The sequence below is a fragment of the Cupressus sempervirens genome, chromosome 1 (assembly GCF_028749045.1).
Source record: "Cupressus sempervirens isolate cs-2001-9-10 chromosome 1, ASM2874904v1, whole genome shotgun sequence".
NCBI lineage: Eukaryota > Viridiplantae > Streptophyta > Pinopsida > Cupressales > Cupressaceae > Cupressus > Cupressus sempervirens.
The window spans coordinates 424,070,461-424,142,549 of record NC_143118.1 but is presented as its reverse complement, the minus strand read 5'-3'; the positions used below and the strand labels follow the sequence as shown (position 1 = coordinate 424,142,549).

General features: G+C 33.3%; 1 non-coding gene across 1 annotated transcript; it reads left to right on the top strand.

The window, feature by feature from the left end:
• Positions 1–47,852: 47,852 nt before the first annotated feature.
• On the top strand, positions 47,853–47,924 carry TRNAV-UAC (transfer RNA valine (anticodon UAC)). The gene has a single exon. It is a non-coding gene; the product is annotated as a tRNA-Val (tRNA).
• The last annotated feature ends 24,165 nt before the right edge of the window (positions 47,925–72,089 follow it).

The window sequence follows — 72,089 nt, the reverse complement described above, 5'->3', positions numbered from 1 at the left end:
GATCTTGACCTCATCCCTTATGATGTTGAAGCCTTGCACTTAGCAAGACTTGATCCCTAGTGGGATCTTTGTGAGCCATTTAACTTCACTAGTACAGTAGGGGTCCATTGAATTTATCTCCCTTTTATCTTATGATGATCATTTTAATATCATTCTCCATGGGGATATCTTTTTAGAATTTGATAGCTATGGCTACCATTCTTTTTTTTTGGAGAGGTTGAGGGGATTAAATCATGATCATTGAGGCTTCTCTTCATAAATTTGGAAGATGCACTTGTTAGCTTCTATTTTTTATTGACTTTAGTAGTTGAGGCATAACTATTCTAAAACTCTACATTTAGCCTTTGTGAAATCTAAAAATTTAGACTAGCACTTTTCAAGATTTGACATGACTTATGGGCTAAGTTTTAGACATGGTTTATGATGATGAAAATTTACTCATTGACTAGTTACACATCTTTTATTAAATAGGAAATAAGATATGAAAAAGGTAGGAAAAACCTTGAATACTCAACAAGGAGGGAAATTCTCAAAATCTTGATGGACAAGCTTCCTATTTGAAACCTGACATCTAAAGACCTAAGCATAGAAAGAAGACTTTATCTTGGGTTCATAATGTATTTTTCTATTTTACACCTAGTCATCTAAACTATTATTAAGGTATTTTTCTATCCATGAAGAGATGAAGAGAAATAGAAAGGGAAAGAGATAACACATTATGCTTAATGCATCAACAACTTAGTTAGTAACTCTAGTTTTATGCTTGATCACAAATGTGAAACTTTGAAAGTACTCAAAGCACTTGATATATCTTTGATTAAACTTATGTTGACTTCCCAAATACTATAAATATTTGTAATCAGTGTACAACAAAAACTCCTTACAAATAAAATAATGTCTCCACTTCTTCAAGGCTTGAAAAATAACATAAAATTCTTGATGATACACAAAATAATTTTTTTTAGCATCATTCAACTTTTCACTAAAGAAAGCAATAGGTTTACCTTGTTAACACAACACAACTCATATTGCACTACTACTTGTGTCATATTCAAATTGAAATACCTTATTGAAATCATATTTAGTCAATATAGGTAACTCAACAACCTTTTGTTTCAAAGTCTCAAAACTCTTATGAGCCCCATGTTTCCACTTAAAATCCTTTTTATCTCCTCTCATTGTCTTAGTCATAGCATTACAAATAAAACTTATTTTATTATTATAAACTTTCTGTAGAAACTAGCCAAACAATGAAATGACCTTACCTCACCCACATTCTTAGGTGTAGGCCATTCCAAAATTGCCTTAATCTTCTTAGGATCTATTCTAAAACCATAAGCTAAAATTAAAAATCCCAAACACACAATCTTGTCTTGCATAAAGGAACACTTTTTCAAGTTAATCAATAACTTCTCCTCTTTTAATCTTTGCAATACTTGTCTAACATGCTAAATATGATCTTCCCTAGTCTTATTGAACATTAGAATATCATCCAAATAAACAATAAAAAACTTACCCAAGAATCTCTTGGAAACTTCATTCATCAACCTAATGAAAGTACTGGTGCATTAGTCAAACAAAAAGGCATAACCAACCATTCATACAAACTATATTTTGTCTTGAAAGTAGTCTTTGATTCATCGCCTTCTCTAATTCTAATATGATGCTAACCATTCTTCAAATCAATCTTGGTAAAATACTTTTCTCCACTCAAATAATCCATTATGTCACCCATCCTTATCATAGGGAATCTATATTTCATTGTGATCTTCTTAATAGCTCTAAAATCAGTACACATTTTCCAATCTCCATTATTATTAGGTGTTAATACAATAGGTCCAAGACATGGGCTCAAACTTTCTCTAATCAAAACATTGTGTAACAACTCATGCACTTGTCTATTGAGTTCTTCATCCTACGTAAGTGACAATTTATATGGTGCTTTGTTTAGTAAACTAGCTCTAGGAGCCATGTCCACACAATGAATTATACTTCTTACTAGTGGTAAACCATTAGGTGTATCTTCAATAACAATCTCCTTGTACTCATTCAAAAACCTTTCAATTTTTTCTATCACTTGGGCAATGCTACTATCTTTTTCTATCACTCAGTTACTACTAACCTTTGTTATTTGGTTATTATTGACTATCACTCGGTCATCACTATTTTCTATCACTTGGTTACTACTAGCACAACTTGATCTTCTAGGAATTATGGAAAAATAGATTTGATTCTTCTTCATTTCCTTTTCAAATTGCTTGTCATTGACCACAAAAACTTGAACAATAGTACAATTAACCTTATTCAATCAAAGGCAAAGATATGTTGAAAATAATTGATCAATTGTATATTATCTTTGATTTTACACAAAATGTCATATCTATACTAGTCATTGTATGTTGAGATCACTCTAGCAATGAAGATAGTTTCCTATGTCTGTGAAGCATTCCAGTGTTTCCCAAGTTTAGAAGACAGTGTCTATCGAGCTCACTCGAGCATCAAATAGAAGTTTATAGAAGTTGAGCATTAACCAAGCTCACTTGGTTAACAAAAGAAAAGTTGGATGGAAATAGTGTTAACCAAGCTCACTTAGTTACCAAAGGAAGTTTTCAAAGTTGTAGTGTTAATCGAGTTCACTTGGTTAACATAGGAAAATCATTTTAGTGTTACTACCTATTGAGTAGGGTCAGCTAAAAAGAGATTTTCTTGTTTTGGCATATTGAGTTTTATGGATTTTTTTGTTGGTTCTAGCCAACTGAAGAGATGAAATATTATTGTTTGAAGTTGTATTCAAGTTAACTTGATAATATATATAACTATAAAGTCAAGTTGATGATTGAATGTGAAAATGAGAATGTGTAGAAGATAAGAAGATTCTTAGAGGAAGAGAATTGGAAGGATAAGAAAAATATCCTTGTTGGGCTGCAAAGATTAATTTGATCAGGAAGGATCAAGTATTCAAGCCAGAATTGAGATTTGAAATCAGCAATACAATTGCATCAGTAGGTCATATAATTATTACTCTCTATCCATTGTAGTAGTGTATCAAATCTCTTAATAGAGGTATCCTAACATCTATTTTCCAAATCCTTTAACAAGGTGGAATTTCTAGATTGAAGTTTCTAAAGACCTCTAACAAGACTACTCCTAATAGGGCGATTAAATCATCTAATAGGGTCACACCTAATAATGTGACCTTTAATATGATTAGATCCTAATAGGGTTCACTTTAGAAGAGTGAAAAATAATAACTAGTTGCAATTGGTGGTTTTTCCCAAATTGGGTTTCCAAGTTAAATCTTGGTGTCACTTGTGTTCATGCTATTTCTTTTAAGTGTATGCAAATAAGTTAATTAAGGTTAATCACACTTAATATCCTAAGATATACATGTTTATTATTTTCCAAGTAACAGTTGATATTACAGTGCTTGTTGAGTTACAACATATTGTTAATGTTAACCAAGTGCATATGTATTAATTGGGTAACAAATTTTTTAGTAGAGTTTATATTTTGTATTGACATATAAGGGATCTGAGATTTATTTTTTTAGTAACTATTTGATTCTTATTCTCTCAATTATTCCTCTTATATTTCCAAAAATTGGTATCAGAGATTTTGGTGCTTTAAAAGAAGGTTTCAAGGACCTAAGCCAAACATCAAGATGTCTTACAAGAGAGAGATTCCCAAGTTGAACAAAGATAAATTTGGGGCATGACAAGAACTCATGAAGCTACATCTAGTGAACGTTAGTGATTAAGGTTTGAAATATTTGAATGCTCAATATAAAGCTCATATTGGAAGGTTGACTATGGATGAAATTTCTGAAAAGAAGAATCATAACATTACGATGATTGACATTGCATCCACTCCTAACTATGCTGAATTTGTTGAGGTCAAAGAGTGTGCTACTAATCATGAGATGTGGACCAAACTAAAAGATATCTATGGAGGTGATCAAAATGTGAGAAGAGCCAAGGTAGAAAGATTGAGAGGTTAGTTTGATTAGATGAAGATGAGAGAGGATGAAAACATTACAAAATATGTTGACATAATCAAAGCTAGTGTCTGTGCAATTTAAGCCTTTGGAGGGAAAATTGATGATGTCATAGTGGTAAGCAAGGTACTCAGAACCCTTCTTCATATCAATGCAAATAGAGCATTAGCTATTCAAGAGATGAGATGTGATCCCAATAATACAATAAATTTGGATGCTTTAGTGGGAAGGTTGAAAATATTTGAGCTACAAAACTATGATAATTATGTTCTTCATTTGAAGACATGTTGTCACTGAAGAAGAAAGTTGCAAAGTCAAAATGAAAAAAATTAAAAATGAAGAGGAAGAGAGTTCTAGCAGTGATCTTGAAGCCTTTGAAGCACTACTTGCAAGAAGATATCTCAAAGGAAAAGGAAAGTACAAAGGTAAAATTCCTCTAATTTTTTGTGAAGAAGTTGATCATATTGTTGCAAGGTTTCCAAATAGACAACACAAAGATGAAAAGAAGAAGAACAAGTATAAAGGAAAGAAGGATTTCAAGAACTACAAGGACTGCAAGGACAAAGGTAAAAAGTCTTGTTACATGGATAAAGATTCAGATAGTAGTGATGATGAAGAAATGGTTTATATTGTTGTAAAAGATGAATATGATAATGAAGAAGATAAGATGGCACTTATTTCTCATGTTAGCAAAAATTATACATGGATTAGTGATAGTGGTTGTTCTCATCATATGAATGGTGATAAAATAAATTTTGAACATATGGAACACTATGGTGGTGGAAGTGTAAGATTTGGAAATTATGAACTATGTTGCATAAAAGGAAAAGTTTATAGTTCTCTAACCAATGAACTTAGATGTGATAATACTTATTGGGTTGAAGAATTGAAACATAATCTACAAAGTGTGGCATAATTGAATAATATTGGATTCAAGGTAGAATTCATGAATGGGAAGGCCAAGCTGCTAGATGGAAAAGGAAATCTATTTTGGTCCAATAATCAAACAAAAGGTAACCTAATCTACCTAGATCTAAGTGAAAGTTCCTGTTTCATTTCTTGAGTAGAGGAAAGATGGTTATTGCATAAAAGGTTGTGTCATGTGAGCTTTGATAACCTAATCAAGATAAGAAAAAAAAAAGAGTGAGAGGTATTCCTAGACTAAGGAAACTTGACATGGGTCTATGTGAGAATTGTCAAATTGGTAAGATGGGCAAGACAAGTTTCAAGAGCAAGAACTATCATTCTGAAGAAGTCTTGGATCTAGTTCATATAAAAACCTTTGTTGGACTATTGGTATAGAGAGCTACAATGGAGATAAGTATTTTATTTTATCTATATATGATTATTCTAGGATGATGACAATAATGTATTTGAAAGATAAATCTAAAGCTTTTCAAAAGTTCAAGCTGTATCTAGCTAGAGTAGAGAAGGTAACATGAAAGATGCTGAAATGTATGAGGTTAGATAGGGGAGATGAATTCATTTCTAATGAATTCAATGAATTATTCATTGAAATAGGAATGAATAGACAAGTATCAGTGCCTGGTACACCTCAACAAAATGGTATAGTAGAGAGAAGGAATAGATCAATCATGGATTATGCAAGAACCCTAATGATCAAAAAGAATATTGTAATCAAATACAAGAAGGAAACAATCAATACAATAGTTCATACCTTAAATAGAGCACAACTAAAGAAAGTCTCACATCAGAATTCTTATGAACTATGGTATGGATACAAACCCAATGTAAGTTACTTGAAAGTATTTGGTAGCAAATGTTAGATTTTTAAGTAGACTAGGAAAGGTAAATTTGATGTCAAAAGTGATGAAGTCATATTCCTAGGACACTCCAGTAGAAGTAAAGCATACAAATATTTGAATATAAGTACTCATAAGGTCATAGAAAGTGCACATGTGAAGATTGATAAGTTTGCAAAAAAGAGTGAACAAGAGAGAAACAAAGAACCTGAAGATTATAGAAAGTTTATTTACTTTGAACCTGATACATTGCCTAATCCAATTGGAAGTCAACAAACTTCACCTCTCAAGTCCCCAAAATCTCTAGAAGCACTTGAGTTGTAGCTAGTGCAAGTCATAGTTTGAAGGACCCAAGTCATAGTTAAAAGCTACCAAGTTGTAGCCAATGCAACTCAAGTCTGAGTCTGAAGGACTTGAGTCACATATAGTGGGAATTGAGCATGATGCTAAACATCAAGGTGATGCAAGTGGAATAAGATCTAAATCAGAAGTACTTGTACTTGAAAGATATGTCATAAGGCACCATGCACCTGAGAAAATCATTGGAGATAAATCAGATGGTACAATGATAAGGAACAAATTGAAAGGTACATGTTTGCTTATTGAATTTGAACCTAGAATAGTTAAAGATGCTTTGGATAATGAAAGTTGGATTGAAGCAATGAATGAAGAGATATAAGAGATAGAAAGGAATAAGACCTGGACTATTGTTCCTAGACCCAAGTATAATAATGTAATTGACACTAAGTGTGTGTTCAGAAATAAGCTAAATGAAGATGGAGAAGTTTCAAGAAACAAAGCAAGGTTAGTATGCAAAGGTTATTCTCAAGAGGAAGGTATTGATTATGGTGAAATTTTTTCTCTTGTTGCAATATTAGAAGGTATTATGACCTTGCTTGCTTATGCTAGACATAAATGTTCTAAAGTGTATCAAATGGATTTGGAATCTATATTCTTGAATGAAATTCTAGAATTAGTTTACATAGAACAACCTAAAGGTTTTGTAGATCTTAGAAAAAATGCTATGGCTTGGAAACTACACAATGCATTATATGGTCTTAAGAAAGATCCCAAAGATTGGGATGAAAGATTTCATAATTAGTTGATGAAGATTGGTTTTCAAAGGAAAAATGATAACAACAACCTTTACATCAAAGAAGGACCAGATAAGAAGATTGTGATGGAAAAAATATTTGTGGATGATACATTGTTTTAGGAAATGATGATTTGTGCAAATCTTTTTTAGAGGAAATGAGTAAGGAATTTGAGATGTCAATGTTTGGAGAACTCAAATTCTTTGTTGGCTTGTAGATTCAATGGAAGAAAGATTGTATCCACATTACTCAATCAAGCATATCAAGGAGATACTGAAGAAGTTTGGAATGAAGGATTCAAGACTAGTTGGAACACCTATGTCTCCTAAACATAAGCTTTCCAAAAATGATGATTCCAAGGAGGTAGGTTAGATCACATACAAATTGATGATTGGAAAACTTCAGTATGCAGTACATACGAGGCCTAATATTTCTCTTGTAGTTGGTATGGTGCCAAAATTCTCAACTAATCCTAAGGAAAATACTATGATAGAAATAAAAAGAGTCATGAGGTATCTAAAGGGTACTAAAGAGTATGGATTATAGTAAGAAAGGAGGCAATTTAGATTTGAAAGCCTTCACTGATGTAGATTGGGCAGGAAGTGTTGATGACAGGAAGAGCACCAGTGGTGGAGCATTCTTTCCTGGTAAAAGACTAGTGTCTTAGACAAGTAAGAAACAAAATTACATCTCTCAATCTACAATAGAGGTAGAGTATGTTGTAATAATAGTCAATTTTTTCAATATTATTTGGTTCAAGCAACTATTGGTAGATATGAAGGTAGAGATCAAGGATCATGTGGTTATCTTCTGTGATAACACCTACACAATTAACATATCAACGAATTATGTGATGCATACCAAGGCCAAGCACATTGCAATATAATATCATTTTCTAAGAGGATTGGTGCAAGACAAAAATGTATGATTAGAGTATGTGAATACTAAAGAATTTTTTTTAGATATATTCATGAACCCATTACTTAAGGATGCATTTTTGTATCTAAGAGGTAAGTTAGGAGTTATTCACCTATCTAAATCTCACTAAATTAAGTTTAGTGATACATCAACTAGAGAATGTTGAAGATTAGTCAAGTTGATGCAGTAATGAAAGGGAAGATTGCATATGAATCAATATATTAGGTACATTAAAATTCACTAAATATCATCTCTGGCATAAGATATCAAAGAGAGAGAGAGAGAGAGAGAGAGAGAGTTTCGTCACATCACAAAAATTTTCTAAAGAGGGAGAGTATACATATCACATAAATTATGTTTGAAGATGTCAACTAGGAAAAACTTGGTTAGATATCAAAGAGTGAGAGTTTGCCAATAATGAAGACAAAGTTTTCTAAAAGAGGGTTAAATTGAAGTTAAAGGAAGTGATTGAAGTCAAAGGGAGTTCACACTAATAGAGGGAGTTTGCATGGATAAGAATCTGAGTGAAACTAAGGATATTATCCTTGCTTTATTTTCTCTAAAAATTTCATTATATTATGACATGTTGTGTTGCCATCTATGCCAAAGAGGGAGATTTTTGAAAATAATTTATTAATTGTATATTATCTTTGCTGTTACACAAAATATCATATCTTTACTAGTCAGTCTATGTTGAGAATTCTAATTTTTTCTAAGTTCTAAAGATAGTGTCTATCAAGCTCTTTTAGTTAACAAAAGAAAAGTTGGATGGAACTAGTGTTAACTGAGCTCACTTGGTTACTGAAGGAAGTTTGCAAAGCTGTAGTGTTAATAAAGTTCACTTGGTTAACATAGGAAAATAATTTTAGTGTTAGTGTCTACCAAGCAGGGTCAACTAACAAAGGATTTTCTTGTTTTGGTATATTGAGCTTTATGAATTTGTTTTTTGGTTCTAGTTGACTGAAGAGATGAAGTGTTATTGTTTGAAGTTGTATTTAAGCCAACTTGAAAATGTATATGATATAAATATAAAGTCAAGTTAAGGATTGAATATGAAAATGAGAATGTGTGGAAGATAAGACGATGCTTAGAGAAAGCGAATTGGAAGGATATGTAGAATATCCTTGTTGGGATGCAACGATTAATCTAATCAAGAGGGATCAAGTATTTTAGCAAAAATTGAGGTCTAAAATCAGAAATATAGTTGCATGAATAATTAGGAAATATCATTGTTACTCTCTAACCATTGTAGCAGTGTATCAAATCTCTTAATAGAGTTAGCCTAACAACTATTTTCAAAATCCTCTAGCAAGGTGGCATTTCTAGATTGAAGTGTCTAAAGACCTCTAAAAAGAATACTCCTAATAGGGTCACACCTAACCATGTGTTTTGTAACCTTTAATAGGTTTGACTCCTAACATGGCTCACTTCAGAATTGTGAAAAATAGTAACTAGTTGCAATTGATGGTTTTTTCCAAATTGGGTTTCCATGTTAAATCTTGGTGTCACTTGTGTTCATGCTATTTATTTTATGTGCATGTAACTAAGTTAATTAAGGTTAATCACACTTAATATATTAAGATCTACATGTTTAGTATTTGTTGAGTAACAATTGATATTATAGTGCTTGCTGAGTTACAACATATTGTTAGTGTTAATTGAGTGCATGTGTGCTAACCAAGTAACCATATTTTCAACAGAGTTTATGTTTTGTATTGACATCGAAGGGATATGGGATTTATTTTTGTGGTAACTAATTTACTCCTCCTCTCTTAGTTACTCTTCTTATATTTCCAATAATATTTTGACTATAAGTCTTGCAATACTACTAGTTTTTGCTGTCACTCATTGACTACTAACATCTATCATTTGGTTATTACTGTGTATCACTTGGTCATCACTATTTCCTGTCATTCAGTTACTACTAGCACAACTCAGTCTTCTAGATATTATGGCAAAAAAAATTTGATTCTTCTTTATTTCCTTTTCAAATTTTTTCCCATCAACCACACAAACTTGAACAATAGTACAATTAACCTCATCTAGAGTTTCAATCAAAGTGAACAATACTTTTTTTCTCCAATTCACCCAAAGAGTTTATTGATTCAATCTTACATCATGTATGGCATATCTATCATATTACTAAGGTCTTCTCAACAAAATATGACAGTAATCTATAGGCACAACATCACATAAAACTTCATCATAGTAATTTCCATTCTTGAACTTTACAACACATTCTTCACTTACCAATATCTTATGCTTATCCTTGATCCATGAAACATGATAAGGTTTATGATGTTTTAGCCTCTACAACTAGAACTTTGTAACTGGATTGTCTGATGCCAAATTTGTTGAACTTCTAGTATCAATGATCACTTTGTATCTAGTCTTCAAAAGACTTCTCCTTAGGACATGTTTCTCATCAATTCCCTTATTACAAAAATTTCTTCTCACTATCAGATTTTATCTAGCCTTAGGTCTACTTGGTGAACCCTCAAGGCCTTCTTGAATCATAGCATTTTTGTTACTTTTTTCATTCTCACCAGAGGATCTACACTCAAAGGATCTATGCCCTTATTTACCACATCTAAAAAAATTACCATAAAAACCACCTCTAGAGTAAGAATTACCTTTTCCTCGGTAGGAACTAGTACCACCTTGGTAATAATTACCAACTTTCCATTCGATCTTATGTTTGTCATCATTTTTACATTTATATTTTCCCTTATCTTGCATAGAAATATTAGATCTACCACCTTCTCCATAAGATCTATGCCTACCTCTTTGGAATCTACCACCTATACCTCTTTGTCTTTGTTCATGCTTCTTTGCCAAGATCTTCTCAACTTTCAAGGCATATTGGTATGCTTCTTCCACACTTTCCAATTTCACAAAACTTATCTCATCTTTAACTCTAGATCTCAATCTATTTAGATACCTTACAAATTTCTCAACCTCATCATCCACATGTCTAGATTTGATGTCTGAACTATATAATTCCTCAGTATACTCCTTATATTCATGTCCTTTTATTCTAAATTTTGTATATTTCTCAACAAGCCAACTTGGTAATCAATAGGAAGGGACTTATTCTTCACCTTATTCAACATTTTTTAGCAAGTCTTGAACTTCTCCTTTCCTCTCCTTTATCTATTAGTTTGTAAATTCTCTCACCACAATGAGGCATGATCTTTCAACCTACTTACTAATTTTTTTACCTTTCTATAATTAGGAGTGAATTCAAAATCAAAGAACTTCTCCATATCAAAGACCCAATCCAACACAACATTGGTGTCCAATTTTCCATCATAAGGAACAACTTCCACAATAGGCTTTGAATGTGCCCTAGACAACATTCTCAACAACCTTTCCTCATCTTGATCTTCTTCAAGTTATAGATTAGGGTTTGTTGCCATCACTTCATCATCACTCACATTGTCAAGATGTGCTCTATTAGAATATATAGTCGATTGATATAATTGAGGGGGGGGGGGGATGGTGAATCAATTATACAACTATTATCATAAACATTAACCTTAAAAAAACTTAACCATGTAAGTAATATAAATTGAAACCACAACAAGATACTCATGCATAATTAACACTAGATATTTTAACTAGGGAAACCCTTGATTAGAGGGAAAACCTTGGTGGGGATGGTACCCACAAGATGATGTACTAATATAAATATTCATTGTTAGAGGATAGACCCTATTAAGAGTTTCTTACAACATTCAATATGTATGAGTCACTGTTAAGATACTTTGAATCTCAGTAAGGAGATTCCAACCTTGTTAGGAGTTGTGCCAACTCTATTAGAAGTTGTGGAAGATAGTTGGACCCACTACCCAAACAACTTCAAGATTAAGATTAAAGAACCCACTATCTAAATGATCCCTATATTATTCCTTGTAGAAAAATAGAACTGAAATGTACTTCTTCCTCTATCTCTATCTTGTCAAATAGACTTCTACTTCTTCAGATATTGTAACTAGATCTTATACTATGCATCCAATAACCCCTTGTATCACTTACATAGATTTTGTAAGCATTCTGCTCATTCTCAAGCTATGGACTAATACTTTACATTCCACTTGGTCCTTTATCCTCCAAGTCTCTTTTCCAAACAAGGAAAACAACTTTCCCTTATACTATATCTTCATAATAATTCCTTGAGTCAGCCTTGAGGCTTTCAAATAATTAAAATAAGATAATTAATTAATTCACAATTGCAACAACATTATCGGCTCACAGTTTATATAAAAAATTACATGTGTGAAACTATGTATTACGCACATGCTAGCATCACAATACAATCAAATTCTATCATTGTTAAATGTGCATCACCTTCATTACATCTTAGATCAAAGATGGTGATAGATCATTAGAACTCTATTTTCCAATGCTCTATTTCTACACTACTTCTAGTAAAATAGGTGTAACTTCTATACAACATTGAATTAGATTTAGTCCTTTGAACTACATCATATGGAAAACCTTAGGAACATGTCCTCCAATATGAATTAACTGAAATGTGGTCAAATCCTTTGTATACTAAGATTACTAAATGCTATTCTTCTAGTCTTAATAGAATTACTAATGTGTTGACATCAATGACAAATAAAGTCATGAATGAAACATATCAATACTCTTCAATGCTTAGGATACTCCTCAAATGTATTATCATCAGAATTCATGCTAAAAATATCCCCCTTTTTTATTTATGGAAAACATTTAAGTTCCAAGAATACCAAATTGTACTATACTTCTATCTTTTTCTCAAATCCTCTTCATCAATTTGAGATCTTTTTGGAATGTTGTACTGTTCTTCTTCTTCTTTTAGGATCGACAACAATTGTTCATAGTAAACAACTACCAATAATCTCTGGCTAAATCTACACACTTGCACATCCTCCTATACACTTACATGAATCTTTCTAAATTTCCCTAAATAGATGATTCTCTCCCATTTCCATCTCAATAGGTACTTCTCTTCTTATGTACATTCACTCAATGTGTTTTTCACGTATACATTCTATCCCCCATTGACATCAATGGAAAAGATGTCACTCATAATTTCCAATTGTTACATACCAATTTATAATCAGTAGCTCACATGGTTAACCAACTTGAGTGTCCAAAGAAACTATTCAATACCAAATACCTAGATTTCTATGCATCAGATACTCCCTCATATAGGAAGCATCAACATTTAGTCTAGTCTAACTATAGTACTTTGCACCACTAGACTAATTCACTCCTTGCATCAATGAATCTAAAGTAGGTAGGGGCATAACCCCTAGCATACCTCTTAGGTACGCAAAAGTATCTTTAGGAAATGACTTCATAAAGATATCTACAATCTGAAATTTACTACTTACATACTCCAACCTTATTTCTTCCTCTATTGCTTATTCTCTCAAAACATGATACTTTATGGATATGTGCTTAGTCTTGGAATGCAATACTAGATTCTTAGACATACTTACTATACTTGTGTTATCATAGTAAATGATAACAGGTTCTGTAAACTCAATTTCAATATCCTTCAACATTTGTTTCATCCACATAACTTGATTACAATTATTTGTTGTTGCAATATACTTTTCCTTAATTGTACTCTGAGATATACAATCCTATTTCTTTCTCAACCAAGAAACCAATCTTCCTCCAAGAAATAATGCTACACCACTAGTGCTCTTTCTATCATCTATACTGCTTGCCAAATCTTCATTAGTATATGCTTAAAAGATGAAATCACTTGACCTATCATGCCATAATTCATAATTAGACATGCCTTTGAAATATATGAATATCCTCTTTATTGCAACATAATAATGCTCTTTTGGATCAGCTTGGAATCATGACACAATCCCAACTACATTTTCTATATCTAGTCTAGTGTGAGTCAAATATGGCAATCCTCCAATCATAGATCTATACTTCTTCTATTCAAATATAGGTGTCTCATCCTTACTAGATAACTTGTGACCAGTTATCATGGGTGTACCAATAGGTTTACACTTCTCCAAACTAAATATTTTCAACAAATATTTTAGATACTTAGTTTGTGAAATAAATATCCCATCTTTATTCTATGCAATCTGCATTTCTAGGAAATCCTTCATTTCTCCTATCATGCTCGTTTCAAATTCATTTTTCTTCTCTTCAACAAACTCATCACTTTCTTGATCATTTCCTCCAAATATTATGCCATTCAAAAATATTACAATGATAAATAGACCATCATCCAATTTCCTCAAATACAAATTACCATCTACTGTAGCTTTGATAAATACAAGATATTACGATGATAAATAGACCAACATCAATTTTCCTCAAATATAATTTACCTTCTATTGTACCTTTGATAAATGCTTATCCAACCTTGCGTACTAGGTTCTAGGTGCTTGCTTCAGATAGTATAGTGCTTTATTTAGTTTGCATTAAAAATATTTATCTTCCATAAGAGGGAATCCATCAAGTTGCTCAATGTAGACTTCTTTTTTGAGTTCTTCGTCAAGAAAAGTTGACTTGACATCCATCTGATGAACCTTGAAATCCTTTCTTGCTGCATAAGCTAGGAGAATTCTTATTGCTTCAATTCTTGCCATGAATGCATAGGTTTTTTCATAATCTATGCCCTCTTATTGTGAGAAACCTTTGCAAATAATTTTGACCTTGTTTCTCACAACTTCTCCTTGCTCATTCATGTTATTTCTAAATGTAGGACCAGAAAATGATCTAATATCTAACATACTATGACAAAATCACAAACTCAATAAACATACATTGATACCCTCTAGTCTACCATGAAAGCCAAATCAACAAAAGCAGGAACACAATGTTAAAACTCCCTCTTTCACTTGAGCTCCCATGTCCTTCTTTCTTCTCCATGTGATGTAGCTCCAATTGGCTATAGTGCACATAATTAGGAAGAAAAAGTCTATGATAATGATAATACTCTTAGAATACTAGAAGATGTGATTTAAGCTTGAGAGAGAAAAAGAAAAAATACTTGAAGGACTTAAGACATAGGAAAAGAAGGACTAGAAATGAGAGGAAGAATGCTCAATTTATGATGAACATGCAAGATGAGAGCATTGGACTTGTCACCTTGGATATGCAACTTTTAAAGAGATTCCTTTTAGAATCCATGACACATATGACACAAGATGCCAAATGTAGAATTTTATGGGGATTGAAATTCAAACATGGCTAAAAATGGAAGAGGATCTATGATGCATCATGTGACACCTCAAACCCACTTAAAGCTAAGATCTATGACAATGGAAGCCAAATATAGTCATGCATAAGGAATAAGAATATCAAGATTATGACATATCTTAGCCAAGTGTAAATGGAGAATCCATGATGTGTCATGCCCATATGTTAGGGTGAAGTCAATATCATGTGGAATATTTGAATTAAAAATCCATTATTCCACACAAATAGAAATTAGTAAAAATGGAATTAATGGTGCAAAATATGACTTAGGAAATTGAGAATTTCCATGGTTTGTGAATGATGAATCAATTAATTAATAAAATTAATTAATTGAAGATGGTAGTGAGGAAGAATAATTAGCAAAATTATATAGGATTAAATTATGGGTTATCTAATCCTATAGAGAAAATTAGTAGATGATTGGCCAATTTGATTTAAATAAGTGCAATGGTATCCTTTGATGAAAATGTGACAGCTATGCAAATTGACTAGGATGATGATAGGTAGAGAAAAACCATGGTCAAATTGATTCATTAATTAGAATTGATAACATTTCAAGGGAACATGACATGAATTAAGGACACATAACATTTAATTGACATTGTAAAATGCTACAAGATCAAGATTGGTTGATCAATAACAAGTACAATGTTATGATTTGACATTGAGGAACTCAACAATGTCAAAGATCAGATGATGTGAATGATAATTTGACCTAGCACTAAGAGCCATGATAGTACTAAGGTCAAATTGATAAGATTTGATATATTGATAGGTTTCCAAGGCACTAAAAGCCACACCAATGCCTAAGATTGGATAGACGATGATTGATTTAGGATGTTTGACATGTTCTGGGTTGAGTAAGACTAATTCCAGGTAGATTTGGGGTGATTTTGAGTTGATTTTCTATGATTTTGAGCTTATTTGATATGATTTTGAGTTGATTTGATATGATTTTTGATGATGTTGAAATGGTTCTGAAATGATCTACAATTGATGTGAAAGAGGATACAAATGATGACAAACATTGTTGAGATATAATAAAGTTGGCCAAGAGATTATAATTAGTGAAATGAGAAAATTGGATGAGTTAATACAAAATAGTGATGAAACTATAGATGCAAATCATTTTTGAGTGTCTATATTTTGCACCTCTTTGATACAATTTGATTTAGAACATTGTGTCAAAGAACACTAATGAGAAAGCCACAACAACATACCCTAGTAGGGGTGATATATATGGGTGGTCCATTAAGAAATTAACTAAGATAAGCATATGATATGTAAAATTTTTGACAATGAGAAGAAAAAACCATATCAACTGATGGATCACAAATCAGAGCTAAAACATGAAAGTTATGAGGTCTGGAGTGCAGAATGGGGGTCAATCAGGGGCCTTAGAGTAGTTTCAAGGGTTACCAATCAATATAGTGAAAAAATAATAAAAATTATAGCTCAATTTTTTGAAAGAAAAGATAAGAATCTAACACAATTGATATATTGCAAGTCAGAGTTGAAATACAAAAGTTATGGGCTCCAAAGTGCAACATGGGGACCTGAGGAGTAGTTTTGGGCATCTTACTATCCCTGGTGTACTTAAAACTCACCCAAGTGTGCCTAAGGCACACATGGTGATGACAAGTGCACTATGATAGTACCAAGTATACCTTGGGTGCACTTGGGAAGCCCAATTACACTTAGAAAGTGTAGACTGCACCCTAGAAGGCTTTGAGAGCCAATATCAACTCAATTGGACTTAGAATGACTTGAAACTTTGCATACATGACCAAAATGATAGAAAGAGGTCAAAAAATGGGTAAAATCAACCAAATATGGTCAAATGTTTCCAAATTAGATCAAATTGAAACTAGAATTGTTGGAAAGTCATTGAAGCTTGACAAACAATGTATGAAAATGGAACAATGTAGGAATGTAAGATGAAGATGATTTGGTGTATCAAAATACATGATCATGGTGTTGGATGAAGATATGAATTATAGAAGATTGAGGAGATGGGATGAGGACCAATTAGAATGAAGTGAAGAAATTTTCTTTTAGAAAGTGCACTATATGTCAAATGGAGATTTATTTTGATATGGAAAATAGAATGCAACACATCATGGCATAAAGGGCCAGAGTGCAAATGCAAACCTTTTGGATAAACAAGCATGATGCAGACAAAAAATGACCTTATCCTTCCTGAGGTATATATGCATGCTCCAGACTCTTAAAGGTGCATTTCTTTAACATACAGAAAAATAAAAAGATGACCATGGACCATCTTGGACATTCTCATAGAACAATTTATATCATCGAGTGGCATATAGACATGATTGAAGAAAAAAAAGAAAAAAGAAATTGCTCACTAAACAACATGAGCCAATAGCTATTCTTGTCCATTATTACTTGCCTTATAGTGTTTTAGGTCTTTAGATAGTGTTTGATAGGTTGAGAATGTGATAGTTCTATTTGTGGATTTAGTTGATAGGTTCATAGTGACACATTGGATTAATTGTTAGTTCACATTGCTCAGATAGGTGTGATTTTCATTGAAGTGTAGTGCTTTGAGTTTTAGTCTATAAAAGTGCAAGTATTTATTGAAAAGGAGTGGTAATCCACAATGACTATTTACAAGGTTTAGGACAAATTTTTGGTGGGCTTTGTGATTTTTAAGGTTTTTTGAGGATATTTAATATTTTTGTGTTACTCGTTTCTTTAGGACAATTTATGATTTTTAGGATTTACTTCAGGACATTTTATGATGTTTAGGATTTTTTTAGGATATTTTATGATTCTTAATGATTATTTCAAGAAATTTTATGATTTTTAGTGATTATTTTATGACATTTTATGATTTTTATGTTTTTGTTTAGGATCATATGTGAATTTTAAGGATTTTTTAACGATTGTATTTGAATTTTTAAGAATTTTTTCAAGATTGTCTTTGAATTTTTAGGATTATTTGTAGGATCGTATTTGAATTTTTAGGATTTTTTGTAGGATCGTAAAAACATATACAAGTGTTAGCTCCAATCCAATATGTGATAAGTCTAATGGATAAAAAATGCTTAGGGCTATGCCCTCAGTTCAAGTTCAAACTCATGTGCTATGTAGGTAATATGCTCCCAGACAAGACATAGACTATTTACAGAGGAAAATGATAGAGTATGTACAAACTGGTGATGCATAGGTAAGATAACAATGGACATTAACCAGTTCATTGGCCATGATAAAGGACTAGAGATGTATTGTAGTATGAAGGATATGATTAGGGAATGACAAAAGGGGGAAAAACCAGATGGGATCCTGATAGATGGAGGAACAATAATTGGTTACAGATGGTGCCTGTTTGATAGGTTTTCACCATGGTACTTGCCTAAAGTACCTATTTCCCAAGTTTTCACTTGTGGATGGAACTTTTCTCTTGACTCAAATTTTTGTGCCAAGATGCCTATTTGCCAAGTTTTCATCAAGGCATCCATTTTTTCATGACTTTTTTTTTCAATCTTTTTTCTCTTTTTTCAGGACTTTTTGCCATTTTTTGATATTTTTTCAAGACTTTTAGACATAATCAAGAACATTGTTGAAAAATGATGAGAAAAAATCTATTGTTGGTGTTGCTAGTGTATAATCTATGGACCCACAACTGACCATAACTACGCAAGAGTCATTCTAAGTTTGTAGCTAAGAACAAACCACTAGAAATGCCTCATGATATACCATTGTGTACTGTATCTAAGACAATTTTTACATCTTACAAATCAAGGTATTTGAGGATTAATTGGTCAAAGGATCTGTTATGTGGGATGTCATTGATGATGACATATGCAAAGGCTTGCTAGATAAAGATTTGATCTTGGCTGTTAGGCAAGTTAGGTAGCTAGATTTGGGGATAAACAACTTGATATAAGGGAGAATTAAGACCAATGACCTTCCACATGAATGTTAATCAAGAGAGCTAAAAAAAAATTAGTGACATGTTGAACATTGGAACCCTAATATTCATGGCATCATCTTTTACATTTTGTATCCTTGGGAGTTGCTTAGCCTTTTCTTTTTCATGGTTTGATGGTGCCTTTCAATTTTCACCAAGAGACCTATGCGTGTTATTTTTTTCTTTTCTTTCAATTTTGTAACTAGAAGATGCAGTTAACTCCCCACAATATGCCAATGTGTTCACTTCAAGAGAAATTGCTTCTATATGATTGTTGTTCATAATGCCTCCATATATTTCAAAGTCTGTTATAAGAGCATCATCATTGTCAAATTGATAAAAAATTGTTCGTCCACATTTGTCCCAATTGAATAGTTTAGGATAACTTGAGGTGATGTCATAATAAGTGTTGAATGGACTTTGGTCAAAGGTATACATATTGATATTAGATTCAATTGCATTATTGGGGTCATGCTTAGAAGCTAGAGGACTATTCATTTTAGGTTGGGTATCCTTAGATGCCTTTTCATCATTTGAAAACATTCATAGTCTCACACATAGGTACCATAGTACTAGGAGAACCTAGTTGTAATGGTTTGAATCCAAACCCCAAACTAGGAGGTCATCTTTTTGTAGTAATAGGTTCAATTATTCCTTGTTTCTGATATCCAAGACTACTATAGCCATCATAGCCTTGTTTCTACATGATAGTAAACCCAAGTCCATACTTGCTAGGAGATATCAAAGTGGGTTTTTATTCTGGTTTTTCTTTCTCAATACATACAAATGTATTCTCATTGATAGAAGTGGCATTTTTTGTACTATTTTTAGAGTGCTTTTCTTGTAATACATGTGATTTACCATAATATTGGGGAGAAAGTGGAAATTACCTAATGTGGGATACTTGAGACATAAAATATTCTCCATACACTTTGTCTTCAATCTTCATCTTTTCCTTGGCCTTACTAAAGAGTATATCAACATCCACATACTTAAAGAAATATGTAGGTTGTGCTTCATTATTTGCTAGGAGTTGGTGTACAGTGGTATCGCTCAAATTAGCACAAAACCAGAAGGGATCCAGATCACCAAGGATAGTAACCTCCATATTATTGCAAGAAAACTTTAGACATTGATGATATGTAGAGGGCATTTCTTTCATAACATGGATCCAAAGGCATCCTAGTATCATGTTGTAATTCATTTTGATATGTAGGACCTAAAATAATGTATTCTTAGTAGTTGGACCAACTTTGATGGGTAAGATGATGATACCTATGGAGAAGTATGTGCCATCATTATAGGCTTTTATTGTGATTCTTTGAGAGGGATCCACATCATCCCCAAAATAACCCAAACCCTTGACAACCTTAAGAGCATAGATGTTTAGTCCTACTCCTCTATCTATTAAGACACATCTAACCTTGGCATTATGGATGAAGACTTTGAGATGAAGGGAATCATTGTGGTTAGGTCTATCCTTAGGAATATCTTGAGGGGAAAAGGTGATATTCTGTAATGTGGATAGGTTCCCAACCATGGCCTAGAATTGGGAAACATTGATGTTATCTTGGACTATTGAATCTTTAAGGGCTTGATCCAAGATCTTCTAATATTGGGGAGATGCATGCAATAGGTCCTTGATGGATATTTGTTCAGGGTTCTTGCTAAGCTATTCAACAAGGCTATAATCAGTTGAAGTCAGAGCATTAGGTCTACTAGGGGGTGCAGGTCTAGTAGAGGCAGTAGGTCTAGAAGGAGCTCCAAGTAAGGTAATTTTGGTATGACACGTAGTGACAACACAACAAGGGTATTTAGCCTTTAAGGTGAATGTGGATATGTGGGAATTAGACTCATTTAAATAGTTTATGGTATAGTCATATCTAGTGTGTTTGCAATTCACATTAGCTTGTGTGTTTCAATTTGAATTGGAGGCCTTCTCTTTGTCATGATTACCCAAAGGATCTTTGAAAATAGTGTGATTAGAGTTGGATGCTAATAGTGATGGATTAATTATGATCACACCATCATCAATAAGGTCTTGTATTGCATGTTTTAGTTGGAAACATGATGAGGTCTTATGTCCTTTGGTGTCATGGTAATCACAAATTTTTTTGTTGTCCCACTAAGAGGCTTTAGTTAGTGGTTCATCTTTGATTGGAAGTAACTGTAGGAAGTTGTTACTGATTAATTGTTGAAGTGCAATCTCGAGAGGTATCCCCAAAGGTGTGAATTTTCTATATTTGGTTCTAGGATGTCTTCAAGGTCCATCCTACTAGGAAGTCTTAGCTCTCTGTTCTAGAGGTGGTGTTTGATTGGGAGTTTGTGAATTCATAGGGTTTGCACTTTTCAAAATTAGTTGAGGTTGTACTAGGCTAATTATATGTGCATCCATAATGTCATCATTGGTCACATTCTTGTTTTTGGAGAAAAATTTGGCCTTGTCATTAGACAAGTTGGTGTTTGTGTTTTCCTTGTTCATCTTGAGGATTCCCTTATAGATAAGAGAATCTTTAATACTAGACCCTTTTTTCTTTAGTTTAGAAATGGTGCTTGAAATTTTGATCTTGAGTTCATAGATTAAGTCAGGGACTACTTTTTCAATGCATAGGTTAACTTATTGTTTTTCAAAAAATATTTAATGAGTATTGAATGACTAAGCTTCTTCAACGTAGTAAGAATGTGATAAATGGTTCTCCCATCTTCTATTTAGTTGAGAAAAAATTAGAAAGTGTCACCTCACTAATAATGCTGAAGGAAAACTGGGAGATTAATTTCTCTACCATCTCTGACCAAGATTTGATAGTATCAAGAAGTTTGGAGTACCATTAAAGTGTGGGCCCACCTAGAGAATGAGGGAACAATCTCATGAGGTAAGTGGATTCATTGCTGAGTTTGGTAAAAAGGCACAAAATTCTTTAATGTGATCAATGAGGTTTCCTTTTCCTTGATATTTTTTGAATCTTGGAGCCTTAGAGTGTTTTGGGAATGGAGGCATATACAAACTTTTAACAAATAGATTAGGAAGTAAGTCCCTTTTTGTATATAAGGCCTATTTCTTCTGGACTCCTAATGCCTCAACTTTTTTGAATTTTTGTAATAACTCTTCATTAGGGTTTTGCATGATAGTCTTCCCTTCAAGTCTTTTGTGTCTATAAGTAGATTGTTGTGTCACTAGGTGGTAGAGGTATGTTGGTACGTCAAAGACAAAATTGTCTTAGTTGTGGTACATATTAGGGTACTTGTTGTGGTATCAAATACAATTGTTGTACCATGTGTTGTTGTTGCATCACTTTTGTGGTAGTTGTTGTACCATTTTCTATGGTTGTTATTGAGATACCTCTGTTGGTTTTATGTGAGACCATGTATGTGACTATTGTTGTAGAGGTATTTGTTGAGGTTGTTGTGGCCCATGATTTTGTTGCAACAAGTGTTGTTAATATGTAATTTTTTTCTTGAGGCATCTTTGGCATTCCAACTATTATTTAAGTTGCTCTCATTTTGCAAACAAGGCCTGTTGTTTTTGGAGTTGATGCTAGTACATTGTGTGAAAATCAAGTGGATTTACATTAGGTTATGTACTAGGGATGTTGGATTTTTGCACTACTTGATGTTGTTGTTTTTGTGGTTGATATTACTATTGATATGTTGAATGTGTGTTGAGTGGATTTAAACTTGGTTGTTGATTGGAATTGTTAAGTCCTTGTACAGTTGTAGGTTGATGTTTTCGTGGGAGTTGGTTATGTCCTTGAGAATTTATTATCATGTTTGTGTTTTTGTTTTGGAACCTTTGCATGTTAGATGTTTCTCCTTGGGGTATTATATTGATTTGAAAATGAGACATGTTCTTTTTGGGAATGGGCAAAATGTCAATAAGACTTTTCCTTTGTATGTCAATAGGGGTTGTTCCAATTGATGTTCCACATGGTGTACTCATGGGAGGCTTGATAAAATTTGATGTCATATAATTTGGTAAATTTAGGAGCAAGGGTGAACTTTGTTGATTTTCCTCCAAAGGAGGTATGTTTGGCATCCCTAGAGTACAAGTCCCTTTAGGCATGTTTTGTTGTTGCATTATGTGATTGAGATCAAGCCTTAATGTCCTTTTAGGATATTTAGGAAGAGTCTTATTTTTGTTAATAGATAGTGGTTCATCAAAAAAGGGATTGATATTGATGTGTTCCAATCTACTTTAGAGGATTTCAATGGTTGATTCTTGATGGGATCTTAAAGGTGTCATCATTGTGTTTGAGAATTTCAAAGGTTATTTACACTTTTCTATGTCTAGATTGATCATAGGTTGGATGTGTTCAAATGTGGGAACATCTTGGTGTTTAGACTTAGGTCCCTTCAAGTTTGGGTTGAATTTGATAATTTCTGGGGCTACCAAAAGTTTGAAGTTTTTGTAGAAAGTCTTGTCTTGGAAAGCCCTAGTCATTTCTTCATCAGTGATGCCATAATTAGTGTTAGAGTCATCACTTAGGTGTATAGCACCTTGTTGTGTGTTTGATGTGTTAGGGTTGAAGGCACTTGTGTTGGGTTTGCTAAATTTTAAGTAGTGTCTTTGTTCATCCATAAGTGTGGTTGGTACACTTCCACCTCTGGGTGGTATTGGTATGAATATAGGTTCAAAGTTAGGGCTCCATTGAACCATTCTATGTGTAGAAGAATTGTTTGACAAAAATTTCATGGAAGGTGCGCTATTTAGGGTTTTTTGTGTCATCTCTTGATGGTTGTGACCTTGTAGTTACATTCTTAAGGGGCCCACAAGTAAGAGTTATGATGCTTCAATTTGGTCTTTGTCAAATATTTGTTGGGTTTTCTTAGGGTTGATAATGTTCTTCAAGTCTTTGAGCTTATTGTGTCCTTATAAGTGCTAGCATGGTACCTAAGGATGGGGAAAAACTTGAATGGACTCTCTACGTCCCAAGTGTACACTTAAATTAACAACTATGCTCCAACAGTACCAAGTGTGCCCTTGGTGCACTTGGGGCCTTGAAGGTAAGCAGTTGGTAAGTAGAAGGTATGCAGTTGGTAAACAGAGGTGTTAGGGTGACTAAAATGTAGAATGTGAATGATTTGAGTGTTTTTAGGTGTTTTCTAGGGTTTAGGGATGTAATGCAAGCTATGAAGTGAATATTAGGGTTATAGAACCTATAATGAAACCTCCAATAACTAAGTGTGCTCTAAAAAAACCAAGGACTAAAACTACCAACTACGCACCTGAAGTGTACAATTGGTAAAACAAGGGTACTATTAGTAAAATAGGGAAAAACTTGGAAATTTGGAAGTGGGCATGCAAGATATGAGTTTTTTTTGGTTTTTTAGGTGTTTAGGGATGTTATGAAACCTAAGGAAGTGCCAAATGAACTAGGGTTTTGATATGCAAGGTGAAAATGTCCTAGGGAAATCATGCAAATGAAAATGTGAATGAAATTTTAGATTTTGACTAAAGGGTATGTAAAATAAAGATTAGGGTATGTAAAATGAAGGTTAGGGTTAAATCTTGGACTTGGTAATGATGCTAGAGGTTGATGCATGCAAGGTAGACTATGCAAGGGATGGTTTACTAAGGTTGACAATGACATTTGGGATATGTAAAATGAGGATAAGTGATTAAGGAGACAAGTTGGTTAATAGACAAGTTGATATGGGTTGATAGTGGAAATGATGCTAGGTTTTTGAACAATGCAAGTTGAAGGGGATATACCACTAGGGTAAGTCAAAATGAAATTTAGGGAGACTAGGAATATGACAATGCTATGATAAAGGTACATGAGAAGTTTTTGAACTTAGGACCAAATCTTCGGAACATATTTTGTCTAAGAGTTTAACCTTGTGAAGATGGACTTTGGATCTTGACCAAAAAGAGATAAAATACAAAAGATTAAGTTGATAAAGATGAAAAGGTCAAATCCATCAAGACATAGATAGAATTGGACTAAATAAAAATGATAATAATGACAAAAGGACTAGTCAAGATCCATATTCCATCAACACTAGGATTCATACTTTGTTCAAATTTTTGACTAAGTCCAAATGTTTTGTGTTGAAAATGACATTAGGGGGCTCAAAATGATGGTTATGATGATTAGATATGAAATATGAAAATTTACTAAGATGAAAAATGAGGTTTTGGGTGCAAGATACTATTTTGGGTCATATGTAGAATGAGGACCTACCAAGGCTTCTAGATGCAATTTTAGGGTCCCAAAATGCAATTTGGAGGCCCAAAATGGTCATGCATGTACCAAAGTCCACTCTAAAACTACCAATTATGATCTAACAATGACAACTATGCCTATGGTGAACATGGGGCTAGTTTGAGCATAATTTGTAGTTTCATGGCACAGTTGGGAGGCTGGGTTGAATGTTTATTGATTCTAAGTTGGGTGATGACTAAGTTGCTATACCAAAGAGCTAGAATGTTGGGCTTGATGTTAGGATTGGATAAGAGATGTAGAATTAAGGTTATGACCTATATAATTAAGCCCTAAGTGAAGACAATGATGGCTAGGGTATGTAAAATGTAGATAAGAACATGCTGAGACAAGATGGTCTATCCAAGTACCTAAGGAAACTTTTAAAGTCTCAAAATGTTGTTTTAAAGTCTCAAAATGTTGTTTTAAAGTCTCAAAATTTTGTTTGGAAGTCCAAAATATTCCCATGGTGTAGTTGGGGCTAGTTAGAGTGCAGTTGGTAGTTTCAAAGTGCAGTTGTGAAGCTGGGCTAAAAGTAAGGTAATTTTGGGTGCTAAGGTTTCTAGATTGATGTGATAGTGAGATAAATAGCATAGAACAATGATAAGACTAGTATGAAGGTGAAGAATGATGGTTAGGAAAACTAGAATGATATTTAAAACATGCAAGATGAAGGTTGGGTAATGCAAAAATATAAATAGGAGATGCAAGATGCAAATTTTGGGGTTGAAATGCAAAGACTAAAGAATGGAAAGTGAAGCCTAAGAAGTGCACTATGAATCTGAGAACTAAATGAAACCTAGATGATGCAAGTATGAGGCTTAAACTATGGTGGATGCAAGTGGATGTTATGCAAGAGTAGAATCTAAGTTATGCCAAGCACTTCTAAGGTTATAAGTTGTCATGTTTTCCAAGTCTTTAATGTTTTGGACCAAAATTTGTAAAGTTTTGAAAAAGGTTATAATGTTTTGACAATGTGTAATGTTTTGAAAAAGTCTAAATAGTATCCAAGGTATAAATTTGAAAATTGGCTTTTATCTTGATTAATGTTTTACACAAACAAGACACAATAAGACAAGAATAACTGTTGTTAAACTGAAAAGATACACCATAACCTAGGCTTTAGGACTATATCCACTAAATTCCCACTTCAACCAAAGTTCATCCACACTTATCTAGAGTGGAAAACTTAACATCTTGGCACCATAGGTTCTACCTTATAATGCACTCACTTCTCGGTGCTACCAAGATCCACTTCCTAGGGGGATAACTTCCTAAGGGATTGTTGTCTCTACTAAGGACTGTGAGAATGTGGGATGTCTTCACAAGCATGGGTGAGCCCCTGAGACAATGGATAGGAAGGTTTTTGGCCACTAAAACAAAGTTTTTAGTAAGGGCATTCCATTCAATAAGTGAATGATAAATTTCCTCAGAAGGTCTCCTAGCTCTGAGATCCAAGGTTTGACACACTACAAGGGTACTGGAGGAGTGCTATCACACAATAATAATGCTGCCACAACATTAATCATATTGAGTTTTATATAGCAACTAGAATTGTGACTTGGCATTGGCTTGCTATTGCTTTGAAGTCATCCCCTGGCATACCCAATATTAGGTATCTTGGTCCAAGGTAGGCTTCTCTATAGAATTCACATGGATTTCTCTTACACCAAAGATCCACTAATGGTGAGGGGAGAGGATATGTCCATGTAACTCATAGGGTTTTAAACACCATAGATATGCTAAGAAGAATATAAAATGTTCATTTTAAAGCACTATAAAAAGTGTTATTTAATCTACGAAATCCACATTTAGACAAGCACATAGGGTCTTCAACAATGTCTTCCAAATAAGCATTATTAGTTTGTAATAATTATGTCAACATCCAATGATCACCACATGCTACAAATCACTAGTAGAATTTTGGCAAATAAATGACTATGTGACTAAAATGTTTAGTCACAAGACTAAAAATTTTAGTCACATGACTAAAATTGATCAAATTCTAGTAATGTTTTATAATTTATAGGTATAAGTGACTAAATAAATGACTAATTTGGTCATAAAATAAAATCACAAGGTTAGACAAAGATAAGTGACTAAATAATTGGTCACTAATAAGTAGTCACCCAAAAAAAGGACTAAATGAATGATCAATAAAATTTTCATCATATTAATACATTCAATGCACTCTTTTTTTTAAAAATAACTTTATTACTCACTAGTGGTTTTTTTTCCTATCAATACATCATTATCATTTAACTTCCTTGAATGTCCTCTCAACTGACATTGAACTAAAAAAAAAGTCAAAATCAGCCCAATTGACACTCAAACTCCTCAAAATCATTATATTACAACAAAATTTTCCTCAAATATATTATCTAAATTATATTTTTAGGATTCATTTTAATTTCCTTTTAGGTGATATATTCCTAAAAATGTATACTTAAAAAAAAAAATAGCATATAGATAATTAATCTATGTAAGAAATGAAGTAATATATTAATTTTGATAAATAGATTGTAAGCATGACTATAATATAATCAATATATTGAATGTTAATTATGGATATCAAATGTTAAAAAAAGGTTACTTATGTGATGATTAATTATGAGAGAAAATTAAGAAGATTTAGTTCTCTTTACTCTTTGAATGTTAGTGATTTGGTGTGTTTTTTGCTCTAGAATTTAGTACAAGACCTTTACTTTTATCTATACAAGCTTGTGGCTTTAGATAAGTTTCACATATATACAATCTAGCTAATAGAAAATTTTTCTTAGCTCAACACTTTAAAAAATGACTGGTTTTCTAGTCTTACTAAATGTTCATTTTAGTATGAATACATAGATTGAAATAGAATTTAGCAATCCAATATCCCATAATTGTCTAGTATTACTTATTAGTTCCAATTGTATTTAATTGAAATTATTTGTAAAGAAAAGTATGCACATTACATTTTAATGGTGTTCTTTACATTATTTTTTTTTGAATTTTGAATATCATATACTTAAACATCAATATCTGTCCATAATATTGTGTTCCCAAGACTATTTTGTTTTTCAAAGTAAAATTAGAATTATACATCCTTCTTGATTTTAAATGTAAATAAATGTGACCTTAATATCTACATTATTATGTCCATTGTATACAATGATATACCTATAAAAGCTAATCAATGTAAGTTATATTACAATGATATGTTTTTTAGTACCTACCCTCATTCACATTCTGTTAGATACATTGTTGCTTTCATGTTCAAACTTTATTAGACTAGATTATGTTGATAGTTAGTAGCATTGTTTTGAGAACTATCAAATATTGTGCTATGGATTCAGTGGATATATGATGTGAATACTTAGACTCTACATTTCATGTATGCATGATGATTATTACATTACTTTCAGTTATTGATGATGATTAGTTAAATGGTTCAATATTACATGTGTTTTCTTATGGATACTTACCCCATACTTGCATGTGTATGGTGTGCATGTTTGTTCTTATGTTTGGCATTTTCAATGTGGTTAAGGAAGGGAGTCATAGTCACCTGCTAGTCGAGATCTACACGATGCACCACTTCCTATGATTTCCTATTTAGCTTAGCATATATATATATATATATATATATATATATATATATATATATATATATATATATATATATATATATATATATATATATATATATATATATATATATATATATATATATATATATATATATATATATATATATATATATATATATATATATATATATATATATATATATATATATTGTATGTACATGCATGGTTTTTATGCAGGTTATAGGTACCAGGTATCGACTTCCTTGAATTTCCAGGATGAGCGTACCCTATCACACTATCTCAATGGTAAGAGAAGGGAGATAAATTCTCAAGTCCAAATCCTAAACCCTTAAACCATTTGTCCTAGAGAGGTAGGACAAGTATCTGGATAATTTACTTTTTGAATGTGTTAGATGACATAATTTGTGATTTTAACCCTTTAGACTGATTTTGAATGAATTGTTCTATAATGGGTTTTCATATTTTATTTTAGAGGTATATATGGTGAGTATTTTATCAATTAAGTCTAAAATTAAAAGATTTAATTAATAATTTAATTATTTTGAAAAAATTAATATATTATCATGATCTCTAGATATTTTGATTTAAATTAATTAAATGGGAATTAATTGAGAAAGAAGAATTAAATAAAAGAAATTAAAATTAATAATAATAATAAAATAATAAATAAATAATAATAATAGAAATAATAAAAGAATTAAAAATAAAAGTTATAAATATACCTAGGAGTGAATGCATCTCTTGATTGCACAAATGTCTACAACACAGGAGTTAGCGTGTAAATTAAGCACATGGTGTCTACAACCTTGTGACTCATTTGGAAGGTTGGAAAAGACTCGTGCTTAGTTGTCGACACCTTCTAGTTGTTTCTAGAGACATTCTAGGTGCTTCTTGAGAGTTCCTTATATTTAGGCACTCCTAGAAGCTTAGGGAGCACGTTTGGAGGACTGGGAACGTTGGACAAGGAAGGAGCTTGCTTTGCCAATTCTGAGGAGAAGTGATTAGCATCAGTGTCTAGGTAGACACTTGTGATTTTTGCATATGTCATTTTCACTTCTCGCGCTTCCTGTCTTCTTCGTGTCTTCTAAATGCTTGCTGAAGGTTTTCATATCTTTGTTGTATGCATTTTGTCATGGGTAGTTAAATTCTTTATAAGAAAATTTTCATATGTGTAGATCTGAGGAAACTATGGGGCTAGGGTTTTTTTAAAGATGCGTATGAACAAACCTATTTATTGATGGGTAAATTTAGAGAACAATCACTATTTAGGAGAAATTCTTGACTCATCAGTTTAAAAACTATGTGTATGTTCTCTTTTTAAATATATAGATCTACGTACATATATATACATGTATATATATATGCTTATTATTAAAAAGCTATAATGCCTAATAACATTTTACATGTGTGTATATATATACATATATACATACTTAAATACACACACACACACACACACACACACACACACACACACACACACACACACACACACACACACATTCATTGAAACACTGAATATAAAAATAACAGTGAGAAAATTTATTAAAAAAAAAGATCCGAATTGGCATATGCAGGATTTTTTTTAAAAAAATGTTATAAAAATTTTTTTTAGTCAAATTTTGGGGGGGATGGACCCGTGCCTCATACCTCTGTTGCAGGGTACCTGCCATCACAGGTACTATGATGACAGAGGGTATGAAGTACCTACTGTCACCGCAGGCCCTGTGACAATAGGGTATCTGCGTACCGCAGCAGTGGATAAACGTATATAAAATATGTTTTTTTTTAAGTTATTCTTCTATTATTATATGTGATTCGACCTTGAATTATATTGATATTAAAGTTAGTTAAAATTAATAACTTTTAAATATTGATTAATATATATTATTAAGAATTAATTAATATTAATTTTTATATATAAATTAATATATATTATAAATAGAGTTTTATTAATAGATTATTTCTTTAATAAATAATCATTTAAAAATGTTTTAGTTTAATAAGATAAAACCAATTTAATCAATTTTAGAATGAAGGATAGATAATGAGGATGAATTGTACTTGTTTACATTGAAATTTTCCATATGTCCTTTGTAGAAAATGATTGGGGTCTTTTTCAATATTGTATACTTTTAGATACATCTTAAATATTGATTTAATTGGATTATGGAAAAATACTTTTATTACATGGGTTAGGTAGATGTTCAAAATTTCTCCACTCGATATCTAAATTTGAAAATGGAAACTGAGACCTCCACACTTTATTGAACTATGTAATTTTAGTAAACCAAAACATGTGTTTGCATTGTGTTTTCTCTATACTTTTTGTTTTGGGTTTTGGGTTGACTAGTTGCTGACCAGTTATAGGACGTCTATCAGAGGCTCGAGGGTTATGATTGTGATGACATGATGATGTCTTTTGGGCTCGATCTTTTAAACTCAACCATGGTTATGTGATGGCATGCTGATTGATATTGTTTTCAATCATTTTGTCTAAGTTGTGATATATGTAACCTTTTTATGAGATATCGATGAGTTGAATTTGGTTTACTTTTCAGTCATTTTGATGGAATTGAGTTATTTATCTGATCTTGATGATGTCATGTTGTGACATGTTTTGACTTAACCATTTTGGAGTCTTCAATCAATATTACTTTGATATATTTTTGGTTGCTTATTGAGAACCAATGATTAATGTGATTACCAGTGATACCTTCAGTTGCCAATAGAGAACTGTTGTGGTCATGATTATCTATAGATGCTTTTTAGTTGACTCATGGAGATTAGATGTTTATATTGTGGATTATCTTTTGGTATTTTGTGATTTATGATTCCATGAGTCTAGGGTAGGTTATCTACTTTTAGTGTTGGGAAGTGGCTTGAAATGGGGGCCGGGGCCCTAAGAGGCTACCAAGGTAACTCATTGTAAGCTATTTTAATAAGTGAAAACATTACAACTAATACTAACTTAAATGAACCTAAAAAGATAATTGTTTGTTCTCACCCATGCCTCGAGTGCTAGTACAGACTAGGATGGGAGTAGAGAGAATGCTTGGTTGTGACCTTGCATTCTGTAGTATGCCTTGTCAGTACAAGAGGATACTACTGGCCGCATAGGGATCACTAGGAGGCTGGGGTCTATTGGGAGACTACAAGGGCAACTCAAGCATGATCTATGTGATGAAACTTTCTTGCTCACATAGTAGGTTTCCTACATGTCTTTGTTGTGCCTCTGGGATTAGATGTTAGTTTTGTGTTGGAGCCTTTGAGTTAGTATACTTTTAGGATTCTTGGACTTAGAGAATATTTTTACTATGTGTTTTGATAACTTGTTTGGGACTTGAGATTATCTCCTTAGCATGGTTGGAGTGGACCACTTATGTTCCATGCAGTCGGGTGGTAGTGCTATATCACTCTTATCATTTGAGATCCATTCGAGACACCATAGCTAATACATTCTTGGGTTATGATGGTGGACATGTATCCTTATATTGTTGATTAGCATATGATAGATGATGTTGTTACTTATCTTATGCTTAATTTTGCATGATTAGATTTCTTGTGCATATGTTGTAGCATGTTAGATTACTTTCTGCATATGATGTAGTATGCTTAGGATTGACATTCCTACTATGTTAATACCGATGATCTCTTCTATGATTTGGAATGTTATGCACGAAGGGATGGATAGGGCCCATGATGGCCTAATGATGCTATTTACGATTGGGAGGAACCGTGCACTTAGTTAATTATGTTTGAAGCTTTATGATGATGTATCATTTTTGATATGTGGTTTTATTTATGTTATTGCATCATGGATTAGAATTAGTAGGAGGAAGTACTTTATTTACATGGATGTATATTCTTTTAAGCCTTTCATACCCTATGACATATACAGTGGATGATTGAGCAATTTGAGATGTAATTACTAAAAGGAAACTTGTATATTGTTTGAGTACATTGGATGTATCATTATTATTTCATGAGAATGTGATTCTAGATGAATAGTTAATTTAGATGTGATTCAATGTTAAGGGATCCATAAAGAATGTAACCTATTATGAATGTTATGTTTACTTTTATTTGAATTGTTGCTATTGCTTATGTTATTATGTATAAGTTGTAAATGGATTTACTTTCATGTTTAAAAAAATAAAAAAGTTACCAAATTTTTTGAAATTTTAGGTTAATTCTTTGGATCCCTTGGGTGGGCATTACATTTGGTATCAGAGCCCAAGTTTCTACATTGGGAGCTCTGGGTATTTTGGAACAAACTAGGAAACTTAAGAACTAGGTGAATTGAAAACAAATTCTAAAATGTGACTTGCATATGTATCACATTGCAACACTTAGCTTTCCAAAACTGAAAATTCTAGTTAAACCTAAACATAGGCAAACTGAAATTGGACTTAGTCTATTTTCAAAACTTGTGCCTTTTATGCTATATTGTAATAGTAACTTGTGTCTTGGATATTGTTCCATGATGGTATCTAGGATGAGGTCTTCTGCTAGAGGCCATGATAGGGGCCACGGTAGAGGCCATGGTCATGGCAGAGCTATCAGTGTCCATGAGTCTTTTCGAGGAGGATCTGCTCATGAAGAAAGTGGAGGAGAGAATGCTATTGAGCATTAGGAAGAGAGCTATAGAGGGGACCAAGCTGACTTTGAGGAGGTTAACTTGAGATAGATGATGCAGACTATTCTTGATCGCTTACCTCCTACTCATGAATAGAACAGAGCACATTAGACAGAACAAGAGCATAGACCTAGGTCTAGGAGCCCTCGAAAGGATCGTTAGAGATCCATTGTACCTACTCAAATGAAGGATCTTTTAAGATCTAAGATGAAGCCCTTTAACAGGAAGGGTTCTGGATATGTGGCCAAATAGTGTCTTATTTCCCTTGACAAGATTTTTTCTATGCAAGATTTTGATAGTAATGTTAATGCAAGATTCACCATTACCAACTTGGAGAATTTTGGGGCCACTTGGTGGACAATTGAGGAAAATAAGCTAGGCATTGATATGAAAATCATCACTTGGGAGCTTTTCTTAGATAGTTTCCATGAATGATTGTTACCAAAGGAATGGAGATAGCAAAGGGCAGATGAGTTCCATAATCTCATGTAGTATTCTATGACTATGACAGAGTATGAGTGCAAATTCTATGAGCTCATGTCCTTTTCAGGATTCAGTGACAACTCAACCTAGTTGACACAACACTTTATTAGAGGATTAAACAATCGTATAATTGGGGGTGTCAAGGTATTTGAGCCTAAAACCCTCAAGGATGTGGTATGAAAATCCATCCTTGTTGAACAAAGGGTCAACCTTGGTCAGGGAGGTTTTGTGGGAGCACTTGCAGCATTAGGATCTAGAGGCAACTACAACTCAGGTGGAAACAAGAAACCTCCTTTTTTTAAGGGGAAACAATATTAGCAACAGTCTCAGTAGACACAACAGTAGAAGGGATCAAACTCTCAGGCTCAAGGTGGTGGCAAAGGTTCTAAGAACAACTACAATAATTAGTGTAATAAATGAAATCAACATAATCAACCAGCTCAAAGCAGCCAGACTTTTGTTAGCAGAGACACCCATCAACAATCAAATGCACCACCTATGGGTAGAGGATCTGGCAGAAATATAGGATTCTTTACATGTGGGTAGATTGGACATTTTTTAGCTCATTGTCCATAGTGAGCACCTCAGTATTTAGGACCTAGGCCAACAACATCCAAGCCTATAGTTGGAGATGTAGGTAGAGCTCATAGAGTGTTTGCAGTAGTAGATCATCGTCAGGTAGACCATCAGGGAACAATGGTTGAAACCATAGGAGCTATTCGAGGTACATCTCTTTCAATGTTGTTTGATTTAGGTGCTATAGATTCATTTGTTTCTCCATCTATAGTTGCTAAGTGTAAGCTAGATATGGTGAAGCAAGATCATGGTTGGCAAGTGGAATTCACCTCAGGGATTAAGGTCTCCATAGATTCTATAGTTCATAAGTGTGGGCTTAGCATAGGAGGATTTGATACTATAGTTGACCTTTAGGTTATACCCCTTAGTTCCTATGATGTGGTTTTAGGTATGGACTGGCTTGGATCTCTAGAGCTAGTATAGATTGCAGGAAGAAGATTATATCATGTCAGAATGACCAAGGGAATGATGTGAAGATTTTTGGGATACCAAGGCCTATATCTCTACAGATGATTTCTACTATGCAATTGAAGCGAAGTTTCCATAAGGGATGTCAGATATTTGCTGTCATGGTAAATGATCTCAATTAGGAAGATCCTGTGAGGAAGACTTTAGATCACCCAATTTTATAGGAGTACATAGATGTCTTCCCAAGCAAGATTCTAGGTATGGCTCTAAAAAGGGACATTGATTTTAGCATTGATCTGATTCTTGGAGCTAAGCCTATCTCTAAAGCTCCTTATTGCATGACTACATAGGAATTGGGTGAGTTGTGTCTTCAACTAGAGGAACTCTTGGCCAAAGGGAGCATTCAACCTAGTGTGTCACCATGGGGAGCTCTAGTACTCTTTGTGAAAAAGAAAGATGGTTCTTTGCACCTTTGTATTGATTACAGATAGTTGAATAAGATGAAAATTAAGAATAGGTATCCTCTACCTAGGATTGATGACTTATTTGATCAGATCAAGGGAGCAACAATATTCTCCAAGATTGACCTTAAGTTAGGATACCATCAGCTTTGCATTAAGGAAGTTGACATCCACAAGACTGCCTTTCAAACTCACTATGGGCATTATGAGTTCACAGTGGTACCTTTTGGGCTAACTAATGCTCCATCAATTTTCATGAGTTTAATGAATGGGGTATTTTGATCTTATCTTGATAGGTTTGTACTTGTGTTTCTTGATGATATATTGATATATTCTAAGACTCAAAAGGAGCATGAGGAACACCTGCGATTGGTCTTATAATGCTTGAGAGACAATAAGCTTTATGCCAATGCAGCTAAGCGTGAATTCTTCAAATCAGAGATTCAGTATTTAGGGCATGTCATTTTAGGAGATGGTATTTCAATAGACCCTACAAAGATCTAGGCAATAGTAGATTGGCCTACACTGACTAATGTGTCAAATATTCATAGTTTCATGGGCCTAGCTGGTTATTATTGTAGATTTGTCCAAAACTTCTCCAGGATAGCACATCTTATCACTTCTCTTTAGAGGAAAGGAAAGTAGTTCATATGGATAGAGAAATGTGAGGAAGCATTTTAGAAGCTCAAGGAGCTTTTGACTAGTGCACTAATCTTAGCAGTACTTGATCCAAAAGGTGATTTTGTGGTGTATACAAATGCTTCCCTTGAGGGGATTGGAGCAGTTTTGATGCAGAATGGACAAGTGATTGCATATGAATCACGCAAGCTCAAGGATCACGAGCTAAATTATCCTACACATGATCTTGAGTTAGCAGTGGTAGTTCATGCTTTGACAAGGTGGAGACATTTCCTGTTGGGGCATAGATTCAAGCTACATAGTGATCATTGTAGTCTTTAGTACATTTTCACTCAACCTAATTTGAATGCTCGCCAAAGGAGATGGATGGAATTTCTATGTGAGTATGACTTTGAGGTAAAGTAAATCTGAGGGAAAGAGAATGTGGTGGTAGATGCTTTGAGTTTTAGGAGATATGTGATATCATCTATGACTCTTAGTGTTGATTTGAGGAGTCAAATTTTTTAGGAACTTCCTATAGATTCTTGGTATCAGGAGGTGTGTAGAGAGATAGATTCAGGAAGACCTCTCGAGGGTAAGTTTGTAGGCTACGTTTGAGAGTCTGATGGTCTTTTGAGACTTTCAGGAAGGATTTATGTACCATTACTCGATGAGCTTCACACCTTGATTCTAGTAGAGGCCCATCGTACACCCTACTCGGCACATCTAGGTGTCAAGAAGATGCATGCTGATTTGAAACATTTATTCTTTTGATCCAGGATGAAGTGAGATATTGCTGATTATGTGGCCAGGTGTCTTGAGTGTCAGAGAGTTAAGGAAGAACTCTAGCACCCAACAGGACTTTTGCAACCAAATTTGATTCCTTCATGGAAATGGGACATCATCTCTATGGACTTCATAGTAAGATTACTTATGACTACTCATCGTTATGATGCTATCATGATTACCGTTGATCAGTTGACTAAGGTGGCACATTTTTAACCAATCAAGTCTTCCTACACAACAACTTTTGTAGCTAATGTCTTCATGTGTGCCATTGTGAGACTACATGGTATTCCCAGGAAGATCATTTCTGATAGGGACCCTGTATTCACATCCGCATTCTAGACATTGCTGTAGCATGAGCTTGGAGCACAATTGAACTTTAGTTCAGCATATCACCCAGAGATGGATGGACAAATAGAGAGGGTGAATCAGATTTTGGAAGATATGTTAAGGATGTATGTGATGGATAGGTAGACATATTGGGAGGAATATCTCTACCTAGTGGAGTTTTCTTACAACAATGGGTATCATAGTTCTATTGGCATGGCAACTTTCTAGGCCTTATATGGATGTCCTTTTTGTACACCTTTGAATTGGGACAGTCTTGAGGATTGCATCTTGTTGGGTCCTAAGATGCTACTTGATATGGAGCAACAAGTAGTGCATATCCGAGAGCACTTGACTATAGCAAAGGATAGGCAGAAATAGTATGTTGATACACATAGGACTAAGAAGAAATTTTCTATGGGTGATAAGTTATTCTTGAGAGTGCATCTATGGAAGAGTTTGATCTATTATGAAAAGGGTTCAAAGCTAGCACCTCGCTTTGTGGGACCATTCTAGATTCTTGAGAGGATTGGCTCAGTTGCTTACCGCCTTGCTCTACTGCCCAGCCTAGCTCACATTCATGATGTTTTCCATGTTTCAGTACTTAGGTAGTATATCCCTAATGTTGTACATTTTCTTGATTGGAATGCATTCTAGGTAGAGGATGGGAAGCTGGCTTTGGAGCCAATTTGTATTCTAGAGCAGTGGTAGTTGACCCTTAGGGGTCGAACCATAGAGCAGGTAAGGGTCCAATGAGACCCTACTGATGATTCTTTGGCTACATGGGAGGATGGAGCTAGATTACGGGATTTGTATGCCTACTTGTTTGTAGGCTTCCAAGAGTAAACCTAATCCAAGGGGGGGTGGATGTAGTGCCTACCCTCATTCACATTCTATTAGATACATTGTTTCTGTCATGGTCAAACTTTATTAGACTAGATTATGTTGATAGTTAGTAGCATTGTTTTGAGAACTATCAAATATTGTGCTATGGATTCAGTGGATACATGATGTGAATACTTAGACTCTACATTTCATGTATGCATGATGATTATTACATTACTTTTAGTTATTGATGATGATTAGTTAGATGGTTTAATATTACATGTGTTTTCTTATGGATACTTACCCCATACTTGCATGTGTATGGTGTGCATGTTTGTTCTTATGTTTGGAATTTTTGATGTGGTTAACAAAAGGGAGTCATAGTCACTTGCTAGTCAGGATCTACACAATGCACCACTTCTTTCCATTGCCTGTTTAGCTTAGCATATATATATTGTATGTACATGAATTTTTTTTATGCAGGTTGCAAGTATCGGGCATTGACTTTCGTGAATTGCCAGGATGAGCGTACCCTATCACACTATCTCAATGGTAAGAGAAGGGAGATAAATTCTCAAGTCCAAATCCTAAACCTTTAAACCATTTTTCCTAGAGAGGTAGGACAAGTATCTAGATATTTTACCTTTCAAATGTGTCAAATGACATAATTTGTGATTTTAACCCTTTAGACTGATTTTGAATGAATTGTTCTATAATGAGTTTTCATATTTTATTTTGGAGGTCTATGGTGAGTATTTTATAATTAAGTCTAAAATTAAAAGATTTAATTAATAATTTAATTATTTTGGAAAAATTAATATATTATCAAGATCTTTAGATATTTTGATTTAAATTAATTAAATGGGAATTAATTGAGAAAGAAGAATTAAATAAAAGAAATTAAAATTAATAATAATAATAAAATAATAAATAAATAATAATAGAAATAATAAAAGAATTGAAAATAAAAGTTATAAATCTACCTAGGAGTGAACAAATCTCTTGATTGCACAAATGTCTACAACACAGGAGTTAGTGCACAAATTAAGCACATGGTGTCTACAACCTTGTGACTCATCTGGAAGGTTGGAAAAGACTCATGCTTAGTTTTCGACACCTTCTGGTTGTTTCTAGAGACATTCTAGGTGCTTCCTGAGAGTTTTTTATATTCAAGCACTCCTAGAAGCTTAGCGAGCATGTTTGGAGGACCAGGAATGTTGGACAAGGAAGGAGCTTGCTCTGTGGATTTTGAGGAGAAGTGATTGGCATCAGTGTCCAAGTAGACACTCATGATTTTTGCATATGTCATTTTCACTTCTTGCACTTCCTGTCTTCCTTGTGTCTTCTAAATGCTTGCTGAGGATTTTCATATCTTGGTTGTATGCATTTTGTCATGGGTAGTTAAATTCTTTATAAGAAAATTTTCATATGCGTAGATCTGAGGAATATATGGGGCTAGGGTTTTTTTTTAGATGCGTATGAACAAACCTTTTTATTAATGGATAAATTTAGAGAACAATGACTATTTAGGAGAAATTCTCAACTCATTGAATTGGAAAAACCTTTTTGTTTAAAAATTGTGTATATTCTCTTTTTAAATATATAGATCTGCGTACATATATATATATACATACATACATACACATATATATGTTTATTATTAAAATGCTGTAATGCCTAATAACATTCTGTGTGTGTGTATGTATATATATATATATATATATATATATATATATATACTTAAATACATATACATATACATATACATACATATATATATATACATACATACATTGAAACACTAAATATAAAAATCACAGTGAGAAACTTTATTTAAAAAAAAGATCCGAGTTTGCAAATGCGAGAATTTTTTTATTAAAAAAATGTTATAAAAAAAATTTAATCAAATTTTGGGGGGGATAGACCCGCACCCCGTACCTCTATTGCGAGGTATCTTCCATCGCAGGTACTGTGACGACAAAGGGTACGAAGTACTCGCTATCGCCGTAGGCCTTGCGACAATAGGGTACCTGCATATCGCGATGGTGGATAAACGTATATAAAATATGTTTTGTTTTAAGCTATTCTTTTATTATTATATGTGATTCAACGCCGCAGGCCTTGCGATAGTAGGGTACCTGCATACCTCGATGGTGGATAAACGTATATAAAATATGTTTTGTTTTAAGTTATTCTTTTATTATTATATGTGATTCAACCTTGACTTATATTGATATTAAAGTTAGTTAAAATTAATGACTTTTAAATATTGATTAATATATATTATTAAGTATTAATTAATATTAATTAATATTATATAATATTAATTTTTATATATAAATTAATATATATTATAAATAGAGTTTTATTAATAGATTATTTCTTTAATAAATAATCATTTTAAAATATTTTAGTTTAATAATATAAAACCAATTTAATCAGTTTTAGAATGAAGGATAGATAACGAGGATGAATTGTACTTGTTTACATTGAAATTTTCCATATGTCCTTTGTAGAAAATGATGGGGGTCTTTTTCAATATTGTATACCTTTAGATACATCTTAAATATTGATTTAATCAAGTTATGGGAAAATACTTTTATTACATGGGTTAGGTAGATGTTCAAAATTTCTCCACTCGATATCTAAATTTGAAAATGGAAACTGAGACCTCCACACTTTATTTAACTATGTAATTTTAGTAAACCAAAACATGTGTTTGCATTGGGTTTTCTCTATGCTTTTTGTTTTGGGTTTTGGGTTGACTAGTAGTTGACCAGTTATAGGATGTCTACCAGAGGCTCAGGGGTTATGATTGTGATGACATGATGATGTCTTTTGGATTCAATCTTTTAAACTCAACCATGGTTATGTGATGGCATGCTGATTGATATTGTTTTCAATCATTTTGTCTAAGTTGTGATATATGTAACCTTTTTATGAGATATCGATGAGTTGAATTTGGTTTACTTTCCAGTCATTTTGATGGAATTGAGTTGTTTATCTAATCTTGATGATGTCATGTTGTGACATGTTTTGACTCAACCATTTTGGAGTCTTCGATCAATATTACTTTGAGATATTTTTGGTTGCTTATTGAGAACCAATGATTAATATGATTATCAATGATACCTTTAGTTGCCAATAGAGAACTATTGTGGTCATGATTATCTATGGATGCTTTTCAGTTGACTCATGGAGATTTGATGTTTATATTATGGATTATCTTTTGGTATTTTGTGATTTATGATTCCATGAGTCTAGGGTAGGTTATCTACTTTTTGTGTCGAGAAGTGTCTTGCAATGGGGGTCGGGGCCCTAAGAGGCTGCCAGGATAACTCATTGTAAGTTATTTTAATAAGTGAAAATATTACACCTAATACTGAGTTAAATGAACCTAAAAAGATAATTGTTTGTTCTCGCTCATGCCTCGAGTGCTAGTACAAACTAGGATGGGAGTAGAGAGAATTCTTGGTTGTGACCTTTCATTCCGTAGTATGCCTCATCAGTATGAGAGGATACTGGTGGCTACATAGGGATCACTAGGGGGCCGGGGTCTATTGGGAGACTACTAGGGTTACTCTAGCATGATCCATGCGATGACACTTTCTCGCTCGCATAGTAGGTTTCCTACATGTCTTTGTTTTTCCTCTGGGATTAGATGTCAGTTTTGTGTTGAAACCTTTGAGTTAGTATACTTTTAGGATTCCTGAACTTAGAGAGTATTTTTACTATGTGTTTTGATAACCTATTAGGGACTTGAGATTATCTCCTCAGTGTGGTGGGAGTGGACCACTTAGGTTCTATGTGGTCGGGTGGTAGTGCTATATCACTCTTATCATTTGAGATCCGTTTGAGACACCATAGCTGATGCATTCTTGGGATTATGATGGTGGACATGTATCTTGATATTGTTGATTAGCATATGACAGATGATGTTGTTACTTATCTTATGCTTAATTTTGCATGATTAGATTTCTTGTGCATATGTTGTAGCATGTTAGATTAATTTTTGCATATGATGTAGTATGTTTAGGAGTGACATTCCTACTATTTTAATACCGATGATCTCTTCAGTGATTTGGAATGTTATGCACGAAGGGATGGCTAGGGCCCACGATGGTCTAATGATGCTATTTATGATTGGGAGGAACCGTGCACTTAGTTAATTATGTTTGAAGTCTTATGATGATGTATCATGTTTGATATGTGGTCTTATTTATGTTATTGCATCATGGATTAGAATTAGTAGGAGGATGTACTTTATTTTCATGAATGTATATTCTTTTAAGCCTTTCATACCCTGTGACATGTATAGTGGATGATTGAGAAATTTGAGATGTAATTACTAAAAGAACACTTGTATATTGTTTAACTACATTGGATGTATCATTATTATTTCATGAGGATGTGATGTTAGATGAATATTTAATTTAGATGTGATTCAATGTTAAGGGATCCATAAAGAATGTAACCTGTTATGAATGTTATGTTTACTTTTATTTGAATTGTTGCTATTGCTTCTGTTATTATGTATAAGTTGTAAATGGATTTACTTTCATGTTTAAAAAAAAAAAATGTTACCAAACTTAGTGAAATTTTAGGTTAACTCTTTGCATCCCTTGGCGGGGCATTACATGTTTTCCAATTACAAATAAATAATATGATTTTAAAATATAATTTTAAATGTAAAATTTAGATTTTTTATTTTGAAAAATTAAAAATTAAAAAAAATATTTTATATTAGCACTCTAAATTAAGAAAGGAGACATTTTTTATGAAGGAATTTGTAAATAAGAATATTTTATTATTATTTTTAATTAAATAAACTAGTTGAATAAAAAGTTGATGTATATAATTCCTTTAAAAAAAAATTCAAAATCATATCTATCTATGATTTCATTCATTTATAAAGCCATATTTTACAAATAGTCTATCTTTTTCATAGACTTTTCAATTTCTATCGAATACATCCATAAAAAATGTTGTGTTTGAATAGAAATTTGTAATTTTTATGAGGTTCTAACAAAAATATAGATATTATTAACATAATATTGATAAAAATACCATATAGATACTTTCAATTTTTAAGGTATTAAAAACTCAAATGGAAATATAATTAAAAAAATATTATAATAAATTTTAAAATTAATTATATATTCAGATAATGACCCTTAATATCTACTTCAGAGTTGTGATAAATATTACAAAACTAAGGAATTGAATTATAAATCATAGAGATTGAAGGGCATATTAGGGTTTTAAGGTATTAGCTTAGCAGCTACAAATAAAGGAAAAAAAACCAGTGGTCAAATCTATGGACGATCAAAATGAAAGGGTATTGTGCCACTGAAAGCAATGATTTTGATCTGGATCAACCAATGGGATTTAGTTTGAAGAAAATTGTAGGTTGTCTACACATCACTAGCTTTGTTTTGAAATAATTTCAGTCAAATGTAATTTTTTCCAACAAATTTGAAGGTCCATGGCTTGGCTAAGCTTAGAAAAACCTATTTTCTAAATTCATTTCTATCCGTGGCACTTGTTTTAGAGGTGGTTCAACTCTGCAAAATCTGGGCATCAGATTGGACCATAGTGTGGCTAATTTGTAAATGCATCTAGCATCATTTAAATGGAAAAATAGGACTAGATTTATCCATGCTGGCCAGCATGCTGATATAGATTATTCTTCTGATATCCAATTTCTTGTGCAAGTCATTCTGGTGTAAATACTGGAAGGACCAGATTCCACACTACTCTCTGATCTACACCTGCTCCCATCTCTCTCCTTCCATCTGGAAACACACTCAATCTCTCCACCTCACTGCCTTCATTATAGCCTGGTACACCAATACAGAGCCCCTTGGAGATTATCTCAAAGATTTTATTCTTGACAAAATTAAAGAGAGATACTTGACACAAGAAGAAGTAGAAGAAGAAATGCTAGATGATGTGGAAAGGTGTAGAGAAAGATTGGCAAAGAAAAAGACACAAGATTTCTTGTAGACATTTTCTTTATTTTCTTGTTCAATTTATTTCTTTTCATACATTTTGTATTCATGAATCTTGGATTGTCTGTTTTTCTTTTGGATCTATAATCTATAATTCTTGGCAATGTATATTAGGGGCTGAAGAATTAGTTGTAATATGTGTTACTTTTACTATTGTGAATAAGAAAACTAGTCCTATAGATTGTGGACTTCAAGAATATATATCAACATTGAATACACAAAGCTTGAAATAATTTTCCACAAGCCATAATCAGTAATATTTTGAGCTTGTATATTTACTATTTATGCCAATGATCGATCCAATTAACAGATGAGTGGAGAAATATTTAGAAGTTAAAGAATGCAAAGTAATTCATTTAGATTTTTAGTTTTTGGTGATGATGGTGTGTTGGTGGACTAGATCTAAACATTTCAGAAGATCTGAAGTAGATATTTTGAGAGTTTGGCAAGCTTATCTCTGTCAAAATACTGGTAAGACACTTTTCAAATGGTACATGGTATTGCTATTAGTCAATAAATTTTTATTCATCTTTGGGTCATATTTTTTTAATTGTGCATGATTATATGGGGCTATGGTATTTTCATTAGGTTTGGCAATGATTTTTCCTATTTGGAATAAATGGAGTTACAGATAATGACCAATATTAATTTATCGTCTATCATATAGGTTATCTTATTTATGTTATTTGGTGTCCTTGACCGTGGGTAGAATTATTATTCACCATACTCACCCTTGGTTTCAAGAACTTCTACATTTTAACCTTAAGAGCCACTGTCATGTGATCATTTTTTTTATGTGATAGAATTTTGTTATTTTATAGATAGGTTTTTTATTTTTCAAATGAAAATAACTTAGGTCCTAATTTATTATATCTGCACCATTATTTTGTACAGGTGTATTGCTTGATGACTTTCTAGTAGCTGAAGATCTTGTAGTAGCTAAGACAACATCAATTACATCCCATGCAGTAGCAATTTCTACCACAAAAATTAGTAATGTGCAACAAGGAAAAAATGCACAAAATTATCCTTATGGTGATGGATGAGTAAGGCACCTACCTATAGAAGCTATCTCTAATGGTGTTGTTGTGATGGGAAGCCCTGTTGCACCTCCAATCAATGGGGACATGTTCAAGGATATTAGTATAGAAAATGCAATAATTCTAGGTTAGAGGTAAACATGTGTATGTAGTTATTTATTAAAGAAAAAAATTTATGTATAGAATCTTAACATCCCAAGAGGTTGTAGATATGCTTTATTAATTGCATCTTTCAAACAAATTTGTTGCTTTCATGATTTTATTCTTTCTTAGGAAGTCAGTCACTAATTTTCCACTTTGTAGGAGGTTGGGAAAAGGTGTAGAATCTCTGATAGAGGCCTCAACTACTGAGGTTGAAGCTATAAGTGCAGCATTGGCTACTACTAAGGCTCCAAAGAATAATGGAATAGTAAATCACTCTCTTGATAGAGATGGTGGTGTAGACTCAACCTTGAGTGGGAAGGAGCTAACTACACCAAGCAAGGTCCAAGATGCAGTAGTGCCAAACTTCATGCTACCAACTGGAGTTAGGCTTCATCATAGAGTGGTATTGGGACTTATTCTAAGTTGAAACAATCCCTAATCAATTCAAGAAAGTAGATGTATGAATTACCAATTTATTTGAGGGTATTTCTGCAATATATATGACATGGCATTTTTTTTTCCTCCCTAGTTAGTCATTGCCATAGAGACTGGTGGAGGCTTAGGTGGAATGGTAAGATCATTTTTCGTAGATTAGTTTGAAAGTGAATGTCATTGAGTGAGCTATGGAACAATTGAGAGTGCCAATGCAATAAGAAAGTTGTTGGACAAGAAAATGTTAACTAAAAAGGTTAAGGAAAAATCTTAAGTCTAATTATCAATTTGAAATAGCCATGAACTATTCCCCTTGAAGACATTTACAAATGTCCATTTAAAAAACTTTGGACTTGATCTCATCTTTATAAATATTGTAATTAATATTGTGAAAAGAAATGCATCAGAGGAGGAACTAAAGAAATGTCACCTTTATAAAAAACTAGATAATATGACATATGCTAAGACTAATTTCAAACAAATTTATGAGGCCTATGAGGTATGCATGTAATGAAAAATCTTAGGGATTTTGTTTTCTTGTAGCCCTTATTTAGATTGGTTTCAGTCATCGAAGGGTTGTGACTTAAGATTCACCTACCCTTACCATTTTATAAGTTTTGCATGAATATATTAATAAATCAACCATCCTCTACTTTTGTTTAGTGTTATCTCGGAAACGTTTTCTATTATGGTCTCCATTGAAATAGAACTCTTTAAATTCTAAGTGTAACATGGTTTTGAAATTATAGTTAAAACATAGTTTGAAATCACCCTCCTTGAGTGAGTCACCAAGTTAGATTATTTTCAGTGTTAAGATATAGATTAGGTGATTTTTTATCATAGATTTTATTTTCTTTCTCTTAGAGTCTTTCTATTGATTGTTGTCCATGGCTCCTATAGAAAATGGGTTGGGTATATTGCTCTCTTTGTAACTACATATCATGTTGTTATCTTCTATATAATATATTTTATTTACAACTTTGATTATTGCCTTGAAACTTATTTATAACCTTTTAATTCACCATTTTTGTTATTGCTATTATATCCTCATCAACAAACCCTACTGCATATGTGTGTGGAATAGTTTCTACAAAAGTAATCCTTTTACAAATATAATTTCTTATTTAGAAATAGCAAGTTAAATGAAGCAACATACCAATGAAGCCAAGTAAGATGCTTCAAAGCTTCATATGATAGAAATAAGATGTATGAGTGTAGAAGCTATAGAGGTTCAGATAATCTTTGAACTCTTGAATGTAGAGCTGATGTGGCAAATGCCTAGATATAGGGCTGGGAGCTTGATATAAATTTTAGGACTTATGGACATTCATTTGCATAGGAAAACCATGCTCTCCTCTTAATTTTTTGAGGATACTATTTTTATTCCATGACCTACAAAATGATGGTAATTTTGATATTCATGTTTATCAGGTTTTCTTTACTTAAAGTCAAATGCATTTTGAATGTGTGTCTAGTATGAGAACAAAAATGATAAAAAGCTGTTACATTGTTGAATGTCATCAAATTATTTTATCCAAGTGTCATGCCTTAGGTCATCCTCATTTCTATATAAATATCTTTGCAACATCTAAAATAGTTGTGTGCATATGACTATATTAGCTTTGATTTTATTATAGAACCTGGTTTAGACATCCAGACTGAATTTTACCTTTTTTTAAAAAAAGGTCCAATGGGGAAATAAAACTTCTAGCTATAGCTAAACATACCAAAGATCCATATGATATAGTAATAGGTGGAGAGTTCCTTCTCTGAAGTTATATTCTAATTAAAGGACCATGATGGCTGGATAACAGATTTTTATTTCATTATCTTCTTGCCTTGCAATGATTTCATGTGTATCTGTTGTTTTTTTTACTATATATATTTTAAATAATATGCATACTCACATTTTTTTAAATGGCTATTTTATACATGCAGTTGAATGCTTTGACACAGAGACCTCTACATGGTCTATAATAAAGTCATATGGAAAGGCTCCAATACTTTTTCTTGTCATTGTCTACTTTGATTCAATTTGATTTTGCATTTATTTTTGTTTTTCTTAAGTTCTTAAAACAAATCTTCTATGCTTATTTACTTTTTAAAGACATGTTTAGAAGTATCTATTCCATCAACCAATTTTCTTTTTGTTAGTTTTCATTCCATTGCAAGTATTTGTTCTTTATATAATAGAGAATAATTTTGCAATTCTAGTGATAATTATCCATGTTTTTATATTTTTGAGCTATTTTGAATTTTTCCATAAGAACCAAATTCAAGAGTTTGGTTCTAGGAATGTCTCTTGTGTATATATGTCTAGTATTTATTAACAAAATGATAGCTATTGCAACTTTGACAATCTTTTCCATTATTCTTTAAAGGGTACTAGCTCAATGGAAGAGCACCTACTTTACAAGTAGGAGGATGATGGTTCGATTCCATCGTACCCTACTATGATTAAACTAGTGATTAAATAAACTACCAAATATACTACCAAATAAACTACTAAATAAACTACCAAATATAACCAAATATACTATTGAATAAATTACCAAATCAACTACCAAATAAATTATCAAATATACCACCAAATAAAGTACCAAATATACTACTAAATAAACTACTAAATCAATTACTGAACCAAATACCAAATATACTACCAAATATACCACATAATCTACCAAATAAACTACCAAAAAATAATAATAAATGACCAAATCAATGATCAAATCAATGATCAAATCAATGATCAAATCAATGATCAAATCAACATCCAAATTAATGATTAAAATAGTTTAGTTATAAATTTGGTTGCCATATTAATGATCAGAAATAAACTACCAATGGTCACATGATCAAAATTGGTCATATATCTACAATTATTAGTAGTTTATTTAGTCATATATTGTTGTTTTTGTACTAGTGAATAGACCATTAGTAACACAAAAACATCTAATTTAGGTCCTAGAAGTAAATAGAAACCCTAGATGTAGATTTTGAGTGAAATATGTGCTTTCTATAAACTAACTATACTCTGACAGAGTAGACTGCACCATAGAAGGCCAGATTGACTCAAGATGCCCCCAAGTGCACTTAGACAATGCTAACTACACCCATGGTGCACTTGGGGCTTAGAAGGGTGTAGTTGGTAGTCTCTAGGTGTAGTTGGGAGACCAAGTGTAGACTGTGGGGAAATAGACCCTAAACAATACCTAGAAACTAAAATTTTGAACTCTACCTTACCAAGTGCACCCAAACAATGCAAACTATGCCCATGATTTAGTTGTGGAATAGAAGGGTGTAGTTGGTTCTTTCTAAGTGCAATTGGTAAGCTAGGAACAATAGATGGGGGTTATGGTGATTCCTAGGCCCCTAAAACTGCTTCCTAGACGCCCCAAGTGCACCTTGATAGAGCAGAGTACACCCTAGGGTAGAAAGCTAATAGAATATATAAAATGATAGCATATAAACATGTTACTAGACCCCCTAATTAATCTATTGTGATAAGTATAGACATTCATTATACCCTCCATGTGAGCTCCTTCCTTGCACGTACAAGCACAAAAAAGAAGAAGCCCAAGTTAGTTAAGCATGATTCATGTTAGGTTCACCAATTGTAGGACTATAAAATGGGCTAATATCTAACATACTATGAGAAATCAGAAACTCAATAAACACACATTGACACCCTCTAGTCTACCATGAATGCCAAATAAACAAAAGGAAGAACACAAAGTTAAAACTCCCTCTTTCACTTGTAGCTCCCATATCCTTCTTTCTTCTCCATGTGATGTAGCTCCAATTACCTATAGTGCACATAATTAGGAAGAAAAAGTCTATGATAATGATAATGCTATGAGAATACTAGAAGATTTGATTTAAGCTTGAGAGAGAAAAAGACAAAGGACTTGAAGGACTTAAGACTTAGGAATTGAAGGACCAAAAATGAGAGGAAGAATGCTCAACTTATAATCAACACACAAGATGAGAGCATTGGACTTATCACCTTGGATATGGGGCTTGGCAAGAGATTCCTTTGAGAATCCATGACACATATGACACAAGATGCCCAATTTAGGATTGTATGATGCTTGGAAGTCAAACATGGCTAAAAATGGAAAAGGATCTATTATGTGTCATGTGACACCTCAAACCCACTTAAAGCCAAGAATCTATGACAATGAAAGCCAAATACAGTCATGTGTAAGGAATAATAATATATAAATTATAACATATCTTAGCCAAGTGTAAATGGAGAATCCATGATTTGTCATTCCCATGTGTCATAGTGATGTCAATATCATGTGGAATATTTGAATTAAAAATCTATTATTCCACACAAATAGGAATTAGTAAAAATAGAATTAATGGTGCAAAATATGACTTAGGAAAATGAGAATTTCCATGGTTTGTGAATGATGAATCAATTAATTAATAAAATCAATTAATTTAAGATGTTAGTGATGAATAATAATTAGTGAAATGATATAGGATTAAATTATGGGTTATTTAATCCTATAGAGAAAATTAGTTGATGATTGGCCAATTTTATTTAAATAAGTGCGACAATATCCTTTGATGAAAATGCAACAATTATGCAAATTGACTAGGATGATGATAGGTAGACCAAATCCATGATCAAATTGATTGATTGATTAGAATTGATAACATGCCAAGGGCACATGACATGAATTAAGGAAATGTAATATTTAATTGACATTGTAAAATGCTACAAGATCAAGATTAGTTGATCAATAACATTGATGAAGACTGTCAATACTATTAACGGTTGAAAATGCTATGATCCAACATTGAGAGACTTAACAATGTCAAAGATTAGATGACGTGAATGACAATTTGACCTAGCATGGAGAGCCATGACAATACTAAGGTCAGATTGATAAGATTTGATAGATTGATAGGTTTCCAAGGCACTAAAAGCCACACCAATGCCTAGGATTGGACAAATGATGATTGATTTGGGATGTTTGACATGTTCCAGGTTGAGTAAGATTGATTCTAGGTGATTCTAGGTAGATTTGGGGTGATTCTAGGATGACTTGATATGATTTTGAGCTGATTTGATATGATTTTGAGTTGATTTGGTATATTTTTGATGATGTTTAAATGGTTCCAAAATGATCTACAATTGATGTGAAAGAGGATATGAATTATGATAGACACTATTGAGATATAATCAAGTTGTCAAAGAGATAATAATTAGTGAAATGAGAAAATGGGATGAGTTAGTATGAAATAGTGATGAAACCATAGATGCGAACCATTTTTAAGCGTTTACACTTAATACCCATTTGGTTCCTATCACATTCTTATCTTTAGGTCTAGGAACTAATTCCCATTTTTCATTCTTCACAATCTAATCTAGTTCTTCTTTTATATCTTGCATCTAGTGATGTTCCTTACATGCTTCATTTGTGTTCTTACGTTCCACTTGAAAAATTAGTCGCAAATCCTCATTTATTTATTTTTTGTCATCACACCTTTATTCTTTGTCATGTTTCAATTGGAAGTAGTAATTGACATCTCAACTATGATCTCTTCCATAGGTTTATACCTTTGATCTTCTCTTTTCTCAATAGATACTTCATTCTACAAACCATTGTTAGTCTTAAAAAAGAACTTCAACATTTTATCTAACAATTCCAGAATTATCTTGTTCTTCATTAGAATTATAATTTACTATTTTCTCTTTAGTACCAAACTTTTCATCAATCCTTACACTTGCACACTCAACTATTTCCTTAGTTCTATAGTTGAGATATCTATATGCTTTTATTTTCAATGAGTAATAAAGAGACATACCTTTATTACTTCTAGGATCAAACTTACCAATATCATCATATCTCTTTATGTAACACTTACTTCCAAAAATTATAAAATACTTAACTGATGGTGAGTGACCAAAACATAACTCATAAGGTATCTTGCTCATACCTTTTCTAATTTGTACTTTTTTTAGAGTATACATTGTAGTGTTAACTACTTCTCTTCAAAATGTCTTTGAGATATCATTCTCAAATAACATCATTCTTGCTACTTCTACTACTAATTTGTTCCTTCTTTCAAAAATCCCATTCTATTTAGGTGTTCTAGGTGAAGATAATTGTCTTTTGATTCCATTCTCTTCACAAAATATGTTGAATTCCCTAGAAGTGAATTCTCCACCTCTATCTAATCTTAAACACTTAATCTTAACACTATTGAAATATTCAAAATGGGAAGAGTACTTTTGAGAGAGTGGGGGGGTGAATTAGAAGTACCACACTTTAGCCTTTTCAATTCCTTTAAAATAAATAACTAAAAGTAAACTACATGCATGTAAACATACTAAATAAACATAAAGCAAACACATGCATTAACACACATAACACCAAATTTGGTAACCCAAAAACCCTCTCAGAATAAGAAGGTAAAACTAGGGTGGGGATGATACCCACAAAAATTACTGTAGCAATAATTGTTTGACCACTTTTGATGGTCTACCCTATGAAAGGCCTACCATGTTAAAGGCTTTACACTGTGTCAATAGTGACCTAGTTAAAGGATTTACAAACACTTTACAAGTGTCACCCTATTAAAGGATTTAGTCACCTCTTCAAAAGATCTATAAAATAGCTGTTAGGCTAACTTATCAACATAGGATTTTCACTATCTAATAAAATTGCTAGAGAGTATTAGAAACCTTTGACCTAATTTCTTACAATCTTCAATTGCTGATTTTAGGCACTTGATCTTCTCATTATGATGTGATACTTGCTTGAGCTGATATTCAATTGTATCCCTTATACTATTCTGATTAATTGGATGTATAATTGCTGCTCAATTCACTAAGTCTATGATGCCCCTAATGTTTGCTCTGTTCTAGAATTTTCTATCTTCTTAGTAACTCCTTGACTATTTTTTTTAGCAGCTTAAAATTGTGGGGTCTAAGCCTCCTTATAAAGGCTTAGTAGACTTAGGGTTAAGTATGGATCTACTATCCATATTGAATCTTGAATTCCTGCTCATTCCTTGCATTTTCCTCATTGGTTGCATGCCTTATCCTTCTTTTTGATTGGTTGCATGTTGATTGCATAAGAAATATACAAGATTCATTCTTATTCTTATTTTCCTTTGAAATCCTTCGATGTCAACTCAAAAAATGGTTTATATTTGAGTTTGTGAGGGCACAAACTCATATGCTGATTCTATGTTACTCGGTACATACTGGACTTTTGGTGCTTGACACATATACTATCCTAATTTTCTTGACACCTATTGTATTCTTTCTTGCTCAGAAAAAACTATGAATCAAAACCTATATATCACACACCATATGTATGATGCTTGACACCTGAAGTCACTTGGCACCTATTGGAATTTTGACTCGACACATACTATGGCTTCAATGTAGAAAGTGGTTAAGTGTGTTGACCCTTAAATGTCAAAACCATTCTAAGACCAACAATCTCCCCCTTTGACATGAGTGAAAAACCACTTAACTAAACATTACTAATCTGTCCTTATGAGTACCCTATCAAATCTATTCTGCATATGTACAAAATTTCAAAATTTGTTCAAAAATCTCTTATAACTCCCTTGAGCTGATTGTGCCATTTCATTCTTGTAACCCAAAATTCTATTGTAAATATTCTTGAAACTCTTTGTCTTTAACTTGTACTTGTGTTCTAAGATATTTTTTCTACTCTATCTATACTGGCTAATTTTGTTCATATCTCCCCCAAAACATTATATCTCCCCCATACTATTTACACATTATGACTTACCTCCCTCTTAGTCATATCTTCCTTATTATTATCTCTCCCCCTATCTCCTTTATTTTTTCTCCCCCTTTTTGACACTTATATCAAAAGGTTCCAAAGAGTAATACCATATTTAGCCAAAACTGTGTTGTTTACCTCCATTATCATTTTTAGGGCTGCATCCCAATTCTCCAAAACAATATCTAGTGACTTGTGTTGGATGGCAATCTTTGAAGCAAGATGTACAAGTCCATCTAATGTAGAAAGATTAGGATCTTTATTTAAGATAGTTTTAGTATAAACTTGTCTTTTGTGGAGAACCTCCAAATGTCAGGATATGGAGGATTGAATCTACATTAATTTAGCTTTGTATTGGCCTCTTCACTTGCTAATGTAGCTAACTCTCTTTCAGCATGAAGTGATTAGGAAAAATGCTTTTCACTTTGAGCTGGATCCCTTGGTAGTTGCATGCTAGAAATCTTAAAATTTCTCTCCAAGCTCAATATCCTTTGATTTGTCTCTTGTGTGAAGTTGGAGAAATCACACAATTTTTTGTACAATGAGAAAATGTTCTCAAGTACATCTTTGACCTCGTCAATTTTCTTGGCCAATTCTACTTGTTCAAGTGCTATACCAATTGATATTTTCTCATTTACCTTCCCCTAAAATTTACTTTTAGACCATTCCATAAGTTTAATATTTGTATCCTAGTCTTCACTAGTTACCTGGTCAACTATATTAGATAATTGTTCCATTATGGGCTTTGACTCATCTGGTGACTACAAGTTGAAGGCATCCATAAAGATGTCCTTAATATCATGTAGTCCTTGCTTATGTTTATACTCTTTTCTAAGTATTTCTTGTCTTTGCCTCCTATTTAATGCATTTTGTATTTTTGTAATTTGCTCCATCGTGATAGTCTTTGAGTCATAAGAAGGAATGATTATCTCTTCATCTAACTTAGGGTCTCCATAGTGAAGTACCTAGGAAATCTTGGTTAATCTTGAGCTTGGTGTGGATATTTGCAAAGGTATGGCTTCAGTGCTCAGTTTCTGAGGAGTCTTTATGGGAATACCTATTTTTGGTAGTTCTACCAATGTTTGAATAGTGTCTTGATCCTCTTCTTTGATGTTTCCTCCTTCTCATTAGACTTCCCTTCTTTTGCATTTTTATTTTGAATGGTGTCACCTATTGCTATTGCAATTGTTGGAGGTGGTGGAAGCATTAAAATTTTAGTGCTAGTGGCTGTATAGATAAAAGGTGGTTCTTGTGGTTTCACCTTGTCTCTTTTTGGTTCTGCTATTGCCTTCTATAGCTCATCTACATTCACCAATATAGGGTTTGTGCATAACAATGCCTATAGAGTGGATTGGTGAAGGATGTTGGAGAGATCCTCTATAGTTAGAGGATTGATGTTCTGAGCTAAATTTTTAGGAACATCATTGGTAGTTATTATGTCTATAGGGTGATGTTTACATGAGGAGGGCTAGGAGGTGGTATTTGTGTGTATTGCACACTCTTTTCCTCTTCTTGCTGCTGTTCAACTATTGCCATGTCTTCTCCCTTTTGTGTCTCTTCCTGCTCACATTTTTCTTTGTCCTCCTTGTCTTTCTTATCTTTGTCCTCTTTCTTCTTTTCTTCATCTAATTTTTTTGTTTCTTCCTTCTCTTCCTCTTTCTTCTCTTCCTCTCCTTTCTTTGCTTCTATTTTCTTTTCCTTAGTACTAGCCTCTGCCTTATTTGCTTCCTCTTCCTTGTCATTAGTTATTTTGAAAATTGTTTTCTACTATTGTATGGATTTATTTACTACATCATCAATCTTTTTTTGTAGGATTCCTTTATTATTTGACTTCTTGTTAGGTTAGGCATCGGTTCTGGTAAGATAGATTCTTTGATCTCCTTTTCCATTTTTAGACAATAATGCCATTTATTTTCAATTATCTCATATAGCTCTCTAGGCATGGTATTGTCTAGCTCTAGAGGTGTATTCTTAAATTTTTCCATCATGGCATATCCAGATTCCTCTATTTTATCTTGCTCTTCTCTACTTAGCTTGTTGAAATCAAGATTTTTCAAATCATTGAAATCTACATTCTTAATATTTTCACAAATTTTATCTATCGAAGATTTGGGGGGATGGCTTACTACTCTAAATTGGCTAATATCCTCTGATTTTGTTATCTCCTCATCATTAGTGTCTAGCTATGCCACATACTTTCTTCTTTTCTTTGTCATTTCATCGATATATTCAATGGCTTTTTCTTCTCTTTTACTTGCTCCTTGGCCTTTTGTGTAGATGCCCTTGTGCTAGCTCTTGTTGCTAGTGCCGGCTTAGCTCGTGCAGGCTTTGCCAACTTCTTGGGTTTGGGTTGAGCTGGTGACTAAGTTTTAGCCTTTATCTTCTTTTACTTGGCTTCTTCCTCCTTTGTACCTTCTTTCTTTTCCTCTCATAAGCCCTGGGTCAACTCCATTGGGCCTTGCCCTTGCTCTTCTTCTTCTTCTTCACCACCTGCTTCTCCTTCAATATTTCCTCCAAATTTCTTCTTTATCTTCCTCACTAATTTGTCTTTCTTTTTGATTATAGAGGCTATCTTCAATTTTGTTTCAACTTCAAATGGATTTGACAACATCATATGTGCCAAAATGAGGAGCCTCCTTATCAATCTCTTCTACAAGCAATGCTTTGATTATCGCTGAGGCTTCATCTACATCAAGTTCATATCCCAATGGCCTTATCCATCTTACTCTTGGAATTGCTGCTTGGATATAGGTATAGTTAATGTCAACCAAAAAGCATATTTCATTGATATGTTTTTCCACTAAGGAAACTAGTATTCTTACTCTTTGTTTCATGGATTTCTTGAAATCCTCAAAGTAGCTTGTCATTTGGGCTTCAAAATTGTCACCCATTCGATCAATGAACTCATTGATTTGTGTGATTATAGTTTGTTTGGGTTCTAATTCACCTTTCTAATAGAAGGAAAATCTTCCATGACATAAAATAATATGCACATAAGAATTGAACCAAATTTGCATTGAGTACCTTTTGATCTTCTTATTGCTCCTAGGTTCTCATTAATTTTTTGCAACATTAGTTTTGACAGATCATATGTGTGATCTCTCTTCACAAGCTTATAGGCTACATCCATAACAATACATGGTACATTTTTTAATCTATTGGAATGGTAGAACTTGTGACAAATGATTCTCACAACAAAGTCTAGAAAGGGATTAGTTATAATATCAATAGTCATTTTGCTCCTGTATTCCTTTCAATGATCTCTTTGGAATCAATGCACAGGGTCTTAGGCCGATTTGGGGTTGGAAAAATCATAACCCTATGCACTATCCTTTTTTAAATATTTACTAGTCCTATTTCCAACAATAAACATCTATTGTGAATTCTACTAAGGACAATCCATATCCATTCTATTTTGAAACCCGTAGGGTAAACTAGGGCATTTGTTAAACCCTTCTTCTTGACTATCTAAAATTCATCCTTTAGAGATTTGTTTCACATAGTTTGTGATAGACTTTCAATATCTTAAGATCACCTATTGAATCTATCCTGCAATTATAAAACTTTCTCACATCTTGTACCATGACAACTTTTGGTATTGGATCATTTCTATAGGTGACTTTAGGGATTGGCCTAAACTTAGGTTGTTTTACCTCATTACTAACTAACTGGACCTCATGAATTTCCTTTCCTTTGGGGTTTCTTAAACTAGAAGCCATTATACTGAACTAGGTTTTTAATGTAAAAAAACTTTTAACACTACATAGCTCAACACTTGATAAAAACCTTAGATCGTTGAAATGTATGCTAAATTGCTATTGAGATTGATGCAAATGGCTTCAAGGTTGCTATATGATTTCTCCTACACTACTTTTTTTCTTTTCTCTATGTTTGAATGGCATGAAAATGATCAAAATTTGACCTTATACTTTTCAAAACCTAGCATTAAATGCCTAGTGCATATAGTTGTAAACTCGACACTTGAAGGTTTCACTATGACTCAGCTCCCATTGTATTTTTTTTACTTGGCTTGCACTAGTTTTCTACATCACTTAGCTTCAATTATCAACTCGATCACTATTAGAAATTTGGCATCCATTGGAGCTTTTCTCAACATTTGAGGATAGTTCAGCAATATTTGCAAAAATGTCAAATTTTGACTTGGCATCTTTGCTCATGTAGATTTCTTCCTTGTAGTACTTCTTTGTCTTGGAACTGATGTATGATATAACTTTATATATTAGTCCCATACACCTATTCTTTCTTAGTTGGATGAGATGTGATCACTTGACCTATTGGGTGAAGTGATCTTTCCATTTGATATGCTGTACTCATCTTGCTTCTTCCAAGTCTTCTTCAGTTACTCTTATTTGTTGACTTCTGTCTTGGGTGCTTTTGATTTTGTTGGGAAATTCTTGCTGATATGACCATTTTCCAAGAAACTAAAACATGTAATTTGACTTAACCATCTACTATAATTCTGTCTAAAATTTGTCCTTATCCAATTTTCAAGAATGTGTCCATAATCCTAACAATAGTGACAACTATACTTAGTATTGTAATCCCAGTTGTAGTGGTGTGCATGGTTGTTTTTCCTTGTAGGCTAATTAGGTGTCCACATAGGCTTTGATTTGTATTCAAGAGCTCTATGTCCATACTTATTGTAGTTGCAGTAGTGACCCTCAAATTTTGGCATTCTCATGGTCTTGGTTCTGCATTCATGTGCTTGATGTCCTTGCTTTTTGCACTTGTGGGAAAAGCTAGCATTCTTAGGCTTAACATGTTGATGACCATTCTTTCTCCTACATAAATTAGAGGTATGTCCCTTATTACCACAAAAATGACAAGTAGGTTTAGTATTCTTACCTTTATTATTCTTTTCTTTTGCAGTCTTGGATGATTCTGCTTGCTTAGTGCTAGTGTAACCAAGTCCTGAAGTATCATTACTAGCCCTTCATGAATTTAGTAGTTGCTCAAAGTACTTGATAGTATTATTGTGTTTGTTGAAGCTTTCTGCTATCTCCTTCTCTCTTTTCAATTCATTTATCAATTTTTCATTTTGCATTCTTAAGGTGGAGATCTCAATGTCCTTTATGTTTAGCTCATGATAAGTATTCATCATTTGACCTAAGTTGTCCAACTGCATGTTTGAGATTCTTTCAAACTCAATTGCCTTCTCCTCTATTCTATTGGTAAGATTTCTCTTGTCATCTTCTATCATGACCTTGTCTTCAACGCTTGTCTTCTTTTGTATAGTTACTCTACAAAGCATTATGGCTTGTGATTCTTGTTCAAGCTTGAGTATTTTGATTTCTTCAACTTGTGCTCTATTTTTCTCCATAAATTTAGCTATTGCTACATCAAATTCCTTGGAATATCCATTGGAAAACACTTGTGTGGTATCAATCTCCTTGTAGTGTATGTCATTTTCAGCTATGGCTATATCCTTCCTTCTTTTTAAGGACTTTCTCAATTCTTCTCTGGCTTCTTTTAATTTGTGTAGAGCAAGATGCACATCAATCACCTGATTATCTATGATCTTCCCAAGTTTGAAGACTTCCATCTTTAGATCTTTTCTCTAAGCTCTTAGAATTCTCCTTGTGAGAACCTTTGGCTCTGATACCAATTGTTGAAATATTCAAAATGGGAAGAGTATTTCTGAGAGTGGGGGGGGAGGGGGGGTGAATTAGAAGTACTACAATTTAGCCTTTTCAACTCCATTAAAATAAATAATTGAAAGTAAACTACATGCATGTAAACATATTAAATAAACATAAAGAAAATGCATGCATTAACACACATAACACCAGATTTGGTAACCCAAAAACCCTCCAAGAATAAGAAGGTAAAACTAGGGTGGGGATGATACCCAAAAAAATTACTGCAGCAATAATTGTTTGATCACTTTTGATGGTCTGCCCTGTAAAAGGCCTGCCTTGTTAAAGGCTTTACACTGCGTCAATAGTGACCTAGTTAAAGGATTTACAAACTCTTTACATGAAGTGTCACCCTATTGAAGGATTTAGTCACCTCTTTAAAGGATCTATAAAATAGATTTTAGGCTAACCTATCAACATAAGATTTTCACTATCTAATACAATTGCTAGAGAGTATTAGAAACCTTTGACCTAATTTCCTACAATCTTCAATTGCTGATTTTAGGCACTTGATCTTCTCATTCTGATGTGATCCTTGCTTGATCTAATATCTACTTGTATCCCTTATACTGTTCTAATTAACTAGATATATAAATTGTTGCTCAACTCACTAATTCTATGATGCCCCTACTGTTTGCTCTGTTATGCAATTTGCTATTTGCTTAGCAACTTCTTTGAATTTTTTTTTTAGCAGCTTAAAATTGTGGGGTCTAAGCCTCCTTATAAAGAATTCATAGACTTAGGGTTAAGTATGGATCTATGATCCATATTGAATCTTGAATTCTAGCACATTCCTTGCATTTTCCTCATTGGTTGCATGTCTTCTCCTTTTTTTCTGATTGGTTGCATGTTGATTGCATAGAAAATATACAAGATTCATTCTTATCCTTATTTTCCTTCAAAATCCTTCTATATCAGCTCAAAAAATGGTTTACATATGAGTTTGTGAGGGCACAAACTCATATGCTAATTCTGTGTTACTCGGTACATACTGGACTACCAGTGCTCAGCACATATACTATCCTACTTTTGTCAACACTACTCAGCACATATACTATCCTACTTTGTTTGGCACCTATTGTATTCTATCTTTCTTAGCAATAACTATGACTTGGCATCTATATATCACATGACATATGTATGATGCTCGACACCTAAAGTCACTCGACACCTATTGGAATTCTAACTTAGCACATATTGTGGCTTCAATTTAGAAAGTGGTTTAGTGTGTTGACACTCAAATATCAAAACCATTCTAAGACCAACAAACACTAGATTCATTTTTAACTCTGTTCTTGAATATCTTAAATTTCCCCAAAGCTTCAAACTTCTCTTTAAGAAATGCTACCCACATTATTCTAGTGAAATCATCAACAAAAATCATAAAGTACCTTTCACCATAAAATTCTCTAGTTCTTATAGGACTACTCAAATCAGTGTAAACAATTTCCAATTTCTCTGTAGTAGATAACTTCTTGCTAGGAAAGGTCACTTTCCTCTGTTTACCCAAAATATACTCCATGCAGACAACATTAGTAGGCTTAATAATCTTAGGTAGATCTCTTACTGCAAATTTCTCTGTAGTAGATAACTTCTTGCTAGGAAAGGTCACTTTCCTCTATTTACCCAAAATACACTCCTTGCAAACAACATTAGTAGGTTTAATAATCTTAGGTAGATCTCTTACTGCAAATGTAGTGCTAGCTTTCACAATATTATCAAAGTTTATATGACAAAACCTTCTATGCTATAACCAACTATTATCGACCTTTGCAACCAAACATGTTATTTAAGTAGGATTCAACTGAAATACATTACCTTTGGATCTAGTTCTAGTATCAATTAGCTTACCATATTTGTTTTTGATAATACAAGTCTTTTCTATGAACTGCAATCAATATCTCTTGTCTACCAACTACCCAAAACTTAAAAAATTATGTTTCAAACCATCAACAAAGTAAAAATTGTCAGTATTAGTTTTACCATCAAGATTAATAGATATAATCCTTGTAATATGACAAGTTGCATTGTTACCAACTCTAAAAATACCTCCATCATGATTTCTAAACTTAAAAAATTTGTTCATATCACCAGTCATGTGATGTGAACATCCACTATCAATTATCCAATCTAATTTCTTCTCAACTTGGGTAATTGGACCTCTATCTTCTCTAATTTCTCTATCATGGTTATCTTCCTTAATAGCCACAAATCCTAATTCATCATCACTTTCACTCTAATATTTTTCATTAAATTCTTCATCCTCATTAGCATATAATCAATTTCTATCCTTATCTCTTCTAGGCTTAAAATTTCTTATAAACTTTTTCTCTCTTTTAGGACATTTAGATGCAAAATGACCATATTCATCACAAGTCCAATACTTAGAGATTTTCTTACCATCTTTTTCTCTCCTTACTAGAAGGGCTATTCCTTCTTCAATCTTCTTATCTTTTTTAGATCCGCTACTATTGGAAAAGTCTCCTATTGCATTTATACTTCTTGACAAATTAGGTCGAATTTGCATAGCATTGAAAGCTATCTCAACTTTGGCTAATTCCCCATATTATCTCATTTTTGTTTCTACATAATCTAATCTTCCAAGAAAAGTTTCCTTTGTGAAATCGTTGGTGCAAGGCATTACTAGTTGAATTATCTGAGCTATTTTCTTGAATGGTGGTGATAGAAATTTTAAAATATTCCATATAACCTCATCGTCATGTTTAGTTCTACCAAGAGATCGAATACCTACAATTTTTTTTGGTATTCTTCCTATTTAATTTATGATGGATTCATCTTCCATCATCTTAGCATCTTGAAATGTGCAAATCCAACTTTGTAATTTCATTCTTTTTACATGATCATCACCTTCAAAAGAAAATTCTAATGCTTTCCAAATTTCACGAGAAGTTTGAAATGGCTTTACCTAATTGTATTCATTCTCAAGAAGATCTAATAGTAGGGATTCTCTAGCTCTCATGTTACACTTGAACATATCTCTTTCTCCCTCACTAGATTCCTCTAGCTTTGATTCTTCAACAATTGCCTTCTTAGCTTTCATCAAAACCCAATATCTTGGACCCATGCAAAATAGATGAGTCTTCATCTTTTCTTTCCAACCATCATAGTTGGCCCCATAAAATCTCAAACTATCTTTCCTAAACATATTTTCCATTGATCTCCCATAGCTATTAAACCTTATCTTCAAGGACCTGATGCTCTGATACCAATTGTTAGAATATATACTCCACTGATATAACTGAGAGGGGGGGGGGGGGGGGGGGTGGGGGTGGGAATTAGTTATACAAGTATTATCACAAAAATTAACCTTAAAAAAAAAAACCATGTGAGCAATATAAAATAAAACCACAACAAGATACTCATGCACAACTAACACCAGATATGTTAACTAGAGAAACTCTTGATTAGAGGAAAAACACCAGTGGGGATGGTACCTACAAGATGATGTAGTAATATAAATATTCCTTGTTAGAGGATAGATCCTGTTAAAAGTTTATTACAACATTAAATACATATGACTCCCTATTAGGAGACTTTGAATCCCTATTAGGAGATTCCAACTATGTTAGGAGTTGTACCAACCCTATTAGGAGTTGTGAAAGATAGCTGGACCCACTGCCCAAAAAAATTCAAGGTTAAGATCAAAGAACCCACTATCCAAATGATCTCTATATTATTCCTTGTAGAATAATAGAACTGAAATGTAGTTCTTCTATCTTTTTCCTATCAACTAGACTTTTGTTTCTTTAAATCTTCTAACCAGATCTCATACTACACATCCAATAATCATAGTGCACTAATACTTCACATTCCATGTAGTCCTCTATCCTCCAAGTCTCTTTTAAAAATAAGGAAAAAAAATTTCCTTTATACTATATCTTCATAATAATTCCTTGAGTCGGCTGTGAGGCTTTCTCAATTAATTAAAATAAGATAATTAATAAATTCACAATTACAACAACACTGTCAACTAATAGTCTATAGAAAAATTTACACATGTGAAACCATGTCTTGCGCACAAGTTGGTGTCACCATATGATCAACCTCTATTATTTTTAACTATGCATCACCTTCATTATATCTTAGTTGAAAGATAGTGATAGATCATCAAAAATTTATTTTCCAATGCTCTATTTTTGCACTACTTCTAGTAAAATAGGTGTAACTTCCATACAAAATTCAATCAAACTTAGTGCTTTTAACCATGTCATCCAAAAAACTTTAGTAACATGTCCTCCACTCTACATTATCTAAAACTTCCTTAGCTCTTGCACATATTAATATTACTAACTTCTATTCTTCTAGTCTTAACAAAATTACTGTTGTGTTGACATCAATGACAAATATAATCATGAATACATCATCAATACTCTTCAATGCTAAGGATACTCCCCCAATGTAGTATCATCAAAATTCAAGCTAACATGCTCCTCTCCTCTAGGATATCTCTACAACATATAATTTGGCTGCAATTTGTCTCAACATGTCGATAATAGTAGTGTCAACATTTCCTCTTCCATGAACCATCTTTACAAACATGTTCCTAAAAGATCATAATCCTCTACAAGTTATGAGGAAAATCCATAGATATTCCATCCTACAACCAAATACAACTTAGGGTTTTACATGATCCAATTTCCACAAAGATGAACCTTAAACTCTGATACCACTTAAAGCAAGGAGAGTATGAATAGATAGGGCCAAAGGCACACCTAACTATCCAAACACTTTTCTAAGTAAACATAATAGAAGAAAACACACAGAGAACAATACCAACAAGAGAGAGAACAAAATACTTTTATTGATTCATCAAATTATCAACATACATGCCTAGCTGTAAGGCCTTCTACGTTATGGCCTAATACAAAATATAACTTCAAGATCCATGATCCAACTTCAAATTTTCTTTTCCAAAAACATCTTCTCTAAACTCTTTAAATCCCATTCTAATCTAAACCAAATACCTTTACTTATACTTTTAAAAATTGCTTACTGAAGATTCTAGATTATTATATAGAAGAAAGGGCAACCTTAAAATGGTCTACACTCATCCCAAGACAAGATTCTATCATTTAATTTATGATCAAAATTAAATATGTAATTCAACCTGAACTAAAAACCAATCAAAGAAAAACTCGATCAAAGAAGGAACTAAGCATTAAAAAAATAGGTTCACTCAATGCATGAAGGAACACTCAGTCAACACTAGACAACTCTGTTAACATTGTAAGTTGATTTATACTAGAACTCAGTTAACAGTAGCTTGATTGTCATTGTTGGATCTCCATTAATATTTCTCATCAACACTAACTCAATTAACACTACTAGAACTTGGTTAAAACTCTTGGAACTTAGTTCAGACTGCCAGAATGAAAAAATGAGTAGGATTACAAGGCAACCCAGGATGCTCTTGCATCAAGACACCTACATAGTGACCATATCATTCACATTTCAAAATGGCCTATTTCCAATGCATCTTTTCAAACCTTCTAGTCTTCCATCTTTCAAAATTATTTCTAGAGAGAATCACAATTTGAACCTTAATCCTTGAGTAAAAGAGCATCTTAATCAAAATCCTTTATTTAAGAGAAAATAAAAAATCAACATTTTCAAATATAATCTTAGGTAACAAGATCTCCAAACTTACAACATTAGACCTTCATCCATAGAAAACATTTATCATAGTTGTACTCACTCATTTAAGATCACAAGTCTATCTATAAATATTGAGTCCCCTATTTGGTGTCATATATTGTTTAAGATTGTATGTCCATCTTGTTAGAGTAATTAGATATTTCCTAATTAACTTAGGTTTACTTAAGCTAAACTTAAGGCATATAATAATTAATTCTTTTATTAATTATTATCATGCAACCTAGGTTAGATTCCTTTTTAGGGTTTTTATCTCCTTTATAAGGATAATCTCTCATTGTAAACATTCATTGACTTTTGATAATAGAAATTCCTCTCTTTTCTCATCAAGAATGTGTCATCTATGGATCTAGAAATTTCAGCCTCCATAGCTTTTGCTTCTTTCTTTATGTGATAGGTGTTTGCATGTAGGTCATTCTTGGGAACTATGGAGTTGATCTTTCATCAACTTCAACATGGTATCAAAGCTCCAGATCTTCATGTCCCTATTCTTTTTTTGAGATATTTGGAATTAGTTTTCAAATCTATGGTTTTTAAAGGATTTATACTAGATTTGGGGAGGATCTATTTTTCAAATCACGTTGAGCTCAAATAGATATCACCATTGAGCTTAGTGAATTCAAAAATCCCTATTTCAATATAAAATTCATCTAGTTTAGATGTTGTTGAAATCTAAGGCAAAGCTTTTTTGTACCCAGGCCATATTGACATGGGTATGCAAATTGAGGTGATAAATTTTTTGATTTTTTTTCAAATATTTAATCGCAAATTTTTTTTTTTGCGAAAATGTATGTTGAGTATTGTAACGAGATTTCTGTTTGGTGACTTTTTCACTTTTGCTGTGGGAGGACAACATTTTTGGTAGCACATGTTTTGAGGAAAAGATGATTCCCTTGTCAATTTGTACAACATGAGCTTTAAGTGGTCCCTCTTAAATGTTAGTGCAGGCCTACCTACTCCATTGGGCCCTACACCTTTTTTTGGGTAGCGAATGGTCTAATGTACCCATGTGGTCTATTGGACCTACCTTTCAAGGACACCAGTAGGCCCTCTTTTGATTAGTGGTTTATAATTTTTATATCAGTGGTTTGCAATGAAACTTTTGAGAAAAGGCTTTAGAACAAAATTTGGAGTCCTATTTTCCTCCAATAAAGGTAACCCTACTCATGTGACCCTCACCACATGCTCTCTATGTATAGATTTTTCATTCACATGCTTCATTGGTATATTGCACATTTTATGAGGAAAGGCATGATTTTGATTTTTTGGTCAGCTCCTTGTCCACATCAGCTCGTTTTGGACCCCTTTTGATGTCATTGACTCCATTCTCAATGCACACATGAGCTTTTTTTCTACCAAATCCATATTTCTCAAGCATAGTCTACCATAGTTAATGTCACTAAAGGCCCTGCTTGTGTGTTTGACTGTGCTATTGGTTTTTGAATTTTTGGAGGGTCATGCCATGATAGTGGTTAAGTCTTACTCTGTTAACTTTCAGGCTCATTGGCTAATGGTTCAACATTTGATCCCCACAACGGTTTCATTTTTTGGATGATAGTTTTAGGGGTAGTTTAGCTCCAATATGATCAATGGTACATAGTGATTCTTTATTGTGGTAATTTCTTGGAGTTCATGGTGGTTTTTTACCATTAATAGGTGGAGTATTCCTAGATTTGCATCACACTCTCCTTCTTCGATGGGTTGGCCATGGCTTGGCAATTTTTTTTAACCAATTTATTTTTTTGGAGACCCAAGGATTTTTGCATGGATAATTATAGGTGGATTTGAATGCTCTCACCATGAATGAATTTTTCTCCTCACACTCATGGTGAAATGGAGATTTTTCACATGAGTTCTCTCAACATAATTATCGGTACTTTTTTTATTAAACCTATTCTTAGCCTAAATTTATGATTGGTACGGATAATTTTTTAATGCTTGGTTTGACATAAAGTTTTTTGATAGTATTCATATCTATCTTGGAATGGTGATTTGGATTTTTTTCTTTCCAAACATTCTTCTTTTGGCCACCAAAAGTTTCTTCTAGCACTGACCCTTTGATCCAACACATGTTTCTAGCAACTAGATATTTTTCCTGATAAGGGTCATTTTTTGGCAATTTTTTTCCTCGACAACTATTTGACTGTCAAATTTATGCTCTTCACTTGTTGACATCAGCATTGCATCAAAATTTGTATCACTCCTTCATGCCCTATTTGGACCTACCTTCGTAGTTTCTCTCATATCTCAGATATATAAACTCTATTTTCTGCAAACAAGATATTACAAAAAGCTAGTTTTGATCTTGTCACATTGGTACAGTCACTTTACAATTTTGATGCTTTTTTGATGGCTTCTTCTATTGTCAAAATAAAGGGTTCTATTATTTATTCCTAGAGACATATCCTAGACTTCTGATCTCTGATTTGAGAATTCTTTATATAGCTGGAAAGGTTTGTCTGAGCTATTTCTAGTGATGCTAATCATTTTTCTAAATTTTGCTCTAGACACATTCTATTTAGTCTTTTTTATTTTTGAATTTTGGTGGATATCTTGGCTGTTTTAGGTCTAGGGATCAATTTTGTTCCTTCAAATGATTCCTCATGACTTATACTATCTATTGTATTATTCTTGTATCTCTTCTAATCTATCTAGACATTGTTTGTATGCATTCTTGCAAATGCAGTGAGATAAAGTGCCATATTGCATGTGTATTTTTATTTTAGTTGTTTTACCTTATTTTTCCTTCTTATTTGAGCAATGTCATCTAAGGAAACTCATGCAGATTATTGTATTATTGAGATTTACCATATCTTGTGCCTTATTATACATGCACTACTCTAATTAAAGTGCCATGGGGGGTTGATGTTTTGCCTTGGTTTTTCTTCTTCCTTTGTCTAGTGAGTTTCTATTCTATGACATTAGCTAATACATTGTGCAGGTTCTGAAGGGGTGGGGTTTTTTTACTGAAATTTTTTTCCCCACTGGTAAATCCTTGTGTTATGTGTTCCTTTCTCTATCTATTTTCTATATGCATGATTGGCTGCAATATTGTTGTTTACATGATATTGAATCTATAAGTGTAGAAGATTTTAATAGGATTTGCATCATACTTTCCTTATGAGATTAGTGTAGGAAGCTATTTCTATACCTGAGTTTCCTTACAAGTGGTATCAAAGCTTGATCAAATTTTGATCCTATTTGTTGGGTAGGGTTTTTTGAGCTAATCTCAAGTTGAGTGGGAGTCTTGTGCAGAGCATCCTGAATCTTATTTGCAAATTGAGATGGCAAGTTCATCATATGGAAGAATGGAGGTGGAGACATTTAATGGCACTAATTTCAAGTTGTGGAAACTCAAGATGGAAGACATGTTGGAAGATCGTGACCTATGGGAAGTGACTACAAGCACTACAAGAACAATAACTATAGTTCAAGCAGATTGGGATATCAAAGATCGTAAAGCTAAGGGTCTCATAAGACTCTGTTTAACCGATGCAGTCCTTCTGAATGTTCTAGATGAGAAAACCACATATAGTTTGTGGGAGAGACTTGGGGCCGTGTATCAGGCCAAATCTTTGGTGAACAAGTTGTTCCTAAGGAAGAAGTTGTATTTTCTATGAATGGAGGAAGGTGGATCCTTAACAGATCATTTAAATGCATTTAATCTATTGGCTACACAATTGACATCAGCTGGTGTCAAGTTAGAGGAGGAGGATCATTGCTACACACTTTTGTGTTCTTTACCAGATTCATGGGACCATCTTGTGATGGCTCTTAGAAGCACATTAGTCACCTTCAAAATGGATGATGTGGTGCCTTTGCTGCTATCAGAGGAGATGCGGAGAAAGGCTTCCATTTCAGAAAAAGAAGCCCTTGCTGTTCGTGGGAGATCCATGGAAAGAGGAAAGAAAAATGACAATAAGTCTGACAATAAGGGTAGATCCAAATCCTGTGGGAAGTCAAAGACTTCCAATAAGTCCAAGGAAAAATGTTGGAACTATGATAAGACTCGGCACTTTTGTAAAGACTGTAAAGAGCCTAAGAAGAAGAAGAAAGCCTCAGATTCTGGTTCTAAAAAATCTCAAGAAGATGGCGATGCATTCATCATAGCTTTGGCAGCCCATGCATCTGATGATGTGTGGTTGGTTGAATCGGGTGCATCTTTTCACATGACCTCTCATCGAAACTGGTTCTCAAGATATGAGGAGTTTGATGGTGGAAAGGTTTATTTGGGTGATGATTCTCACCTAAAGATAGTTGGACGTGGAAGGGTCACTATCAAATTTCTTGATGGACGAGTAAAGGGAATCAACAGAGTTATGCACATTCCAAGTTTGGCAAGAAACCTATTATCTGTAAGTATGCTAAATGATTTAGGTGTGCAAGTTGTTTTTTCTAAAGATGGATGTAAGATGATGAGAGGAGCTATGGTGCTTGCTAAGGGTACTAGGAGAGGTACTTTGTTTCAGCTTGATGCACATATTTCTCAGTGTAATAGTTCTTCTATTTCAAAAAAGAGAGCAACTATCACTTCATCCCCACCATCTGAACGAGCAATAAAGAAGACTGTGGTTAGTGGTTCTGATGGTAGTGCAACAAGTGTACCTAAGGGTGTAAACACTTTGGAAGGAAAGCTTCCTGTAGAAAAGACAATCTTGTGGCATTTGAGATTTGGTCACATTGGTGAGAAGGGTCTTAGAACCTTGAAAAATAAAAATCTCATTGAGGGGTTAAATGATTGCAATCTCGAGTTTGACTTCTGTGAACACTATGTATATGGTAAACAAAATCATGTTCAGTTTTACTCTAGTTCTCACAAATCTTCTGATGTTTTGTATCTTATTCATTCTGATGTATTTGGTCCTGTAAAAGTTCCTTCAATCTCCAAGTCTATGTTTTTTGTATCTTTCACAGATGATTACAATAGAATGACATGGATTTATTTCTTTAAAAGTAAGACACAAGTGTTTAGTCGATTCAAGGAATTTAAAGCCCTTGTAGAGAATTAGACTAGTAAGAAGATTAAGTGTGTGAGAATTGACAATGGTGGTGAGTTTTGCTCAGTAGAGTTGGAACAATTCTGTAAAGAACAAGGTATCGAGAGGCATAAGACAACTTCATATACACCACATCAAAATGAAGTTGCAGAGAGAATGAATAGGAAACTGATGGAGAAGGCTAGGATTATGCTCAGTGGAGTTGGTTTAGAACAAAGGTTTTGGGCTGAAGCTGTGGCCATTGCTTTCTATCTGGTTAACAAATCTCCTACATCAGCCCTTGTTGGTAAGACACACATGGAGTTGTGGTCTGGTAAGAAGCCTTCAATTAGACATCTTTATGTTTTTGGTTGTGAAGCTTATGCACATGTTCCAAAGGAGAAAAGATCTAAGTTGGAAAACAAAGCTGTTAAATGTATTTTCATCGAGTATAGTGTTGGTGTGAAAGGATACAAGCTTTGGGATCCTATGACTAGTAAGGTGTTGTATAGTAGAAATTTTATTTTTTGAGAGGTAACATCTTCTCCTATTGCGCTGCAACCAAATGAAAATGAAAAGGAAAAAGATGTCGTTCAGTTGCCTCCTACCCTTGAGAAGACTAAATAGAGAGATCATGTTGGGTCTAATGATGAGGAGAGCTCTAGTAGCTTTGATAGTTTAGAAGAAGAGGAAGAACAACCTCAACCTCAGCCCTTGAGGAGATCCACAAGAGAAAGAAAGCAACCAGAAAGGCTTGGTTATTCTATGTTAGATTCTAGTTGTGCTTTTGCTTTGATTACTAACACTGATGAGCCTCGATTTGTTAAAGAGGCTTTGGGCATGGAAGATGCAGGTTCTTGGATTGATTCTATGGATGATGAGGTGGCTTCATTAGAGAAAAAAAAAACACGAGACCTTGTACCTTTGCCTAAAGGGAGAAATTTTTTTGGCTGCAAATAGGTGTTCAAGAAGAAATTCTATGCAAATGGTAGTGTTGAAAGGTACAAAGCTAGATTGGTTGCAAAGGGGTATTCACAGGTAGAGGGAATAGATTATGGTGAGATATTCTCTCCTGTTGCAAAGTTGACATCCATTAGATTTCTGTTATCTCTTGCTACATCATATGATTTAGAGATAGAATAGATGGATGTGAAGACAACTTTCCTTCATGGTGATTTGGAGGAAGAGATTTATATGTCATAGCATGAGCACTACATTGTTAAAGGTAAAGAATCCTTAGTTTGTAGATTAAAGAAATCTCTATATGGTTTGAAGCAATCTCCTAGGATGTGGTACCTTAAGTTTGATGCCTTTGTGTTTTCAATTGGATTTGTAAGATTGAAATCAGATCATTGTGTTTATTTCAGATTTGAAAATGATTGCCTTCTTATTGTTGCATTATATGTTGATGATATGTTTCTATTTGGAAAGGGTAAGGATATGATTTTTAATTTTAAATCTTTGTTGTTAGCACAGTTTGAGATGAAAGATCTTGGGGCAGATAGGTACATCTTGGGTATGGAAATCAGTAGAGACAGGTCTAATAGAAAACTTTGGTTGAGTCAAAGTAAGTATGTGAAGTCTGTGTTGGATAGGTTCAACATGGTAGATTGTAGACCACTATGTGTTCCTATTCCTATGGGAACAAAGTTATTTGTAGATGATTGTCCAAAATCTCCTAGTAAGGTGGAGGACATGAGTAGAGTACCTTATGCTAGTGCAGTTGGCAGTCTTATGTATGCTATGGTCTGTACTAGACCAGACATTGCCCAAGCAGTGGGAGTCCTGAGTTGATTTATGGCTAATCCTAGATGGATACATTAGGATGCAGTTAAGAGAGTATTCAAATATTTGAGGGGTACATCAGATTACTCCATATGTTATCATGGAAACTCTTCTAGATCTCCGCATTTAGTTTGTATTCATGGGTTTTTGGATTTACATTGGGTAGGTGATATTGACTGCAGGAGATCTAACAGTGCTTATGTGTTCATTATGTTTGGTGGTGCCACTAGTTGGATGAGCAAGAAACAACCTGTGGTTGCTTTGTCCACTACAAAAGCTACGCACATGTCTGCTACTCATGCTTGTAAGGAAGCCATTTGGCTTAAGAGATTGTGTTCTGATGTTGGTGTTGATGTAGAACAGATTACTATTTGGTGTGACAATCAGAGTACTATTTGCCTTGCAAAGAATCCAACTTTCTATGCTAGAACGAAGCACATTGATGTGCAGTATCACTTTGTGAGAGATATGGTGGAAGATGGAAAGGTAAATTTGGAAAAGGTAGATACTATGAAGAATGTTGTAGATGCATTAATGAAACCAGTGGGCACTGAGAAGTTTAGATGGTGTTCGAAGTCTATGGGCCTTTCGACCTAGAGCAGTTAGTTCCTATTATGTTCCTATTGCTCTTAAAAGGTGTTTGACAAGTGGGAGAATGTTAGGAATAAGGTGTCTCAACCTTGTATAATTCCTATTCTTATTATTTGTTTTGTAAAATGTATTTCTTGCAAATAATATTGATGT